This window comes from Rhagoletis pomonella, unplaced genomic scaffold, assembly GCF_013731165.1.
Source record: "Rhagoletis pomonella isolate Grant_MI unplaced genomic scaffold, Rhpom_1.0 Rhpom_scaffold_00008, whole genome shotgun sequence".
Classification (NCBI taxonomy): domain Eukaryota; kingdom Metazoa; phylum Arthropoda; class Insecta; order Diptera; family Tephritidae; genus Rhagoletis; species Rhagoletis pomonella.
The window spans coordinates 27,694,184-27,766,272 of record NW_023458562.1 but is presented as its reverse complement, the minus strand read 5'-3'; the positions used below and the strand labels follow the sequence as shown (position 1 = coordinate 27,766,272).

The 72,089-nt window shown below is 33.7% G+C and overlaps 6 protein-coding genes across 7 annotated transcripts in view; 3 read left to right on the top strand and 3 right to left on the bottom strand.

Annotated features, from left to right (window-relative positions):
* Positions 1 to 19,344, bottom strand: part of LOC118744571 (calbindin-32) — a gene marked incomplete in the record, with an annotated part of 160,285 nt that extends 140,941 nt beyond the window's left edge. The window contains 1 exon segment of the mRNA XM_036477694.1: positions 18,953 to 19,344.
* Positions 19,345 to 23,152: 3,808 nt separating this feature from the next.
* LOC118744570 (serine protease grass-like) lies at positions 23,153 to 26,875 on the top strand. Its single transcript, XM_036477693.1, has 6 exons — positions 23,153 to 23,490; positions 23,668 to 23,860; positions 25,653 to 25,927; positions 25,995 to 26,179; positions 26,237 to 26,335; positions 26,465 to 26,875. Exons 1-6 carry the CDS (start codon positions 23,462 to 23,464, stop codon positions 26,803 to 26,805), a joined length of 1,122 nt encoding a protein of 373 aa, XP_036333586.1. The 5' UTR covers positions 23,153 to 23,461; the 3' UTR covers positions 26,806 to 26,875.
* A 4,948-nt stretch (positions 26,876 to 31,823) lies between these two features.
* LOC118744567 (tetratricopeptide repeat protein 7B) lies at positions 31,824 to 38,025 on the top strand. Of its 2 annotated transcripts, none has more exons than XM_036477690.1 (9): positions 31,824 to 32,627; positions 33,099 to 33,378; positions 33,440 to 33,551; positions 33,619 to 34,567; positions 34,620 to 35,180; positions 35,881 to 35,978; positions 36,046 to 36,159; positions 36,338 to 36,534; positions 36,611 to 38,025. In XM_036477690.1, exons 1-9 carry the CDS (start codon positions 32,504 to 32,506, stop codon positions 36,741 to 36,743), a joined length of 2,568 nt encoding a protein of 855 aa, XP_036333583.1. In that variant the 5' UTR covers positions 31,824 to 32,503; the 3' UTR covers positions 36,744 to 38,025. The 2 variants fall into 2 exon arrangements, with proteins under 2 accessions (XP_036333583.1, XP_036333581.1); XM_036477688.1 differs by having other exon boundaries at positions 31,826 to 32,627; positions 35,851 to 35,978.
* Positions 38,026 to 38,273: 248 nt separating this feature from the next.
* LOC118744569 lies at positions 38,274 to 39,646 on the bottom strand. The gene is made up of 2 exons (XM_036477692.1): positions 38,723 to 39,646; positions 38,274 to 38,647 (listed from the first exon to the last, which is right to left on the bottom strand). Exon 1 carries the CDS (start codon positions 39,456 to 39,458, stop codon positions 38,772 to 38,774), a length of 687 nt encoding a protein of 228 aa, XP_036333585.1. The 5' UTR covers positions 39,459 to 39,646; the 3' UTR covers positions 38,274 to 38,647; positions 38,723 to 38,771.
* Positions 39,647 to 39,857: 211 nt separating this feature from the next.
* LOC118744568 (SAM50-like protein CG7639) lies at positions 39,858 to 54,123 on the top strand. Its single transcript, XM_036477691.1, has 8 exons — positions 39,858 to 40,050; positions 47,285 to 47,422; positions 47,502 to 47,623; positions 47,698 to 48,018; positions 48,096 to 48,207; positions 48,282 to 48,713; positions 48,785 to 48,911; positions 52,689 to 54,123. The coding sequence occupies exons 2-8, from the start codon at positions 47,363 to 47,365 to the stop codon at positions 52,838 to 52,840; spliced, it is 1,326 nt and encodes a 441-aa protein (XP_036333584.1). The 5' UTR covers positions 39,858 to 40,050; positions 47,285 to 47,362; the 3' UTR covers positions 52,841 to 54,123.
* On the bottom strand, positions 43,359 to 46,427 carry LOC118745245 (SH3 domain-binding protein 5 homolog; the record flags this gene model as incomplete). The annotated part of the gene is made up of 4 exons (XM_036478772.1): positions 43,359 to 45,239; positions 45,329 to 45,531; positions 45,646 to 45,823; positions 46,221 to 46,427. Coding segments are annotated over 4 exons (1,731 nt in total), but the record flags the coding sequence as incomplete, so codon positions are not given.
* Positions 54,124 to 72,089: the final 17,966 nt, after the last annotated feature.

Sequence of the window (72,089 nt, the reverse complement as noted above, 5' to 3'; positions counted from 1 at the left end):
ATAATCGAACTTTTTTATTATTGTGTCAACAAAAGCTAAAATGCTGACATAGAAAAACAAACATTGTTGACACTCGCCTTGTTTGTCACACTTTTGCTTAAAAGCTGCAAAAGCGGAAGTAAATACGGAAACAAATTCACGACATCTGAGGATGAATAAAAAACGAAAAGCAATAAAATTGAAATTAATATTCGAAGCAACGTAAGCTTCGAAGAATGTACGATGTGAGTTGCAAAAAGGGAGGCAGAAGGAAGAACGAAAATGTGCTACCTCTACTTGGAGTAGATTTTTAAATATATGTATATAATACATAATAAACGTACCACCTTGCAAGCAAACAAAAAATTCAGAGTCTAGGCTCGCCTCGCCTTTTAACATTTTTCGATGACACCTACATTCGGGAATATAATTTTTTGTAAATACTCATAGTTCTACTGGATGAACCAAAAATACTTCCTTAGCATTAGTTTAATAATTTTTGGCGAGCTTTAATTTACTGGCATGACGGTGATACTTTAGGATGGTAGGAACTAAGATCTGGTGGGTAAATACTAGAACGGGTACTTGCGTTCAATGAGCTTTGCAATAAAAAAATTATCTCCTTGAGACAAGAATATCGATGTATCATACTTAAATATTCATCTGTAAATGACTAAGATATAACAAAATTGTAAAAAAAAACCGACCAAAAAAATTTTCTTCGAAATTTCGAACTTTTTTTCGGTACGGTCTAATGTAAAGAAACCGAGTTTCCATACAAAATGAAGTAAGATTGCGAGTTTTACATGATTACGAGGCATTTACGCCTTAAGATGAATTGCCCTATTATAAAAGTATCAGTGCTCCGTCTGGGCTCGAGCAGTAACTATAGTAGACTAATAGTGAGCCACCCTCTCTTCTCCTACTGCGACAGTATTTCCTTTCTCTTTCCGAGCATGTGCATCAAATACTGTCCAATTATCATACCATCTACTAAGGTGATAAAAGTAATGTTTTCGCTACTAGTGCCGGATTTCAACAGCTATTATCGAGAATTTCCTTGGTATCAGGTACAAATGTATGGCCTTGTTCATAAAAAAATAATTCATACAAATTTTACATTTAGAAAGTAGTTAAAGTCTATATTAAAGTTGACGAGTAAATTTAAAGTACAAGGCGTTTGCTGCAAGTCTTCATTTCTCTGGATTATTCATTGATGCAAATTACCCTATAATTTTCCTCGATATCTAAATACTAGTCTGGTCCGTAGATATTCACCTAGAATGTCACGGAAAGACCTCGATAAGGCTGAGTTAAGCAAGGTGAGAACTAGGGATGCCAATCCGGTGTTTTTGACGTCCCGGAAATTTTGAAATATCGAATTGATAGTAAGAATTTGTTTATGAATTTTGAAGTATGATTTTTGTAAAATGCCGTTTTGACTGCAATCAACAAAAAGCTTGAAACTGTACTTTTAAATTGCAGTCGGAGCCTTTTTTGAAGAAGATTTCAATGAATTTACTCATAACGTCGCTAATGTAAACGAAACAGAGAGTTTTAAGGAAAAGTTAGATAATTTTTTAGATCAATCTACTCAAAACTTCCTCAAATCGAAAAACTTATAATTTGACCGACGTGCTGGTAAAAGAAGTTCAAATATTTTGTAATGGAGGAGATAGGGGTCATTATGGATTATGTCTGCCTTTTGACAGTTAAGCCTAAAAGTGTTGATGCCGAAATATGTTTTTCATCAGTAGGTTTTGTATGTAAAAACTGCAGGTCAAGCTTAGAAGACTTCGCTTTGAATGCTTTGCTGCTCTTACGAAAACATTTTAAGTGCAATAATAACAACACCGGCAAAAAAGACCCAACTACCAACATGTATTTCGACCCGATGAATCCGATTCTGAAATCCGTTTGACTCGTACACCCTCAAAATTTCTAGTAAATTGCGAAAAAATGGCGAAAAATTCTCCATTCGCCATTTCTTTATAGAGTAGAATAAACATGTTTAGAGAAATTGTTTTTGTATATTTTTGTTTTATGTGTTTTTTTATTCATCGTCACTTTCAAAAGTACCTGGTATTTACATTATTATTTGTGATGTATACGTTCCTCAATCACATTTTTTAAATACAATTAAAAAAATGTTTTACTTTAAAATTTGTCTGATTTAATAAATATCGCTAGCGTAAAGTGCAAAGTTGCTAAGTCCAAATTTAAAAATTGTACAGGAGAGGAAAAAACTTCGTATAGCCATTTTCTTCAAGTATTTCGCAAAACTTTGAATACAACATTTTGCCTGTTTAAAGCAAAGCAAAACTCCATACAATCGGAGGGATTCGATATTTATTAAAAGATTTCGAACTTTTTTGGCCTTATCGAATTTTCGGAGCTTTTCTTGGCCTTAGCAAATTTTCCTTTCATTGAATATAAACGAGAAAACATAAAACAAGGACCTTTACCCTTTTCGAAACGATGCAATTTTAATTTATCTAGTCTCAATTGAATCCCGGGATAAATCCCGGGATCCCGGGATTACCTAAACAATATCCCGAAATCCCGGGATCCCAATTTTCCTGATATTTTGGCATCCCTAGTGAGAACAGTGGCTTTTTATGGATATAGCTATTCTAAGTTACAAACTATAAAAAGTTTATAACTAAATTCAGAATTGGACAGCGAACCTAAGCTCAATCTAAAAAAATAAAATTTTCCTCAGGCTGTATTTGTAAAGGTCACGTAAAATATAATACTCCAATTCTTCCAAATGTGATCGACTGTTTCCAGTCGGTTTTCGTCCCTACTCCATTTGACAGTAGTCGTTTTAGGCAGTATCTGGCCTTCTGGCTTGTAAGCCAGTGTAGTATTACAGCTCAGAGCTGAGCTTCGCTAGTAGAAAGAACACTTTATTAAGTTCCTATTGTGGCCAAATGTAAGGCATATTACGTTCAATTACTGAAGATAACAGATGTAGATATTCAGGTTCGTCAGTAATTTTAGGGCTGTGATAACTTCCGCATGAGTTCGTCATACAGGTAGAACCCCGTCATGCGCTCTGATTTCTGATAATGTTGCGATGGTCAGTCATATAGAATTATATATTCTAGTGAGCTCCTAAGCTGAATACATCGCAATGTCTACCCCAGAGTAAGCCTTCTCACAGGTGTTTGGTTGCCAAAAAGAAACGAATTGTATAGGCCCACACCCACAGTTGGACGCATTCAAAAAAGTTATAAAGGTCCACTTACTGGCACTTTCTACCGGGAACCATTGGCTTTATGTCAGCATTTTGTAACTGATTACGATTGTATGCCATGTGCTCCTTTTTTGTCTTACATATCGTATAAGCAACAAAATAAAGTGTAATCAAAACTATTCTGGGTGTTTAAACAACTTGAGATGCTTTACGTGCGTATACATATGTATGTACATTAGGGTGGTCCAATTTTCCAAATGTCCAAAAATGCATGAGAAAAAGTAGAGTCGAAATTTTTATGTTATCACCACCTAGGATTGTTCTATACCGAAAAAATAAACCCTATTTTTTTGTTTTGCAATAAAAAAAAAAACTTTTAAGAAAAACTACTTTTCGTAGAAATGGTATGGAGTTATTGAAAATCTATATTTTTCGATTCCAAAAATCTGTTTCTATTATTATTTATTTAACCATTTTTTTTTAATAACTATATTTCATAGGTCCCCCAGCCAGAAAATGCCAGCAAATGCAATGGGGGGATAAATTAAAAATCTTTAGTATTAACAAATGGTTAAATAAACAATAAAGTCTTCTGAAGACAGCCAGGGTATTCCGATGCCGTTTCTAGGAAAAGTTATTTTTTTTCCCATATAAAATGCATTGAAAACTTCGAGCGCCTTGAGCGATCTCTAAAATAAAAAATAGGAGAACATTAAAATTCCGACTTTACTTATTTTGGACCACCCTATTGTACATAAGTGATTTCCAAACTTAGAACGAGCAGTTGACCTCTGTGTGCCACTTGCAAACATAGATGTATGTTTGTCGATATACACATCTTAATTTTCGTATGTCAGCACCCAGCGCCCATAGCTCATTGCTTCTTCCAACGCACTCCATAGACACCATCATAAATACGCAAATGTCCCGAAAATTTTCCCAAGTATCTTCAATCTTTTGAGCACTCAAACTATAAATTGTATGTAATTAATTGAATCATAAACACAAAATCTCTTTATTATTAACAAACAACAACCATGGCCAACCCCTTCAACAATTTTAATGAGAGGGCAAACTGCATGGCGTCAAATGTTACGTATACGCCCCGAAGGCAACGCCAAGTACACATTGACACACAATCACATGTATGTAGGTATTCAACTTACACGCCATAAAATGTAAATCCCTCTACGCTGTATGGCGCGTATGCTGTGCTTCTGTATATGTGCTTCAATTCTTGATGATGAACCATTAAATTACTATCTTGCCCCTATGCTAAATTAAGTTAACACATATAATACAATATCAAGTGGCCGTACATGTGCGTATAAAAGTTACACATGAGTATGTTGCTAAACGTGTACAGGGCACACCAACACAACCAACCAAATAAATATAACGTTTGCAAGTTCATTAAATGTGCACACAAGCGCTCTTTTATCCACTCAAATCTGCGACTTGTCACTTAACATTGTTAGATTATTACCAACAAAGCGGTGCACTAAAAATACAATATGCTAGAATACATGCATACATACGTACATATGTGCATACATATATACATACTTACGCGTTAAAAATGCGTTCGAAGATTCAGTGATGTTAATCTTCCTTATAACTTTAGACCAGTTTATACGAGTTTTTTAATAACCAAGTTTATTTTTATGTATTGAAAAAACTTGTTTAAGAGGCTATAGAATTTCTCCTAAAAGTATTTAGACCAGTATAGACCAATTTTAGTTGGAATATGCATATGCCAGTTTTATTCAAAAAATATTTGCATTGAGTTCTATATGTGTTTTGACTATCTGAATTTCTACCTAATTATGAATTCCATTTATTTATTTTTAATTAGAAGTTCACTATAAAAAGACAAAATATAAATTAAGAAAATAATGAAATTATGTCTCATAAATAGCAATTATTTTAGCTATCTTCACAATCATATCGTAACACCACTCAATGTTCGATTTGCCAAATTTTGTCATACCATTAGTTTTAGCAAAGCATTTATTTTTTTTTTGAAGTTTAGTAAATTTTGCCGTTTTAAGATATTTGCTATCCTTGACTTTTTTCAGCCTACTAATTTATTAATTTCTATTTTCGACCAGTTTTAAAATTGGGTTTATATGTATTATAAAATGCACTTATTTCTTGAAAAAATAATATTAAGAAATCACTATGAAAATACCGTTAATAATGTTTAACCAAGTGGTATAAAATTGAACTACTAATAATTTAATTTTGTTATGCCTTAAGTTTTGCAATGTATTTATTTTTTAAAATGTATTAAATTTTAAGAGATTTTTTGTAAGAAATTTACTGCCCCTGAGCTTCAGTTTAATAATTCACAATTTCTATTTTCGACCGGTTTTCATGTTTGTAGAATTAAGTTAAGAAACACCCAATTTGTACTTTTTAGACCAGTGTTTTTAGCTCTGGAAATAAACTTGATATTGTTTAACCTGTTTTCTACCTACTGATACCAAATTAAAGGCTTTTTATGCTTCAGAGCCTTTTTACGCTGCTAAGGATTCATTTTTTCGACCAGTTTTGAGAAAATAAATGTTCGAAAAATCTGAACATCTTTAGACTTTTGGCATGTGAACTTCAGATCAGACGTCTGCTAATTTTTAAAACTCTTTTTTATTAGTCTTTAGCGTCTATGTACTCAATAAAGGACTCTCCAAATTCCCTGGCATTGATTTCCTTGAATTCGCTGATTTTTCAATTTCTTTTTCTGCCAGTTTTGAGTTTCTTGTTTCAAATATCTGACTTGGCTTTAAATTACCGGCCAGTGTTTTTAAGATATTTTAATTTAAATTCGAAATACAAATTTATACTAAATCTTCTCCCTCCAATGAATAATTCTAAGTAAAAATTGTGTGTCGAAACATCTCCTTCTACTATATTTCACTAAACAAAATCTTGATATTCGTGTCACCTGTTTGACATGCGTCTGCGTTTTGCTTAATAATTTATTTTTTTGCTTCTATGTATGTATGCATGTGTTATTGCATTTACGTTATTGCATGACTAATAACGACCACAGTTAAATTGCTAAAAATAACTGAAAGCGAATTTTGTGGAAAGCTGAATTAAGCTTGTTACAGAAAATGTCACTTCAACGCCAGATAACAATGGTATTGTCACCAATAAATGCATGTAGGAGTAAATATTTTTTTGCAAATCTACAAAAATACATACTATTAGTACTTTTAGGCACGAACTATTTTCGTAGTAAATTGCAGCGCGCTTTGTACAAAATTGATTGTTTGCCAAGGAGAGTAAGTAGCATAATAGATATAGGAAGCGAAAACAAAAAACATTTAAGAGTATAAATATAAATAATTTTGTTTTTATTTCTTTCCGCACGTGCTATGACTAGGTTGATTGATTTTCCCTAGCACCGAATTTTGTCGCCATCAGGACATGAGATATACACGTGGGCGTATAGGCAACAGCCAACACACAGAAGGAGTTAACGTCATTTGCGTTGTACGATCATAAAAACGAAAACATTTTTTATAAAAGCCAAAATGAACAATAGAAATCTAAACGACAAGCAGCATTGTTGCGTGTTAAATATGCAAATCAGTTCAATATTGGCTTTATTTGTGTCATTCGCATGCGTAAATCAAATTATTGTCAATATTTTATTTCAACACAGAAAAGAGATTTATTTGGTTAGCAAAAAAAGAATCTAAAAAATGGAAATAAAGATGCAATGTAATTATGCACATATTTGCATCATACATATTTGCAACATATAATGTACATAAGTAAGTACATATTTAGTTATATAAATTGGAAATGGTAAAGCGTTATTCTCGTAGCATAGCGTATTTACTAGTATTAGTATTTTTATGGCCATAATTTATAAATTTTCTAGTTTTCAAGCGTTATAATTTATTACTTTAAGTTAGTCATAGTCATAAAATACAAGTTGTGTGCAATCTAAATTCTATCAAAACTTTGAAAATGTATAAACCAAAATTTTGGACCAGTTTGAAAAATATTTCCTCCTACATTTTGGCTTGGCTCAAATTTTTTTAATTTATTGCATTTTTATAATTTCGACCAGATTTTCGACCACTTTGGAAATTACGGAATTTATCACAAAGTTGAAAAGTCTGCTGGCGTATGAGAATGAAGTATAAAATCAGTGCACTATTATATTTAAGATTAAGGATTAGTGAAAAAGAAACACCCAGGAGTGCTTTCAATTTTTCGACCAGTTTAGCAAACTAGTAAACCAGTTCAAAGTATGTAGTACTTAAAAAATTCGAACCAACAATTTGATAGGAAAAGTAATTACCGCAAACTTAAAAAAAAATTTGAAAATTCTATAAAAAATTTATACTAGCTATGAAAGTTCTATCTTGAATTCCTTTTTGGCCAAATACTTCAATTGCCTTAACCTAAGTGTTAATTCTTTTTTTAAATAGTTTTCAAAAAATTTCTATACGTTAGATACTAAATTTTTTTGCTAAAAAATTCCAATATAATTTTCAGAAGAAAAATATTCAGAAAGCTGGCAAATCAACTTTTTTAATAATTTTTGTAGTTACATGTTGATTATTTTGCCAAAATCTAGATATTACTCTAAAAAGTTTACAACAAGGTATCCGGCTACTATTTTTCTTCTTCCTCCTGATTGTTCAACATAGCATGCCAGTCGTGCCTCCTTGTCAGCTGATGCCATTAGAAACGCGGAGGAAAGGTAAGGCCCCTCCACCTGTTCTATCCATCGCAGAAGAGGCCTCTTTCTCGTGAATCACTCCGATTACTTTCAGTCTTGGAGCATTACTTTGCAGAAATTTTGTAGAGAAAAACTCTGTCAATTTGCATGCCAGTTGCGAAGTTTAATTTTTTTTGTATATATATTTTTGTATTTAAAATCATATTCATTACATAAGATTCATAAAATATTAAATAATTTTAGCAACCATCTCGTCAAGGCAATCTTTTTTTTTTAATTTTTTAGTGCTGAATTTCGGGCTATAAAATCTCCATAAATTGTAAGCATTTCATTTATGAGTTTTTATATTGAATTGAAAATTCGACCAGATTTTATACCAGTATAAAAATTTCATACTTCTGTTATCACTATAGTGAAAACTGTATATGGATGGTTATACTTTGAAAATATAGCTGAGTTAAAAACCTAACATTATTTTTGTATTTCAATTTGAAGAATGTTACACCTGCAGGCTTCAAAAATCTTGTCTAATTTCTACGAAACTAAAATTAAAATATTTTTACGAATATGGGCTAACATAAGTAGGAAACACATACCAGTACATATGAACGACTATTTAACTATATAATAAATATGTATGTACGCAAATTTAAGCGACTTACTTTTTGCCAGATCTGTCATTAATGGCATGAAATATAATCCTCACAAATTACCTACTTAAAGCGTACATATTGCACTCAAGCGAATTTCACAGCTCATTTACTAAATGTCATCGATAACAGCAAACAAAAGCACCTGAGCCTGAACGAAAGGAAATTTATGACTGACCAAGACAGAAGGAAAACGAAAATTTTTTATGGATAAAAATTTGGTAAACAAAGCATGTAAATGCACACTTACGTATGTAAATTGCAAAGTATAAATAAGTTCATACATATTTACACCTACAAATATACATAAATATATTCATGGATTCATAGGTATATACTCTGAGTATGAATGTCTGCGAGCTTAGGATGAAATTTTCTGCAGACAAATTTAGACATAACGCATCTAGCCTCATATCCACGCATACAAATTTCCGTTATAATTAAATATATATGGATATAAATGTGAGTAAATAAATGTGTCAGCCTCTCCTCGTAGTCGTATGCACATTGAGCCCAAGATCTTTACTTGAGCCAAAGTATCAAGCGCTGCCACTCGCGCAGGTGAGTCAATCAGGGCGACACGCCGGCAACCAAGTGTTCAAGAGACATCACACTACCAACTTAGTACTGTTGCATGATTCACAGCTTTGAGCTGTTAGAGGTGTTGAACACTCTGAATTAGGACGAGTAGTTTCTCTTCTCAGCAACCACAACTAGGCATGGGGTGTGTCAATGGTGTCAGTTTTGTACAAGTAGTACTTGCCGTGTCACCGAGGCATTAGATTCATACATGTACATTGTACAAACATATATGTATTCATCTCCCAGTGTTGGCATGGTTTCGTTGGAAGGTAGCAAGTAGCAATGGCATGCGACAAAAGCGTGACTGACGGTGTTTGACGCATAGCTGTTGACATAAATGGGTCTGAGCTTTTGAAAGTATTTGTGTATTTGATGCAACGCGTGTGCGTGGGTAGATAGTAGGTGGAGGAGGATATTGACATTGAAATTTTTTGAAAATGAAGGCAGAATGCAAGTATTGTTACAAACGTACATACTTAAATGTAGTATAGACAGCTAATTTTTATACAAAAACTCGTCTCATTCAGTACTACTTACATATGTACGTGGTAAGACGCGTATCGCAGGACGACTTATTACTATTAGTTTACTTTGCTTTAATGCTTCAATTTCCTTTTTTTGTGGAGATTTCGATCGGAGTTTCTAAAAGCTCTTAAATTATGCTATAATTTTTTATTGTTTTATTAAGATATTAGCCAAGTTTAAAAAGTGTTTTCGTCTTAAAAAATTACTTTTACTCAGAAAAATAATAATGGTTATTTAATTTTGTTTTTATAACTATTTTTTATAACTATTGTAAGCAAAACAAATTTGTATGGTGCAAGAGTTAGTCGAAATTTTTGACCTATGTAATAAGAAAGAAGAAACAAAAAAGTATTATCCAAATGGTCGAACCATTTTTTGAGTTGTTCAAAATTTCCGACCAATTTTTTTTAAGAAAAAACTTAATTTACTCTCAAAGGGTTACATATTGAAATTTATTACGTTTTTTTAAGGTTAGATCAGTTTAGACCATATTTTAGACTAGTTTGTGAATAGTTTTTAACCATATTTAGGCCCAATTTAGATAGAAAAAAATTATAATTTTAAAGTTTGTGCTAGTTGGTCAGTTTTTTCTAATATATACATACATATGTACATATATGTAGATATACAAGCAGTGAGACCTCGATATAAAGAAATTGAAGGGGTTGGACAAATGCTTGGTTATATCTATAGTTTCGCTACATTTTTATTATATCAAAATCTCAATACAATGATGAATGCAAAATTTGAAAAAAAAACTATATAAGTATAATTTCGTTTATCAGACTGCGTGTCCTCAGGTTCTGGAAAGAAAGACCGTTCGAGCACGGTTCCATCGTATACGCACTACCATCTGAAATTAATCCTGTCGAAGACCTGTGCTCACCACAAACCTCGCACGAAAACCCCAAGCCGCAGTGACTGGAATCAAGATAGGGGCGAGTTCTTGCAAGGCTTAATTGTATTTACGGATTGGTCAAAGATGAAATGCGGAGTTGGTACAGGGGGTTTCATTGAACAATATAACCTAAAGTTATCCTTCCGCCTACCAGACTATGCAAGCGTTTCCCAGGCCGACACATTAGCTATTAAGGAGGCAGTAAGATACATCAAAGAGAATATACCGGCGAGAACGCAGGTCAACATCCTCTCGGATAGCCAACCCTACAAGAACAGTGACTATGATTTATTTTGGAACGAATTTCCGTCATCCCTTGTCAAGTTTGGTTTGCAGACAAACCGGTTTCGGCGTTGTGCCATCTTCAGTGTAATTTTTCGTTCGAGAACCATCTTACCACCCTGTCGGAAAAATCAACCAACACCAACAACAGTGACTATCATTTGACAAATCATTTGAGTGGCAAGACTGATAGAGATTTCTGTCACTGGCTGCCTACAAGTTTCTATCAAATTCTAAAGGGCAGTGTGAAAAATCTGATGTAAACATTTGTGTTCCGTCTTCCTCCGACTTATGGCAATATTTAGTTGTCTCTTTTTAACCAACGCAAAGTTTGTAAATGTGTTAGTAAGGGAAATGAGAATGTGTTAGTTTCCATCACACAATTCTTGTAGGGAAGCGGCCATTCAGGCACTTTCTTCTACCTCTGTTAGATCTTGAAGTGCACAGATTTACTGGAGTGTGCATAGGGCACTGCCCATTGGGGTGCATGCCGAAAGGATAGAACTGCCCTTCAACAGATTATGTCGCAGTTGCGATAACCCGGGCCAAACGAGACATTCGAACACTTCCTGTGCGAGTGTCCAGCCCTCGTACTCAAATTTATTAAAGCCGCCAAATGGCTGTAGGTTGTGCGAGTTGTGGAATCACAATGTCAAACTTACTAATTTCTTATCACCAGGGTGACAATCCACTTAAACCAACCAACCAAACATAGTTTCGTTTTTTTTTTCTTCTAACGGAACTCCAACTGTCAACATATTCAGCAATCGTTTTATATAGAAGGTTTTTCTAATGGGACTCTAACCGTAAACATAGTCAGACTTTTCTATGTAGAGGCCTTAGACTTCGTTATATATATAAGCTTTTGCTAACGGGGTTTTAACCATCAATGTATTCCTAAGGTTTTCATGCTCAAAATTTCTTCATTATATTCATATCTCTGAAGCATTTTTGTATAAAAATTTCGCAACATCGAGGGTTTCACTTTATATACTGGCTATCAATTTGACATAATATGAAAAAATTGCACAGTAAGTGCGTATGTCCCGGTAGCGTTAAAAATTACGGGGGCCGGCAAGTATCATTATCACCTCGCACATCATGAAATATGCTTATTTTTACATATGTATGTATGTACATACAAAACTCTAGAAACTATCCGGCGTGCAACATTTCACACTAATTGGACAGGCAAACATTGCTAAATGTGAAATGCTACGAATTCGAGTGCATAAATAAAGACGAAGCAGATTTGTGTAGGAATTGAGATGTGGATAATTTTCGCATTATTTATTCATCTCGACAGACAATGTACTTCTTTCTGTTAGCATATAAAGTGCTATATAGCATTAGGCTTTAAGTGCTCTTTAGTATCAAAATATATATTTTAGATATCTCGAAAATTTCCCTTTGAAGATATACCTACACTTCTATTAAATTTGAAAACAAAATACTATAATTTATTTATACTTCATTGGAGTCATATGAAAAATTGTTTACCAAAATCATAATTTTTACTCACTTATTTCTTTGTACTTTTTGAGGTGGAACATTTTTTTTTATTTCAACTTCACAAAATTCCACAACCGGCAATTACGAGTATTAAAAAAACACCACATCATTTTACACATAAGCCCACATGCTAATCTACGCGCTCACATGCCACATTCCACGTACTTATCACCTGCTCAGGAGGCTATCCCGTGGCAGCAAGCGTCATTGTGCTCTTTCCAGCCGACAATAATGCTTTTTAATTATACTCTCACGTACTAGTTGGCATGTTTTGCTGTTTTTTTAAACAAATTTAAAATGAGCTTCGTTTTCATTGTTTATGTTATATTTATAAGTACATATGTGTGTACATATAATTTTTTTGCAAAAATTGTTTAGCCTGATTTCTATTTTGAAATAATATACATAGGTGCGAGTTTCTATGTATATACATATAATTATGTATGTATGTATAAACAGTTTATTTGCTTATTTAAAATGATAAATCTACATATATGTATGAGTGTTAAGAATTATTTCTTTCTTCAAAGAGTTATGAACTGGAAATATGCTTTTGAAGTATTTAAATATTTTTGTTTCCTAATTTGAAAGAACCGGATACAAGAAGAGTATCTGTGCTTGATTTATGACTAGGAAATAATATATTGTCTATGATTTATAATCCTGTTTTCATAATTTTCAATATTTCTTAATGAAAAATAATCTTTTTAGACTCAATTAAATACTTAATTTATCCCATATCATGTTCATATCTCTTATACATAGATATGTACATACTTCTTTGTCATATTTTGGAATTAGACCAGTTTCGAACAAATTTTCGACCAGTTTTAAAATGCTTTATAAATTATACTGAACTAACCTAGCACTGTTTTTAACGTTCGATGCAGTTTTCCCCGTTTTGGTTATATTGCATTTTTTATGTCTGCTAAGTATTGTCCACTGAAAACATGTTTAATGAATGATTGCTCTCAATCACGGCAGACACATTTTGGAGTCAGCTTTTCACCTTCAAGTGCTGTTTGCAGCTCTCAAGAAAATTCACAAAGAAGAATTGAAGAAATAAATAAACGAGCATTTTTTCCTGAGAGCTGCAGACTGGTTTAAGAAATTTTGATAGAAAAAAATGCTTTTGCATTACTTGTGCGTCATTTTTATGAATTTTTCGTTTTTCTTGAGGGCTGCAAACAGCTCTTCAATTTCCAAAGTACTCTTTTGCTGGTTGAATATTTTAATTATAACAGCCAAGTGTTTTGCAGCGAGAAAATGCCTGAAATTACTTGAATGTCCAGTTCTAATTAATATTCAGTGGAATAAAAGAGAAAGTTTTTGGAAAACTTTGATTATCAAATACTTGTACATGTATATGTACATATGCACATAGTCGACAATCTCATTTTATTGTGAACGCCCCATTATTGTACATTGTACATAATCGCAATTGTTAAACAGCACATGTTTATAGAATATACTTAATTTTATTTTTCATAAAAAAAACTCGTCTGAATCAGATTTTTTAGAAAAATTTAAGTAATTAATTGTTTCCGCTAAAATTTTAAGAAATAAAAACAAAATGTTTCCTAGATTTTTGCGGGGGATAACAACATTCGTTTGTTTTGTATATACATAAACAGGAAATTTAGCTGAAGCATTGCGATTTTTAGTAAGTCATGATAGCCTTGTATGTAGGTACATATGTAAATAAGTATGAATTTTGCGGCCTTACAAATACCTAAAAATTCAAAAACACATTAAGAAAAAATATTTACATAGAATGCTAACTGAAACGATTAGCAGCTCATTGGATTTTCCTACGCTACGTCTTCAATTCAAACAAATTTTTAAGAAGCATTAAATTACTTGGCTAAATTTTACCAGCTAAAAACAATACTTTACGAAACCAATAAGTTCCAATAATTAAAATTCAATTAAATGCTTGTTTTCATTTTATTGCAGCTCTTGTGGTTTAATATTGCGCATTTGTTTTCGTTTTTTTTTTTCATTTCCACTTCGGTGGCTTGCATGTACTTAGTATGTATGTATGTATGTATGCATTAATGCGGGTTTATTTACTTTTTTTAGCGGTCTACCATAAACTATTGCCGCTTGGCTTTTATCTTTTTTCCCAAGAATTGTTTTTAGAACATTTCCTACTCATTTCAATATTTACTTTGAAATATTTGTATAAATTTAGTTATGCATTCTTGTTTATTTTTTATTTCTTTGAAGATTTTATTTAGAAAAGTCAAAAATTGTGTTGAAATTTTTTCATATCCTCTGAAGGAAAAAAAAAACAGCTGCAGCGTTCGTCCGAAAGCTACCGATTTTTTAATGAATGTTGGAAATTGGTCTTAAATACTTGAGCTACATACATGCCATGGCAGTGACATTTAGGGCAGGGTGGTAAAATTTATTTTTTTGGCGAAAGGATAGAATATTCAGCACTGGGCGCCCACACTCCCGGGCTCACTCTGAAGCACAACAAACTTACACTATGCCTGCAGGTCTACAGAGCAGTTGAGTGTCTTATCAAAATCTGTTCACAATTTTCTAAGAATTTCGTTTTTAAGAATATTTCTAACTTCACAGACATAAAAGATTATCTGCTATTTTCATTTTCATTAGATTTTTCCAATCGTTATTCTCAGACTGAATTGCAAACTTCTGGCTCAGATAGTAAAAAGTCTTTCATAAGGCAAATAAAATACGGATTGCAAGATAGTTCGAATTTTTTTTTTATTCTAGCACAAAAGTCGTAGAAAAAGCTCTCTAATTCAACAATCGTGGTAAAAATCTATTTCGAGAGGAAGCACTTGTAGATCATTTAGCTCGCTTCGCTCCAACAATCGCAATAGTCGACGGAACAAAGCACAGGCGTGTCAGGCAGTGGCATTTTTTCCTTTTTATTTTAAATTTTCTTATTTCATTTACTATTTATTTATTTTTATTTAATTTACTTTTTAAAAAGTTATTCAATGTATTTTTTTAAATTTATTTTTTCTTTCATAATTTTCTTTTAATTTTTAGATGTTATTCTTTTAAAAGGAAAACTAGTATTTTTTTAATTTAATTTAATCTTTAGGAGCGTATTTATCTTTTTCTTTTTTTTTAATAAATTGTTTCTTCATTTAGTTTAATTTCTTTTAAATTTTTAGACCTTATCGTTTTAAAAAGAAAAATACCTTTTTTAGTTTAATTCAATTTTTAGAGACTTGTTTTATCTATTTTTGTTCATTTGGTTTAATATGCTTTTCTTTTTTTAATTAAATTTTTTTAAAATTATTGGGTTTTTTAAGAATAAAAATATTTTTTTTTTGTTAATTTTTCGGTATCTACTATTTTCTTATTTTTTTGATTTAATTTCTTAATTAAATTTTCTTAACATTTTTGGGTTTTTTAAGAATAAAAATATTTTTTTTGTTAATTTTTAGGTATTTACTATTTTCTTCTTTTTATACCCGAGCGCACTTGTGCACAAGGGTATGTTAATTTTGTTCACATAACGGTTGTTTGTAACAGCCAAAACGAATCGAGATAGATATAGACAAATGTATACATAAATGATCAGGATGAAAAAAGAAATCGATTAAGCCATGTCTGTCTGTCCGTCCGTCTGTCCGTCTGTCCGTGTACACGATAACTCGAGCAAAAATTGAGATATCTCAACGAAATTTAGTATGTAGGTTTCCCTTAATCCAAGGTAGGTTGGTATTGAAAATGGGCGAAATCGGACTTTAGCCACGCCCACTTCCCATGTAACGGTAATTTCCAGAAATACGAAAACTGCGATATTTTAGTAACTAATGAAGATAATTCACTCAAAATTGATATTTATAATAAGTTTTAGTCGAAAAATAAGAATATTATAAGTTTTTGGAAAATGGGCGTAGCCACGCCCACTTATGGTTACTTGTGTATAACTTGGTAACCGCTTCACCAATGTCTTCCAACCTTGGCACAGTTGTTGGCCTTGGTACAGCATAAAAAATCGCCGAAACTTTTTAAAATCGGACAATAACCACGCCCACATCCCATATAACGGTAATTTAGAGAAATACAAAATCTTCGATAAATCAGTAAATATTGAAGCTAATTTATTCAAAATTGATGCTTGCAACAATTCTTTACCAAGAAATACGTTTATGGTAAAATTTTGGAAAATGGGCGTGGCACCGCCCACTTATGATCACATATAAGTACATATATCGGTAACCGTTCTACCAATTTGTACCAAACTCAGTGTGGTTATTGTGCTTGCCACATATAAGCAAAACGTTGAAAATTATTGAAATCGGACTAAAATAACGGCCGCTTCTCATATAACGGTAAATTTCAGAAATGCTTGAAACTTCAATATTTCGAAATTGAAGGACGCTAATTTACTCAGAATTGATACACCCCGGCTTACCATCTAGCGGAAGGTTTCGGAAAGGTGAAAAAACATATATTTAATACTTGCGCCGGGTATTTAATGTTCGGCTCCGCCCGAACTTAGACTTTCTTACTTGTTTTGATTTTGATTTTTTCTTTTTCTAATATAATTTTTAGATTTTATTGTTTTAAAAGAAAAAAATATTTTTAGTTTCAATTAAAGTTTAAAAATATTTTTATTTATTTTTGCTTTATTTCCGAAAGGCAGAAGTACACTCGAGGAAAGTTTTTATGTTGGACGTGTTCGGAGCGGGAATCAAAGCTGGGTCCTCTGCTGATAGTATGCGCATCGGAGTATGATTTTGACTTAAAAATTGTACCTGTTTTAATCCCTAAAAAGTAGTATTTTTATATCCGAATGCATTTATGCATATGGGTATATAACCGTTGTTTGTAATAGCCTACCGGCATCAAGAGAGATATAGAGTCACGTATACTATACATATATGAAAATGTCTGTCTGTGCGTCCGTCCATCCATACGATAATTCGAATTGAATTAATATATATTTCAATGCAAGTTGCTGTCTGGCTTATTCTTGGCTCAACGTTAGTTTGTATTGAAAATGGGAGCAATAGCACTGAAACTATGCCTACCTCCCGAAAATGGGCGTAACACCGATTATTTATGATAAAATGGTACACGCATCTTGCTTTTGATCTCGCTAAGTTAGACGTTGAAATTTTTTGCAATAACTAGGCCTACTTCCCATATAACAATATTTCATAAAAATGCAAAAACTGTTACAATTCGCTATGTAATGGTGCTAAATTGGTCAGATTTGATAGTTGGAGTCAAATTTTAGCCAGAAATTGGATTTTTGCAAAATTTAGGAAAAGGACTGTGTGGCCACGCCAACGCCCGTATCCGGCAACGAACGCAAACGACTATAATATAATAATCGGGTTCGAATGCCATCAGGCGCTTCCTTATTTTTCATTTTTCGAACCATGAAAAAGTATCCGTGAAGTGCAGAAGGAAAGCGTATTGAACGAAAAATTCAATCAATCGAAAAATTTCAGGAAAACAGCCAAAAAAGTAACCGCTTCAAAACAATTTTCGGTTCTTGCTCGATGTATACTAAGTAACGAATAGCGAGAGCGGAGCTCGGAGCGAAATAACATACCGGAGCGGAGCTAGAGCGGAGCGATGAAAAAAAAACTCTGCTCATAAGCCCTGGTTATTAGTGTTTCTCTCTGGCGGCCGCATTTTTTTATTACTTTGAAGTTTTAAAGACATGATTAACCCAAAAAAAATTATTTATAAAATTCAGTGCAATGTTGATAATTATAGATTGGCGCTTGCAACCATATGTTAGTGTTTGCCCGAGCTGATATTGTCATACAAAGAGGGACCTACAGTTTTACGCCGACTCCGAACGGCGATTGTATGCAAATAGAAAATTTTGTTGCATTGAAAATAAAAATAGATTGTTTAGTGCACTATTACGAAGAGATATTGAAAATGTCCTTTTAAAACTCTATCCTTGAATATCCTTTCAATTTCAATTTTCAATACCTATTCGTCTTTGTGCAACAAAAGCTTTAATTCTTTTCAATTCAACAGAATTTTCTCCTTTATTTGGTACATATCTTAATATTGTACATTACACCGAATTTTTAAAATAATTGTTTGTATCAATCATATGTTTTAAATTTCGAAGAGAACGGCATAATAGGTCTGCGGTAAAAAAATTAGAAAAATAAATTTATTTTAACTTTAACTACAATAAAAAACGCTCGTTGAACGTTTTCTTATTTGCTTTAAAATTTATTTAATGAAACTATCTGATGTCTTACTGCATGTCATAAAAAATGTGTGGAAACCCAAATTGAATGTATGTAACTCATACGCCCCGTCGCTCTGTAAAATAAAAAGCTACAGGCTAGCAATTGCCGTTGGCAAATCTCATTTACATATTTATGTACATCTGCCCCCGGACTTTGCTTATTTACAATTTATCCAATATGATTTGCTAAATAAAGCAAAACAATTTCTGAAAACAAATAACAAAACAAGTGAAAGAAAATGGCCACGCAGAGAAAGTCATTACAACATATTTATCCAACCCATTTCCAAAAAAAGGTATACTAGCAATCATAAACAAAAAAAAAAAACAATAAAATAAAAAACAACACCCAAAATAGCCAAATTTACCAACAAATGCGCATATAATATCAAATAAAATGTACCCGTGAATTGGTCAACTGCTATTGTGTTTCCTCTTTAGCTGCGCTGCGCTTTGCTTGTCTGGTTGGCGTTGGCGTACACTTCCGCTTGTTCGAGTATTCAGTTGAAACTTTTCATACACCACTTAAGTAATTAAGCAGTTAAAATTTGTTTATGCTGTTACACAAATTTTTCTTTCAAATTCAAAAAGCACTTTTTACTTGCTCAGAATTTAACACGAAAAAAAATGCTTGCAAATTCCCAAAATATTCAAATTTTTTTATTTTTGAAATTTTTTTTTTCTGTGGAATATTTTTGCACTTCCAAATAATTTTTGTACACAAGATTTTCAAGAGCGCGTCGCTTTTAACGTTTTAGCTGTTGAAGCGTTTGCTTTGAGAATCCTTTGCAGACTGTTCAGTTTACGTTCCGAAACAGGGTTTTTGCTTGAAAATTCCTGGCGATTGGTGGTGGTGTATCGGCATAAGGGCTCATATTATTGCCGAAGAGTTCACCACAGCAGCGCTACAATGTGGACAAGAGAGTGTGGAAGAATTGGAGAGAGAGAGAGAGCGAAATGGGTTTGAGTGTGAGCTAATAAATATTCCTGGGCATTCCATTATATACAAGAAAATCAGAGGGGGAAAAACGAGGTGGCGCGAAGCTATGAATGAAAATGTGAACTCCCTACGGTTGTGCTTGCAGCTGAATGAGGCAATATGTTGCTGCAACGAATGATGTCGCATGCAGATGGGTAAATGTAAGGTGGCGGTGAATGCGCGCGTGTTTGGGGTTCGACTCTCAATCAGCAAAGGTCCTTCTAACAAGATCGATTAGTAGAAAAGCCTTGTTTCTTCCGACTTGATAGACTCTATTTAGATTTTTTGCTTAGGCATATATACATTAATTATAATTATAAATATTGTGTTGGATGAAGGCATTAATATAATTTTTTTAATCTATAATTGAAAATTTCATGATAAAACTGATCTTTTTCATGTGCACTTTTACTCAGAAAGGTATTCAAATGGCGAATGTGAAAGTTAAATTTACACTTCCCATCAAATTTTAAAATTATACCAGTTTTAAATTCTATGTATACTATACTAAAATAGTAGTAACAACAAAATAACAAATTTTAACGTTAGACGTTTCTATATTTTAGACCGCTTTCGACCAAATTTTCGACCACTTTCCATCAAATTTTCGTCCACTTTCGACCAAATTTTCGACAGCTTTCGACCAAATTTATGACCACTTGACAAATGATTTGCAAACCGGTGAACTTTTTTATATCTTTATCGAAATTGCACACTGTAGCTAAAATTCACCACACGGGCATCTCCACTTCAACCACCACGTCCTTCGCAACCTATGTAAATGTTGCTGCCCTGGCCAATACACACTCAGCACACATGCGCACCGAAAAAAATCACATATAAACAGCAAAAAAACGCACAGAATTCTGCTCTGACTTGAGTTCTCTCTCGCGTTGATTTGATTTCAAAACAAACTGTTGGACGCGGCTACAACAACATATAAAAACAAAAATAGTCAAAATACGCGTAATAACAGTACAAAAGAAAAACAAAGATGGTCGAACCTAGTGTGCACGATTGGAAAAGCAGAAAAAGAACTGAATCAATGTTTGTGAAGACACAACTCGGGATGGCTAAGAACCTACGAGTGAAACTAGACCAAATTTGGTAGTGTGAGATATTGAGCTGGGAATGGAAATAGGGGGTGAATAGATATTTGAGTAAATGGTTTAAGGCACGGAATATATGTAGTATGTATGTATAGTGTGTTGGTACATACATATGTACACTGCCGGAAAAGAGATTTGGCACTGAGAATTTTTCACAATGTATGCAAAATTTTTATTTTCATTTTTGTCCACTGATTTTTAATAAAAATAATATTACATAAATCGAAAATAAAATTTCTTAACTTTGGGCAAAACGCGAGAAAATTCTATAAATATGCATACAAATTTGCAACTTTCTAGTCACATTTTGTTTCTGACGGTGTTATTACTTTGTGTGCAAACTATATTAAAAAAATGCAATGGAAAATTTTAATAAAAAATTTTACATACACATACCGAACAAGCACAAAGAATTTTTCACAATATATGCAACAATTTTTATTTTTTTCAGCTAATTTATTATAAAAATACGGTTCATACTACAACAAAAAAACATAACAATATGATTTCTAAAATTTGTGATAAACTCTAGAAATTTGCATACAGATTTTCAACTTTTCAATCAGATTTTTTATAATTTTTTGAGTACGTAACCAATTTGATATCAAAAAATTCAAGCTTGAAGTTGTGGAAAAATCGCGTTGATTTTTGAGAATTTTTTCTATACAAAGTATTTTCGAACTTTTTTATGGAAAAAGGGCTTAAAAAAGGTTCCAGAAATCAACGGTAACTTCTAGCTACTTTAACAGGGCAATTCTGGCAACTATCTTCACCTCACCAAAGTCTTTCGAAAGACAAAAATCTCTATTTGGCATATTATTGTGAAAAATTCTCTGTGGGAATACTTATTTCCGACAGTGTTTGTATGCATGCATAAACTTATAAATATTTTTGTGAAGAGTTATATAGACTCGCCTAGCACCGCACAGCCAATGATTATCAGCCACCCCTCGTATATTTAAGAACTTTCGTACAGTTTTAGTACATAGTTTTTTTATTTTTCTCTGCTATCATTATCCAATTTTTTTTTACTACATATATACATATATTTTTCTATACAAATATTAATCATCACATTAAATACGCGGTCTTGTTAAAGCAAGCGAAAATTCACAAACCAGCGGCTGTGGCGTCAACATAAACAAACGCATGTTTAAAAACTATGCATTTGTTAGGGATGTCCTTTTGTACTCTATAGTTATAGCTTTGAAATTTTACAGTACATACATACTTATTTGTTATTACATACGTACGTATTACTTACATATTGATCATCATTTGAAAATCCGTTATCTCGGTTTTGACGTTCTATACAAATTAAATGCCACTTTCAAAGCGTCTCATAAAGGCGTCAGTAATTTTTGCCGTAGTCTTTATGCAAATTGAAGAAGAAGAACGACCTTTTATCTGGTGTTCCGTAAAATTAACGGAAATGGGAGCCGTTCTTTTACTAAAAAGTTCCTTGGGGATACACTTTTATACATTTCACATTGTAGTTTTATTAAAATTTGGCCTTAAGGACACCGGAAAATTAATACAAAAAAATTATGAGATGTAAAAATTTTCATTTTTCCAAAATATTTATCTAAAATTTTGTGACCCAATATACCTACGCAGATTGTAAGATTTTTTTTTTCAGAAAAACGCCCAGATTAAATTAGGACTTGCCTAATGTCTAAATATCAAATTGATGCACACATGCATACCAACGTAAATAACTAATTAACATATTCCCAAGTCTGATAAGTTGCTAATATGGGGAAATACGTTGCGATTTCTCAGTGATCACCATGCGTTATTTCCCACTGAATACTTACGTACATATGTACATATGTGTGTATGTACAGTGAATCCCAGAAGTATTTTGCATTGATCTGTTTTTTCGATATTCCAAATTTTTTCATGTTATATTATTTTCGTTATTTGTTTATAAAAATATACTCATTCTACAGGAACAACCATGCAAACCCATTTTTCAACAAAAAAAATATCAAAAAATCAACGAAATTTTTTGGCAATTTAAAACTTGCGATTTGTTATACCAAAATTAAATGGGCTATAAAATTGCATACTTGAATTTTTCGTAAAAAATCTGCTTAAAAAGTTTGAAATTTCGATGAATACTTCTTGAATTTTGCCTAATTTTCTACGAAGTTTGAAATTTAGATTTACGTGGTGTTTGTTGTAGAATGAGCTATATTTTTTTTTTATTAAAGATTAACGAAAAACATTGTAAATATCGTAAAAAAAATCAATACAACATACTTCTGGGAGTCACTGTCTGTACATATATAGTATCGTTGAAGCTTGCATTTAGCGATAAGACAGCGTTGACTAGAGTTGTCTAAATCAAGGTACATAATTAATCGGTTTATTTAATGCTCGAAATATTATCAATATGTATTACTTTAACGATTTTCTTAAAAACTTTGGTATTTAAGCCGCCTTTCACGAATTTCCGAAGCTCAGCAACTGCCGGCGAAGAAAAGAACTTGATTTTTTTTTTTATAATTTCAACCTTTTTTACTGTTTATTCTGATTCGGGAATCACCATCTAATTCTGCTATGACGCACTTGTTTTATCAATTTCTACATTTATGATTAAAGTCATCACAACATTATTAAATAACCGGTTTTTCCATAAGTGCTCTAAAAGCCAAGCTTAGCAGCTGAACAACACTAAAAGCAGCTGTAGCGACTTTCACATTAAATCTCAAGTTATTTGTAAACATTTCAAAAGATCACTTTTATTTCACGCCGAGACAGCGGCTACGGCAGATAGTCGGCAACAATTCGCAACTGCATACAAAGTAAACGGCTTGCAATGCGAAATCAAACATTAAATATTTCTTGGTAAGTTGAAGGGCCAGCTGTATAGTAAAAGATAAGACGAGGCTAATTTTTTCCACGAATTGCGTTGAAAGATTAACAACTCAAACTTAATTTACTTAAAAAAACTAATACAGATACATAAATAATTTTTCCACAATTTTTCTCAATCTCTGTTTTTTTTTTAATTATCTTTTATAGTTTAACGCTACTCCTACTTTTGCAAGTGTGCATCCTGCCTAATGTCTATGCTCAAGCGGAAACTTGCATTGCGCCAAATGGTTCGGCGGGTTACTGCCTAGTCTATACAGAGTGCGCCAATTTGACGCAATGGCGCGAGCATCATAATCTTAAAACTAGCGAGGATGTGCAGAAGATGTTTTGCAAACAAGATGTGAGTACAATTTACTAATATTTATTTTTTTGACCTAAGTCTTTTAAAATTTGCACTAGTGTGGGAACCCTAGCAAAAAATCGCGAGAATATTTGTCTATGAAAGTGGTGCATTTTATTTAACGCATACTTTAGCAAATACATTGTCCAGAATTCAAGTTTAAAAAAAATAAAAAGTTAAAAAATTTCGATGGATGAAAAAAGGTGAAATTTAACATTGACATGATCAATTTCAAATTTATGTTTGCTATAATATTCTGTTTTGATCAAATTGGCCTATGTGCAAGAAAAAAGTGAAATGTTTTTGCCAAAGAAGGAAACTAATGAAGTGTTTAAAAATAAACGAAGTCAAACACTTCGATTTAAGTGAAAACGAACTACACCTTTTTCATACATATAAAAAGGCAAATAATGAGGGAGAAGGAACTTATGCAAATTTTTTAATGCCAGAAATAAATGAATCAAACGAAATCAATGCTTGCTATCCTGGACTTCGAAAAGCCAAATGTCCAGAGCTACAATTTAATCAGGCTGCTTCAGATACGTAAGTGTTTTGGTCTCCCATGGGGACTTGCTGTATAAACGATTCGAAGGTAACTCTAAACCCAACAAAAAACAGTTTTAATTTAACAGCTGTTAGTTGCGTGCGACATAAGTCGAGGCCAGGTCAAGATTTTGTGTCATCTTCCCTCCCTACCTATTGTCCACCATTTTTTTTAAAGCAAAAACACTAATACACATTTCCAAAGAAATTTGGTGCGCTAAATCCGAATCTGGCCGCAGAATTGTTATTTCACGTGAGGTTTTTGAAGGGGTATAAAACGATAAGACTTACTCTTTTAGGTGCCGTTGCTCAAATACCTATTTTTCGCTGAGCTTTCGCGTTCTCTAAAAATGTGTGGTTCAAAGGATTAATGGATATTATATTAAATATATTAAATATTAAAATTTTCAAATGCGATATCTTCGCGAAAGAAAAAAATATTTGGGCAATGGCATTGGAAAATGGAGATTTGGGTTTTAAGATAATTTCGCTACTTTTCTGTGAAAAAATTTATTTACACTTACAAAAACACTTCGAAAATATATGTTAGTATATCTGACTCTTGTTGGCCGGTATTATTCATTATAATGAGACGTTACTATTTTCGACACTAACTAAAAATGCGTACTTGTTTTAAATATTAATTATTTTTCATGAGAATTTGGTCTAGACTGTGGATAACTAGTGGAAATCGTCAGTTTGCAGAAGGTGAATGAAACATACAGCCATATCTTGAAACCTTCAGATTTTCAAAACTAGGGCCAACATTTTTTTCAGAGACGTCTAAAATTCTACTCGTAGTTCCTACTTATCATCTGCAGCAAAAATATTGTCTAGTTCAAAGTTTTACGCAGCAGTTTGTAGTTTTCGCATGATTTTTCCAGTTGGGTATTTCCCAGCAATATGACATACCTTGCGTGGTATATTGTTCACTGATAACATTCGGCCCTATGTCGAATATCGTCATCATTAGTAAAAGTGACGATACGGCCATCGTCAGCCTATTAGTTTACAGCTAAAAACGAACGAACGAAACGATGCATGTTCGTCCGTGCATACTTTGCCGTTGGTAAACGGATTCTCCAGTTATTAGTAACTTTGTGATTGGCCTTTGTTATTGAACAAGCGGCATTTGACGATACCTCGAAAACTAGCGGGCTTGAACTGGTATAAGATTTCTGAATGATCATCGATTTTGGCCTTGTATTTTTTAAATAATCTCCAAATAAATTACTCAACATTCACTTAGCAAATCCACGTTTGCTGCAACTACACCAATCCCTACTTCACCGGCGTCGACTATTTGTCCCAGTTGAACCCTGAAGGCTTGGCATTACTCCAATCAGTACAATGTACTCGACCAATTAGCGACCGTGTGGCCAATGGAGAGAACGCGATACTTGGTGAATATCCCTTCATGGCATTGTTGCGTTACGACGGGGCAAAACGTCCATATTTATGTGGTGGATCGCTGATAACAAATCGTTTTGTGCTCACGGCAGCTCACTGTATCACACGAAAATTGTAAGTGCATGCCGATGCTGTGAATACTTCTGTACAAGCGTTTGTTTTATATTTATTCAAATTCCAGAGTTGGTGTTCGTTTGGGTGAGCATGATCTTAGAACTGATATCGACTGCGCGAGCGATACACTCTGCCTGCCGGAAGCAGAAGATTTTGAAATTGCACAGATAATCAAACATCCAAGCTATAATCAGCCATATATGACGCACGATGTGGCTTTGCTAAAACTCGATCGTAAAGTGAAATTTAAAGGTAAGTTTTTATTTGTGAAATAAATGATTTATTAATCATTTATAAATGTGTTCTTAGTGCACATTAAACCCATTTGTTTACCAATCACACCACTCGTCTTGGACTACAACAACCTGCCAAAGTCCTACTACATTGCTCCGTATGCCCCGGAGAATAGTAAGTCCAGTAGCTACATATGTATGTAGCCTTGTTTGTAGTATTTCTCATTTCCAAAACTACAAAATCTTACTCAAAAACATTAATTTATTTATACTTATGTATGTATTTGTATGTATTTTCGAATAGCAACTAGCACCGATATTTTGCAGCGCGCTGAAATTCCCCATCAGGATCGTGAAGTTTGCAAAAGAATATTCGGTCCTATGGGTGTAGGAATTACGAATGATCACATCTGCGCTGGTGGCGAGCGTCAAGTCGATACGTGTAAAGGAGATTCTGGAGGCCCACTTTTTGCTTCAGTGCCATTTAAGAAAGTCAAGAAAATTACATTTAATCGTCAAGTGCAATATGGCATAGTGTCGTTCGGCTTGATTGGTTGCGGGGGTGAGGGTACAAGCGCGGCAGCCTATGCAAATGTCTTTGAATATATGCCATGGATTACAGAAATGTTAGCCGAACATACTTGACTAGAATATTGTTATTTATTTACATACATATATTTAGAGATTTTTTAATATACACACATCCATAATCGTAGACCTTCAGTTTTTATTTAAAAAATTGTGTTTCAAAATTGGAATTTACGGATTTCCTTTTAACACATACACTAGGCGACAATCGAAAGTGTACATCTTATTCTAATATAATAATCTCAATTATTTTCTTGAACAATTTTTTGCATTAATTGTTTATGAAAATATCGTACATTCCATGATACAGGTATTTTTTGAAGTTTGTCTACTTTATAAAATTTAAATTTTCAGAGCATCTCAAATGCCAAATAAAAGTAAAACAAAAAATAAATAAATGACGATATTAAATTTTGCTTTTACTTGAGACTGAAAGTGGGAATGTATGTGTGAGATTGAAAGTTTGAAATCATTTTTGTTATATCAGCAAACTTCAAAAATGTTGACGCTGTCCCTTAGCGGTTTTACCTTTAAATTTTTGTACCATGGTTTATTCTATATATAATATTAACCATAAAGTTTCACACTTTATATAAAGTTCCCAAAAATTCAAAAAATTTTCAAGTTTTTATTCAGAACTTCTAACTAGTAGGCGTATTTTGTAGCCCATTCAATTTTAGTCTAATGAAGTGCAAGTTTCGAACGGCTAAAAAATCTTTCATTCTTGTTTTTTTTTTTTTGGTGACGGAGTTTTGCACTTTTTTCCATATAAGCATGAAGTTCTTATTTCAAAAAACGTGAGTTTTTGTAAATTGTATTTGTTATATAAAAAAACACAAAGGCAGTCCCCAAAAAAAGTCTCAAAAATGAACGCGATTTTTTAGCGGGTTGAAACTTGCACTTCAAGAGACAACTTCAATGGGCTACAAAACTGCATACTTGAAAATTTTCTAGAAATGGTGAATAAAAAGTTGAAGAATTTGATGAACATTCTTTTTAATTTTTGTGAACTTTATATAAAGCGAGAAACTTTGACTTATATGATTTATATTAAATGAACTATATGTTCACAAATAATTAATGCAAAAATTTGTTCATGAAAATAACTGTGGAGTTTATATTAGAACAAGGTGTACACTTTCATTTGTCGCCTAGTGTAAGTGTGCCTAGGGGCCTGTAGTCATAGAGAAGTTAAGACAAGATTCTAACGACTATAATTGTGTTTTATAATAGTTGCGATCCCGTACGAGTCCGGACTAGTCAGAAATAGTCAGAATCAGTCAGATTTTACAGGAAATCGATCCCGTACGCGGTTCTCTGACTACTGAGAGGACAACAAAGATAGTAAATGAGGTCCTCTCTCAGTCAGAAGTTACCAGTTTTAGTCCGAGAATTTTTTGCTGGTAAATTCTGGTAAATGTGTCAAACGATCTGTGGTGTGTTTGGCAACCAAATTGTAAACAAAAGAAAAGTGCACTCTGCTAGTTCATGTGGAAAAGTATAAATTACTTGTTTAAGTGGATTCTAATGAATTAAAAAGTATTTTTGGTTACTTACATGCATGATACAATTCGTCCGCCATTGGGTTTTTTTGCCGTTTGCTAGCATTTTGAGTTTTCTCTCTCGAAATGCGATTAATGTCAAAGAAATTCAAAATAAACAAATGAAAATTTATGATTTGAAGTATTCATTTATTCGGAAGTTGAGAAAACTAAAACAATTCGAAACGAAAAATTAGTTGCTGCTTTAACGGCTGCCCATATTCCTTTTCCTCTGCAAGCAAAGCAATCTAAAGATCCTCAAGTTCCCGCAACTATTGTATATATAGCAAAAATGGATCGAGGTTTCTGGTGTTATGAAAACGGATTTGCCAAAGTGCGCCTATGTATGCTCGACTCATTTTTTGCCACACCACCTGACCCAATGTAAGCACAAGATAGTTCTTTGCAAAAGTACAGTGCCCTTAAGGTTAAATATCTTCAAATGCATGCCAAAAGCTTCGCCTTAACATGCGGGCACCTGAACTTTTCAATGTTACTCTCTCGCTCTGATCGAATTTTTATTTTTTGACAGTTTTACTAGTTTTAGTCCGAGGAATACCGGATTGCACCTAATAATCACCATTTTAACATAATCAAAAAAAAATTAATTGCAATTACAATTAACGGTTGAAAAGTTGAAAAAAACGGAAGGAAATATGTATGTATGTAATAGATTAGTTTCTTAAATTTCTGGCCAAGTTTCGGGCAATTGCGTTACAAAATGTTTCTTAAGATGTCTACGATTGACAAAACTTAAAAACCTATACTAAACTTAAAGTTTACGGCTATGACTATGGGCCGTTAAGCAAACGAGCGTGAGTATGAGATGCTCTCACAAATGAAGGGAAACTGCCGCAAACCTTGGAAACCCAAAAACGCCCAATTTCGTGATCGAAACTAAACGTCAAGTCGTATAAAATTTTTAATTTAAAATTGCTCGAAAAGGAACTCATTAACGTAAAGTCGTAATGACTTATCAAAGAACAAACAGCTGAATATGCTTCCCACGACCCAGCTTTATATCTGGCCAGGAACTGTTCCTTCAGCATCACTCCCCAAAAACTCTTTGGGTAATTTTTATGCTGTTACAACGATAGCAACAGCTAAATATGCATATATTTGTTAGTTAAAAGCCGCCTGTTATTCATTGTTCTTCTGGCAGTGTGACAGTTTTTACAAACTTGCCCAGAAAAATATTTCGGACTTTCTCGGGCTAGTGAGAAGCTCAAATTACTCTCACAAAGTGGCTCTCAACAGTCCGAGAACTCCAAGTTTCGAGCAAATGCTTTACAAAATAAGCCAATATTTACTCCCAATGAGTGAAATATGCAAGAAAGTACGAAAACGCAAAACAAGCAAGTTGGTAGTTTTATGAACAGATGATTAATTTGTGATTTTCCGATTCAATTTTCTTAGAAAACTGGTATTTTCCATCTCATTATATATTTAAATAGGTTTATTTTGTCAATTCCCTGCAAAAATAGCGACTACTCCATGCATGCATGTAAAGAGTACTCCCGAAGGACCAAGGAGTACTCCAAAATTAACCACAATTCATATAAAAAATATGGCCCAATTAACATTGCGATGTCCTAGGGCAGGACCATATACTCCATCCCTGCATTACATCAGAGTAGCACAAAACTACTCCAACATATTAACAATGGCATTGTTGTTATATTTTTTCGTTTGTACTCGCTTTTGTTCTTCACTTCTCAGATGCTTTTTCGAAATTAATAAAAACTAAGACAAAAATTAAAAATTACATGTTGCCTCTGACGGCATTCGAACACGAACATGCTGGGAGCTCACAACTAACAGCTAGCATCTCTACACGTTCAGCTACAGCCATACATGCAAATATACTTTCAAATGTTCAACTTCAATCACATTTCGTTAAAACACGAGCAGTTATCGGGTAACAAAAAATAAGCTGGCGCAGAGACACGAGTTGGTCCGCTACAGCGTGACAGAGGAACACTTTTGTAAGTACTCCAATATACCACAAATAGACTACATGGTCCAATGATTTTTGCAGGGTTGCAACTCCAAAATCATCACAAACAATTATTTTGGTAATGTGAATTACATTAAGACTGCTTTTACACAGTTCAAGTATTGAATTCAATTCTGCTCGCATGTGGTAGAGAGGGGGTGAGAAGAAAAGGGACGAGTACACATGCGTCTGTACCGTCAAGTCGTTTCAACTTTCGTGCTTTGCTTTTGGCATTTTCGTTGCTTCCCATTTAAAGAACCAAAGACTTGAATTCAACAGAATTGAAACGTGTAAAAGCAAATAAAAAACACAAAAGAGAATGAGCAAGAATTGCTTTCAATTACTTGAATCATGTAAATCAGGTGTAAGCATCATGCCATCAGCTGTTTTTCTTAGGTTGGTGTTATGCAGAAACTTTGTTTGGCAAACTGCGTGCAATTGTTGTTGTAGCAAACTCGGAGAGAGCGAGTTTGGCGACTCTCACAGCAAACTAATTTTGTTTGGTCAAACTGCAGCAAATTCGGTGTTGTCACATACAAAAATTTTAAATTGTGCGCGTTATGTACATCTGAAATTCTCATTTCGTGTTGGCAATAGCCATGAAAACCATAATGAACGTGCAACCCTGTGCCAAACTCGACATAACCACCTCCGAGCAAACTAAAGAGCGAAATACACCACACAAGCGGCTTGTCAAACATTCTTCAAACCTACTTTTCCCATTTCGCCATACACCATGCAAACATGACTCGTTCAAGCAAAGAATTTTAGTTTTCTTCCAATTCGCAATGCTAAATATTATGGTTTTCTTTCATTTTCCTCTCTTACGTCCTTACTCGGTGAAAATTTCGTTGCGAATGAGGCGATTTTGCTATACACAACCCAAGCGGTTTGATCAAACATCAACATGGCGGCCAGAAAATCAAAAAATTTTGATTTTTGCTCAAATTTCCCTCAAGCGGTTTGTCAAACCTTCAAACACCCCCATACACAGCACAAATGGCTTGAAGCAAAGGGAAATTTCGCTTGGTTTGTCAAACCGCTTGTGTGGTGTATTTCGCTCTTAACAGCAGCCGCCATTTAATTTGGCAAACAAAAGTTTGTCTGCATAACACCGACCTTACTAGCAAATAGTTGCTAGTAAAAATTCATCCAGTAGAAATCCAGTAAAACTTGCAGGTTCAGCTGTCATTTTTGCTCTCTCAATTTCCCCACTTTTGCTAGTTTCTTGCAAGTTTTTGCGTACGAAAACGACAACCAGTAAAAAACCAGTAAAATTAGTTGGATTTACTGTAGAAAATACAAAAAAAAACGGGTAGACAAAAGGAAAATGTTTACTTAACTTGAATTAAACGATAAAACTTCATAGATATTGAGTTTAAATTTCCCTCGATCGGAAAGCGGAACAAAGAAACAGTATTAAATAAAATATACATATACAGGCCGATTCCGAACAGAAACTCCCTGGGAGTTTTTTCTCTTCTTACTTTCCTCCTCTCATGAATAAATATTCCCTGAGAATTTTTTATATTAATCGAAGTTCGAATTTCGTCTCAAGTTTTCGGGGAAAATGCTACTCCCTAGAATTAATTATTGGAGGATTTCTTTCCCAGGAGAAACAAATTCCCGGAGAACGAACGCCCCTGGAATATTAAGAACTGGGCTGATAAAAATTTTATAAAATAGTAGTGAATACGAAATAAAATTAATGTATAAAAAAATTGTGTAGTTCTACAGCGTCACCCTGCGACAACCTTCCTTGTACATGGCATAAAGCTGCTTTCTGGCATGTAGGACAACAACAACAAACTTTTATAAGCAGATGACAGCAATGACAGTAGTTGAGAAATATCAGCGAAAAAAATAAAAAAAACAGAGGTGCAAAAATTGATTAGAAAAAATTAAAAAAGGAAAGTGAATCAAAATTGAAGTGCTTATTAAAAATAAATTTTAAGGATTTGCCTCGGTAACGAAAACTGCAGCGCAAGTACTTATGTAGAGCTGAGCAATTAGACATAAGCTAAAAGACTACGGGGCCCTCCGTTTAAGGAGGTGACGAAGTCCAGCAATTGTGGCATTTCCAGGTGTGACTTAACACTATCGCTCGCACATAAACCCAAGTAGAAAAAAACCCCGTTTGTATATGTACATATGTGCAGTTTAGTTAAATAAATAATACGAAAATCAAATAAACAAACGCTGGTGGAGTTAAAAAGTTATGACCGGCAGAATGCGTAACACCACAAAAGTTGAGGCACTTATTGAGAGCTGTCGCAGCGAAGGCAAGTGGCAGCGTGTCATCGAGCTGACCGAGGAACTCAAAACGGGCTCGCCCAACAATGGTGAGTGCTTAATGTAAATGGGTTGGAGAAATTTTTAATTTAATTAAACAATTAAGGTAAAAAACTTCAATTGTATAACGAAAACTACTTATTTAGCCATGAAAACCATAAAAAACAATATTAAACGCTATTTAAAACAACAACACCGACCTTTGTTTAAGTGTGTCATTGAGAATAATAAATGGCAAATTAAGAAAGTAGTGTTAAAGGTTAAAATATTATGTCATCAAACAGACAACAGCAACAAAACAAAATAAAAGACGCACTCCGCATGCGAAAGTAGTAGTTTCTTATTTGTGTCACTCACTACAAGCCATTGGAAAAGCGGGTCGCTTTTGCCCTATTGTGTTGATAGAAATCTACAAAACTTTACTTAAATTTTTAATTTTTAAGTTTTAAGTTGTTTCATGTTATAATGCGCTGAATATTAATCACACAAAAATCTTGACCATTTTCTTATTTCCTTTTCAGAATGCCTTGCAAATTTCCTTATTGGTGAGGCGAAACTGGAAAACTACCTCGAAGAAAATGCACCCATCGAAAGTAATTTTGCCAAAGCCAAAGCCGGACTGCAAGATGCGAGACGCTGTTTGCAACTAGTCACCGGTGAAAATGGCCAGAAGGCGGGCATTGCCCTTGACGCGTACTTGCTTCTGGCTAAGCTGTGCTACGCCTGCGGCGAGTACGAGAAAAGCTTGGAAAACTTTGTTAAAGCCGAGCTCAATACCTTGGCTGAAAAAGAATTGACACTGTAAGTTGAATGGTTTGCGGATTGCCTATATCGAGTATTTTACTTTTTATACATATTACAGCCGCAGCTTAAAAATCTTAGCTGAATCATATGCCATAAAAGGGTTGTGTTTGGAAAACCAGACCAGTAAGCCCACATCGAAATTTAAAAAGGCCGAAAAAGAAACGGAAATGGTAGGATGAAATTTCGCTTCATATAAACCAAAGTTTTTCTATACATTGTTTCCTCTATATCTCATAGATTTCTTGCTTTGAGCGCGCCACTGACTTGGGTCTATTGTATTTGCAAGAGCAAGATATTGCCACATATTCTTCAGCGACGAATAACGCAGTCAATGCGGGTTCTATGTTGGCCATAAACACCACTAGCAATATGGTTGGTCTACAATCTTCGCTGGGTGGTAGTAGTCTCACGATAAGCACCACCATACCTGCCAATCCACTCGAACTTAACCGTCGCATGGGTGCCATACTCGAGACAGCACTGCAACGCGCCCCAATTGTGCTAATTAAGGCGGGCAAATTACAAGAAGCCATCGAGCGTTATCGCACCATGCTGAATGCGATCGAAACAAAAACAACGCAATCATTGCGCTTAACACTGGCACGTCAATTGGCAGAAGTACTGCTGCGCGGTGTCTCAGGAACCATTTATACAGCGCCATTCACCAAGAAGCCAACAGGACAGGCACTCCGTTCGACCACAACAAAACGCTTGTGGAAACCACGCAAATATGCGGCACGAACTCAATTTACGCCACGTAACCAGCATGAGGAGACGATTCTGTTGTTACTTATTTCAGAAGCATTAGCGGTGCGCGACACAGTGCTCTCACAGAGTCCAGAATTTCGTGTAGCTCGTCAGCATGCAATGGGTAATGCTTCAGCAGTATATGATTTGCTTACACTTGCATCAGTGCGTTGGGGTTTGGTAAATATGCTGCAGGAATCTTTTGAAAAGGCGCTGAAATTCTCTTTCGGCGAACAACATGTCTGGCGGCAGTACGGTATAAGTTTAATGGCCGCAAACAAACATGCACATGCGCTGCGTGTTCTGCAGGAATCCATAAAATTGACGCCAAGTGATCCGCTGCCTTGCCTGCTGGCGGCGCGACTATGCTACGAGTCGTTATCGCAGATCAAGGAGGGTCTGGACCTTGCGCATCTAGCCCTCAAGCGCGAAACGAAAGGTTAGCAAAAAAAAATTTTAATTTTCAACTATTTTATCTACGCTCCTCACAGGCATACGTCCGTCACGCAGTCAGCTGTTCGTTGGTATTGGCTACCAGCAATTGGCTATACTGACAACGCTAAAATCGGAGCGCGACTTGTACAATAAATTGGCATTGGAGGCTCTTGAAAAGGCTGTACAAAACGATGGCAACGATCATCTCTGCGAATATTATCTTTCGCTGCAATATGCGCTGCTCGGCAATATCACCGAAGCATTAACACATGTACGTTTTGCGCTGGCGCTGCGCACTGAGCATGCGCCCAGTTTGCATTTATTCGCACTGTTGCTGACCGCATCCCGGCGTCCACGCGAAGCTCTGGCCGTTGCGGAGGATGCATTGGACGAGTTTCCGGACAATTTGAATTTATTGCATGTTAAAGCCCACCTTCAACTGCATTTACAAGACGCCGAATTATCACTGGTTTCGGTGCAAAAGATGCTGGCCATTTGGCGTGAGCTGTACGAGGGGCAAGTGAGTGCCGAGGAGGAAAAACAGTCGGATACCAAAAGTATTGTGGTGCATGTCAATCCGACGGTAGTCTCATCGCAAATGTCTGACAAGGATTCAAGTAAGTTGAGAGAGGACCAAGGAGCGTGTGGTAAGAAAAATGAGGGCAAAAAAATTGTTTGGCGTCTTTTATTTATTTAATAATAATAAAATTTTAGATCAAAGTCTTAAATAAATAAAATTCTCGATAATTGTGCATTTGAAATAATCAATTGAAGTTGAAATATATTTTTTTTAATATCCGAATAATTTTCAAAATAACTTTTCTGGTATTATTTTACTTAAAACTTCATCTCTCTTACCTTTAGCGAATCTTCAACTAATCTTACAAATATTTTTACGTAATTTCAACTAATTTTCATTTACTTCACATGTTAAAAATTATCATATTTCTACTGTTGACCACTTTTTGCGCAACAACGCATTTTGTAATTGTAAGTGTGACTTATTTATCTATACATTTTTTTAAGAAGAAATGACTTGGCTATGCTTGCAAATCACACGCAAATTTTAAATTTCCTAACTAAGTTTAAAACGCGAGCGCATCACTTGCACTAACTAATTTACTATTTACTGCTAGTTTCCATTTACGAAAACAATTCTATTAGATTTACTCGTATTGCTCAACCTTTTAAGCTACTCTCAATTTTCACTCAGCTCTTCACAGTTGGCGTTTCATTTCTTATAATCACATTACTGCTTATTTGGTTAATAATTAACCTTTTTTAAAGATTCGGTTTATGCTGCTTCCCTGGCGGCAGTTTCCCGCGTCGAACAGGCTTTGAGTGAGGCGGCCAGTTCGCTGAGTTCTTTTTCGCCGCGTCCCGGGCCCCAGCGGCCATGGATGATACAGATAAAGGTAATTTTTAGATGAATTGTTTTACTGAATTTTGGACTTTGTAACGTTCGGTCTCTTTTATACACAGATTTGGCTTTTACTCGCTGATGTCTACTTGAATATCGAACAACCACATGAGGCTTTGAATTGTATACAAGAAGCCTCACAAATATATCCGCTCTCACATCAAATTATGTTTATGGTTAGCAGTATTTTTTATAAATTTCAACCTTTGATTTCACCCGCATAATGTTCCCCATTTTTGCGTACTTTACAACAATTTGAAAATATCACCAAATTCGTCCACCTTGAAAAAATAGTTTATACAGCATTTAAAGAACATTAACCAAACAATTTACTCTCAATCCAATTTCTTTTAGCGCGGTCAAATTTACTTATATCTAGAGCAATGGAACGATGCCAAACAATGTTTCCTTAATGCCGTTTCGGCCAATCCAAATCACACAGAGGCATTGCGTGCACTTGGCGAGACACATCATGTACTTGGTGAGCCCAGGCTAGCGGAAAAAATGTTAAAAGATGCAGCACGTTTGGATCCCAACTGTCCGAAAATATGGTAAGCTATGATAGAAAGAAGACACTGATTTGTATATTTTACTAATAAACGTTTCATATTTCCTACACACATCCAGGTTTAGCTTGGGCAAAGTCATGGAGACGCTAGGCGATTACACTGCCTCCGCCGATTGTATGGCTACAGCGCTGCAATTAGAGCCAACATGTCCAGTACTTCCATTTACCTCAATACCCCTGACCTTCGATTGAGGGCGGAAAATTCAATATTTGCGCGAAATACTGCTGCTGCGTGGAGTTGGTTGCACGTTGAGTTTAACCGGGTTGAGAATGTACATGGTAATACATTTAAAATCCTTGTGACTTGGGTGCAATAAAAATAATATGAAAGATGGGCGTAGTATATAGCGGTAAAATTTACTTTAACTTTAACTAACTTTATCGGTGTGTCTATTGTATTATTAGCAAATATTAAAGTAGTTGATTGTTAATTATACATCGTTTAATTTTGATTTATGTACTTTCATCGTTATTTGGTATGAACCCCATGTATATTCCAAAAATTAAAAATGTGCATTCGTAAGTAGCAATGGTGCGAGATGGTAGAAAGAATTCGTTTATTTGTTTTTTTTTCGACGCCATACAAGTACGCCTTTGGAAATTGCAATATTTACTTACATACTTGGAAACAGATAAATAAATTTGTTAAAAAGATGTGTATGTACATATATATATAAATTATCTTTCTATAAAATAAATGTGTGTTTCAGGAATTTATAGTTATACATTTACCTACATATGCATATACATACATATTTAGTGTATGTATTATATATACCTCCTTCACATTCATATTGTATATCAACAAATACTGTATTGCAAATAAACACTATTATACTTGCAAAAATATGTTAAATAAAAAATTTGCATTGAACGTATTTTCAAAGTTTACAAACCCGTACTCCCTTGTTCTTATAACTAACAGCAACTAATATCAATACACATTTGAGATACATATGTACATGGCATATCCCCCTATTCGGAAATGCAGCAAACCGAAGCTTCGGTGTCTTTTACTTCTAAACTATAATTGCCCAATTGGCGCAGCTAAGTTCCAATTCGGCATCTAACCACGTTTGCGCATATTGCAAATTTCCATCAATTATAGTTTAGAAAGAGGCTGATGCTTTGTTTGCTGCATTTCTGAATAGCCCCATATGTACATGTTATATAATAATAAAAATATATGTAATAGTTATGCTAATATTAAAAACTAATAATGTATGATAACAACATAGAAACGTATACTTTGAAACAATTATACAACTATGAACAACAACAGTATTAAAGCTCGTTGTATTTACAATTGCAACTTAAATTTGGTATAGGACTATTCCACTCCTCACAGAGTATAGTTTCTTTCTTCTTTTGTTCTCGGGTGTTTTAGTTTTGTTTTAAAATACAGCATTAGTAAATTCCAGTTTAACGTAAGTTTTTTGAAACCAACGAAATATTCCAATGCGAGATTTGGTAATGTGTGTGGTACAGTTACCAAAAATAAATACAAATATAAAATTGTTGATGCTTGTTTGTGCACTTTGAAAACGGTATATTTTCTTCAAGATATTTTTAATACTTTTGACACCAAAAAATTCGGTCAATATTGCACTATTTAACTTTTCCCAATTATGTGAATACATGCAAATACAAAATACAAATAAATACAATACTTTGCATAGTATTTAAACATTAAAAAAAATATATAGCCAATCAACTGTGAATTTAGTTAAGCAATAGTTAAATTGTTCTCTTAGTCGTTTAGTACAAGGAAAATTATTCTTTAATTTATAATCGCTTAAATACATAGTGCATATTACCTTGGAGCCAACTGATTTATAATTGATTAGCTGTTCAATTACATATTTTTGTGTAAGAAAACGGAAAAATAAATACTGTACCCATAAATAAGCATGGATCATTAAAGTATTTAAAAATATCAATTATAATTGAAAAATATATGTTTTGTTGATGTTTTTTTGGTCTTTTTGGATCCTTGAAAAAATAATAATTTTAAAAACAATAACATTGGGAGTGGGGCCATGACTAACTGTCCAATGGAAGGAAATTGCTCAACATCTATTACATTTTAGATATCCCTAACCGTTTAAATAGAAAAAAACTCGTGCAATTAGAATTTCGAATAAATGTGTTTTAACATTTGTTATATTTACTTTTCGCTCAATAACTCCTAATCCATGAATAAATACAAATCAAATGCATTTAAAAATTCTTTGCTGCCTGCAGCAGCTTTTCTTCTTCAAGCTTCTCCTCCGCCAACTGTTCCAAGCGTCTCATTTTCATCTCTAAACGCCAATTCTGCATCTGTTCCTTATATGTGATATACATAGCTATCACCGCTTGCCCGGCAATTGCCGCTCCTAGCACCGGAAATATGGGTCGCGTCATATTTCGCCATGATCTAAATACCGCGATTGGTTCTTTTGTTATTGACGGCAAACGGTAGGTGAAGTGACGAGTGGCGAACATGAAGGCTGCAAATGGCGCCAATACGGTTGGATAGCAAACACCCACTCCTGCTTGAAAAGCGCCGGCGCGTATTTGTAAGCAAAGCGGACATTGGGTACCTTGATCCAATAAGACATTTCGTTGTATTAGAAATTTGTGTGACAGCACTGAGAACATAGCTGGTATGACTACGATGGGCAAGTAAGTAGATGCCTTGCCATAATTGCCCAGCTTTAACTTGTGACGGTAATGACTGTTTACGTAAATACCCGTAGCCGCAGCCATGGCTCCAAGAAAACCGGGTCCGTACCGTAAGCTCCACACTTCCCAGCGATTCTCCCAGTTCGATATGACCCGCCACTGATAAGCTAGCGCCTGCTCCTCATTGATAACAATGGCATCTTTGGGAATCTCTTCTTTGCGGGCGTGTGAAAGAGCCATTTGGGAGAAATGCAGCGATTACGTATATGGTGCCTACCAATGTGGTTACCAGTGATTATTTATAATCATGCACAGCTGTTTGTAGGGGGTGGCGGGCGGAATTGTTTTTATTCGAGTGAAAAATTAACAGCGATGCCACTTTGGAAATGCAGGCACATTTTATTGTTTCTTTTTTTTATGTTTTAAGTTAATAGGAAATGTTTAAACATTATTATTAAGAGCACAAAACTCGCAATAATTAGGAGCAGAATATTGGTCTTCTTTTTGTTTTTAATTAGCTGATTGATTTATATTTTTGCCAAAATCCACCACTAAATTTACCGACTATTTTCCACATTGAGGAATTTCAGCACTGGGCTTGTCAGCTGTTTGATAACTGTTTCCACTGACAGTTTTTACCGGTTGACAGTTAGCTGTATTGTTTTCTCGCGTGTGATTTGCATTTGCTTGTGATTTTTGTAATTTTTGCACCAAATCGGGGGGAAACAAGTGCATAATTTAAAAAAAGTTGTGTTCAGTGAATAAATAAAAGTGCATAAATAGAAAGAGGTGCTAATAGTGTGTAGCAATCAGTTGGCGTCTAAATTCCAAGGCAAGTTTAGCATTGTACAAATTTAGGTTATATAATTTGTAAGAAAATCGTTGGACGCTGTATTGGAAAAACTCGGCTTTTATTAATAAAACATCTAATTAGCTATATTACAGATATAAAATAATACAAAAAGCTTAAACAATACTTTGGTAAATCCATGGAAAAGAATATGTGCCCGAAATATGCGACTTTCGTGGGGCAACCACCTGGATGCCTTTATCCAGTGTCGGCAGGTGGTGAACGTCCAGCAAATAACTAATATAACATTCATTAGATTTTACATTTTCCTACGCGTGTTTTAAATCAATGTAAGCATTCGAGTGCAACAGGCGCATTTTCCCAAATATTTCACAATTCATTATTAAAGATGTCTTAAAAAAAATGTATGATGTCATAACTCTGTAATGTTGGACCAGTTTTGTTTCGGGTTCTTTGAAACGAAAATAGCATTTTGTAATGCTGAATAAAATTCGGAATTTAATGAAGAGTTCTGGTTGACACAGACGTAGGCACTTATGTACATATTTGTTCCGCCTCCGAACTTTTTTTAGATACTTTTTCAAGGCATCGTTCGAAATGCAATCACAACCGCAGTGTTACCGCTTTTTTGCGAACAGGCCCGCACTCGGTGACCGATGGTAGAAAAAACTTTTTCTAATTTAGATGTTGCCCGGACCAGGATTCGAACCCATGTTGTTGTTGTTGTAGCGACACAACCCAAGTCCCACATATGTGTGCATATCACATTAAAATCAAACAAGAGGTCTATATTTCATTATAATAATATTTATTCGATTTTCCTGAATTTATATAACGGCCTTATCCTGAGTTTCGCCAAAAAAAAAATCACCTAAACATTTTCCATCTGCCCATACTAAATACATAAAAATAAAAAGTGAACGGGTTCGGGGAAAATGTACCTCATGATAAGACTGATTATTTATAGGCTTAAATTCAAACATTTCAAGTGTGCATATTCGCCTGTTACGTATTACACTTAATTTTTAGTACATAAGGTGCAATATATGCGTTAAAATCGCAAAACAAATTTATATGCCTTAAATTTAAATATACCGATTTAGAACAGCATCAAATGCCCACATAAAATGTAATTTTTATTGATGCATTGACGTATGTTTGCACATGTACATACGTTCATTATTTTATTTTTATAGTTTATGTACATATTTGTATATGTACGTAGTAGTATGTACTTAGGTATAATATACACAAAGTATCACAAAATTTAGTTTGTTGGTTTATATCGTAGTAAATGTTTATGTTAACAAAATAAGACATATTAACTATTAAACTCACAAACTTTAAAATTTTAAAACTTGTAACTCATAAAAATCTTCAAAGATCAAGATAATATTGGGCGCTTTCGAAGTATTCAAATGCTTTTCCAGTTCCTCTTTTACTTAGGCTTCTTACCAACGATTGTTTTCATAGAGATTACCGTTTTTATGTTTTAATTCTGGACAACGGTTATTATTTCCAGTTTTTATGGGTCGAATACGGATGGCAACGGAACTTCAGATGCGTTCCCAGTGGCGAAAATGGTATTACAGATGGCAACTGAGTTGTTATCTGCACTTTAGTGATTGCAGCAGCGATTTGAATTCAGATTTTTTACCTTTTTCAACTGCTTCTGCAGCTAATTTCTTCTGTTACTCCAAAATTCTATAACCTTAACTTTCAATTATAGCTGCTACCAAGGTCTTAGTCGCTATTCGTAATATACCACCTAGGTTGTTATTTTCCAATAATTAGTCCCAAGTATTCCCGTGGATTTAAACGTTCTATTTTTTGAACTTTTTTGTTTGATTTATACAAGTTTTCAATAGCATTTATTGTTTTTTTTTTCAGTTTTGCAGATGTTTTAACACAAACTAATTACCTGCTTATATGGTATTCCATAATCTTTGAAACTAATAGGTACACCTTAGATATTTTTCTCGTGCCTACTGCGTAAATACTTTTAAAGCTTTTATTTGTCTTGTCTTGAAATCGTTCTTCCAAAATCTTGCAACCCTTATAGCAGAAAGACTTCTATTAGGAGAACAAGCATTTTAGGACGATTACATATCTCGGTCGTTAAGCGATTTATCTTTACAGTCATGTTTTCTCAAGTGGGCCACCCAAAGTTGACTTCGATTTTTTATATTTCATTGACCGATTATGAAAGTTAGAATGGTGTGCAATGTTGACACCAAAGATTTTGCGCCAATTTTACTTTTTTGACGAGTTATTTGCAAACAAATTTTTAAGCAGGCTTTTACACTTCTTGAAATATTTCAGCAACCATTCATTCGAATCTTATGATTTTTTGACAGCGTTAGATAACTTTTTGGGCAACAAGATAAAGTGGTCAGTTTGTAAAATTTCGATTTTTGTTTTATAAAAAATTTAGTTTTTAATAAAATACATTTTTCACCAACTTCTCATATACCTAGGAAAATAATTCAAAAAGCATTATTTGCGCTAAATATTCAATTTTACTTTCATTAAAAATTACTGTATCTTTGATTGACTTAAAGCGTTTTACCAAAAAAATGAACTAAGTTTAAAAAAATATAATACAAATGAACTGAAAAGCACAAAATAAAATTTTCAAACTTAAATATCAACGCAAGTATTATCAAATTATATTTTTTTTGCTTTTCAGTTCATTTGTATTATAATTTTTAAAATTTGGTTCATTTTTTTTTTGGTAAGTAAAATTAAATGTTTTGCGCAAAAAATGTTTTTTGAATTCTTTTCCTAGGTATATGAGAAGTTGATACAAAAAATCAGTTTATTAAAAAAATGAAATTTTTTATAAAACAAGAAACGAAATTTTATAACTGACTACTTTATTTTGTTGCCCAATAAGTTCTCTAACTGCTGCCAAAAAATTATAAGATACGAATGATAGGTTGCTGAAATATTTCAAAAAGTTTAAAAGCCTGCATAAAAATTTGCTTGCAAAAATAACTCGTCAAGGAAATAAAATTATCGCAAAATCTTTGGTGTCAATAATGCACACCATGTTAACTTTCAAAATCGGTCAATGAAATATAAAAAATCGAAAAGTCAACTTTGGGTGGGCCAGTTGAGAAAACATGACTCATTAGTTACCCATTTTGCTGGGTGCTGAGCCGAGCTTCTCTAAACGGAACAACCGTTGTTAAAAAACCCCTTTTGGACGTCCATCCGACCAGGAATTTTATCCTAGGTTCTTCCGGGTGTAATACGTTTCTCTAACCACTTGGCCAAATCCAAATCTAAGCGTTTCCACATCTCGCCCTTAATCAGTAGTTCCAAAGTACGCCAAGTAAGTTAAATTTATTTCCATTTTTTTTTTGCAATACACAACCTAAAATTAATTGCTACTCCGATATTTAAGCCCATTTTGCAGGCTGCTGCACTTTTAACATTAATTTTGAGAGAACTTGCTTACCTACCACTTAAAACAATTTTCTTAAAAATTATCAAGCAATCCAAAGCTCAAGTCGAGTTGTTACATATGTATGCATCGTTCTGAACTTTAAGCGTAGCTGTGATCTTCATTCAAATTGAAAGGTGCCTTTTCTTTGACAGAGCAATTTCAGATTTATTTCCATTTAATTTTCATTATGTGTAGTTGGAGATTTGCACTTTTTCTTCACTTTAATGATTTGCCTATTTACATATAATAGCAATTAGTAATACAATCATTATTTACGTTTACAATTTCTCAAATAAATATTACATTCGATTTTTCAAACATGTTCACTTTTACATGGTAAACAATTTTGACTGCAAATATATTCATTGCAAATTTTTAACCTTTTCTCTATGCACAAAATAAATATTCCACAAATATATATGTATGTATGTTTAAAATTAGTGGCTTGTATGCTGTGTACCTAGTTGTAAAGTATTTTAACCCTCTTTTTTTCCACCCCTTCAGTAGTTCATATTCACATATAAATAGTACTCTCCCCGCTTAACGCTAATTAATGCTCCCTTAAATTAACCCACTTCAGGTGGCCACTGCAACTGGCACAAACACACACCCCCTTTTAGTCTAACGAACGTCGTCGCAGCTGACGGCCTTTATTATAGATTGCTGCACGATCTAGGATTTCGTTGGAGAGTCGCGCTAGCAGCGGCAATTCGCGCATCGAAACATTCACTGTTGGCAAGGGCCCCAATTTCTGTTGCAACTTTTTTACAGGTTGCACAGCATGTTCGGGTGTGGCTGGATAACTGACTACACCGGCATCGGCTTTCAGCTGCTGGAGCGACTGTTTGGCGTGTGTGATTTGTACGAGCGGTCCAGCCTTGCCCGCCACCATAATGACGTCAACGTCGTCTTCGTCGATTTCCTCAACAACCGCTACCGGCTTAGCGTGTACAATGTCATACATTTGTGCTGGTGCTTCGGCGCCCAACGAAACGGGGCGTACACCAGCGCCAATCACAGGGCGATCTTGTTGCTGCTGTTGTTGTTGTAGCTGATGTTTTACTTTTAATTGTTTCTGTTGCTTTAGCGCGCATTCATTCATTAGCATTAATTGATCCAGCTTGTCAACAGTAGCGGTCAACTCATGCTCCCACATATCATTGCGCTGTTGCTCACCATCGCCGCCCTCGATGGGACGCACTGCCAGTATTTTAACTTTCTGACGTAGCTCTTCGAGATCACGTTCATCAACAACTCCACGCAATTCGCCGCTATCCGCATAGTCGGCTTCACATTCTTCGGTTTCGGATTCGTCGCCAGCGCTGTGACCGATGGAGGCAGGTTGTGTGCTGACGCTAGCTAAATCGCTGGAACGATGCGAATTGCCACTCAGCGAGATCTGACTGCCCGCAATCGAAGGGTAATCACACTTCTCCAACTCTAGTTGGAAGTCGGGTAACGGCGGTAGAGTGGTCGTTGTAGGCGAATTCAGTTCGGCACCGACACCAGGTTCACGCGGCCCTGGTGGTGGTGCGCCCATTTGCGGAAAATCGCCACGTTGGCGATGAATATCGTCGCTGATGCGTTCCAGGTTGCGTAGCGCTGTAGAATAGGTGTTCTTTGCCGATTGTACTTGCTGTTGCAATTCTTGAATGCGGTTCTTTTGAGTTTGCAGCTGGTCTTGGCAGATTTGCTTCTCCTCAAAGTAAGGGCGCGATTTTGTAATGCTACGACGAAAGCGCTCCTCCAACTGCTGGACCTGGAAGTTGAGTGAAATATTAAATTAGATTTTTTGTGTTTTAGTGTTCTCTAAATAACACGCTAGGCTGGCTTATAGCGTTTGCTTACCTTTTGCTCAGCTGTATTGAAGATTTTAGTGCGACGTTGGTGTTCCGCATGGCATTCGGCCTTTTGTTTTTCCGCGTCCATCACCTTTTGTGTGGCATGATTCAACATTTCCTGCCAAGCATTGTCGAATTGCCACTCATGTGAATTGGACATGAAGCGTTCTTCAGCTAAGGCTACAGTCTCCTTGGCAGCGGTGTGAATTTCTGAGGAAATTATAAAATGAGTAATTTTTTCAAATCTTTAAGTGCTAGAGAAAAGCTTTTTGAAATGAACTTTACACGTTGAAGCATTAAAAAGAAATTTTATATTTCACTCACCATTGGCGCGTTGAAATTTCACAGCTGCCTTCTGGCACTCAATTTGCGCTTCTCGCGCTTTCTCCAACGCTTCATAGTAGGGACGAGCCTTCTCAATACAGCTACCTAATTTTTTTGATGATAATTTCAGGCGTCTTGTAGATTCATTTAACAATATGCGGAAGGTTGAATTTGCTTCCTATAAGGAAATGAAAGTAAAAAAAAATTTAAAATAAATTTAAAAATTGCAAGTACTAATTGAGGAAATTGATTGGTGCATACGCGGTTCAAAAGGTTCATATGTACATATGTACATTCAGTCACTCACAGAAGTATTCGTAATTTAGTTTTTTCACAATATGGAAAATATTTTCCATCATAATCTTTTTCGTTAATTTTTATTTAAAATATAGCTCATTCTATAGCAAAAAACATATAAATCAATTTTGCCAGCTTTGTACAAAATTCCCAATAATTAGTCACAAAATTTTCATCAAAATTTCAAACTTTAGAACATACGCTTTGAGCAATTTTTTTGGTTTTTACCGACGCCAATCATTTTGCCTTCACAGTTTTACAAAAATGTTTATGTGTACCTCTAATTCAATTTCGAGTTTATTAATCTCATCTGTTGCACTATTGAGATTCTCCAATTCGATCTGCAAATAAAAAGGAAAAATAGAATTAGACAATTTCGTTTTAACCGTGGAATATAGGATAGAGGTGCTTTGATATGAAAGTAGGTATTTTTGAATAATCAGAAGATCATGGAAAATATACAAACATACATATGTAATTGGTGAAAGTTATAATTAGTTGTATAGATTTGTAGACGGAAAGTAAGTTCTGTTATAGCCAACTTCAAATAAATAGCCAATACAGAATAAAGCGAGTTTTCTCCATCATGGCAAGATAACGGGGAAATCGAAAGAAAGGAGTTTGCTTTCAAAAGTTGAAAAAAAATTATTATTTTTTCTTATTACATACATATGTACATTAGGGTGGTCATTAAAAAATCAAATTAACGAGTTTTGTCAGTCTCACCCCTTCAATCGGTAACACCACTGTCATAAATATCACATATAAATGTTGGTCCCGATGGACTCAAAAAATTAAAAAATATGTGTTTTCATTTAATGCACATATAAATTTTAGTCCCGATTGAAGTCGGTTAAAACGGCGTCATAGGGTAATCTGAACTTTGACATTTGTGCGACACGCCAAAACCGACTTCAACCGGGACCAAAATTTATACGTGATATCCTCGACAATTATAGCATCGATTTTGGGCATTAGGCGAAAAAAATTGATTTAAATTTTTCGAGTCTCCATAGAGCTGGGAGCTTGAGAAGGCAGCGAAAGCTTCATTCAATTGCACGACTTGTTGGCATGCACACAGTGACATCAATTGCACGCACACTACAACAATTCTCTGCCGAGGCTGCTCACCTCTGCCATAGAGGAATCTGAAGTTTGCCCCCCCCCTGTGCGACACGACTTTATCGCTTCAATCGAGAACAAAATTTATATGTGATATCTACGACTATAGTAGCATCCACGTAGGGGTTAGGAAATCTGATGTAAAAATGTTCTCCCTACATTTATGGACCACCCTAATGTACATATATTGATACTAATATAACTTATATTTTCTTTACAGACGTCATTATTCGCATTAATTGCATTTAAAACAACGGACATATATCGTATTAGAAAATAAATTAAAATCAGCAGCAAAATGCCGAGACCCACACGTACGGTGAAGGAGCAGGCAAAAGTGGATTTATCCAAAATACCGGTGAGTTTATGCCTCACTACTTATTGTACATATTACGAAAAGAGATTTCATGCTCTATTTCTTTTTTTTTAACTTCCAGGCACACGTGGAGCGCGTTAACGTCAGCGGTTTGTTGCGCACACACAATGACTATGTGTTGAAGGCAGCCGAAGGGCTCTTCAAAGCGCGTAATTTTCAAGATGTTATGATTGAATCGATGAAGTAAGTAGCTAATAAAGACATACAAGTCGCTTCTTTTTTTGTCTAATCTTCTAAAATATTTTTATTACCAACAGCGCCAAAACGTACCTACATGAATTGGGCATTTTCAAGGATGTGCTAGTACGCATCGATGTTAGCAAAGGTGAGAATGCCTCACCCAATGGCTATGAGGTCACATTAAAGGGTCAAGAGCTTTCGCGTCTTGTCGGCTCTGTCGGCACTGAGGTTGGCCAAAATGAGGGCTCACTACGCACCGAATTAAGTATACCAAATTTATTTGGACGCGGTGAAAGCATCTCATTGCATGGTTCCTACGCAACAACACGCGCCAATGAATTACAGCTAAAATTCTGGAAGTCATTCTTTCACACGCGTTTCGTCGAAAATCGACCAGAGTGAGTAATGCATGGCAACATACATACAATAACCGGTTCAATAATTTTTCAAACTTGATTATCTTATCTTTGCACAGAGTCTCCTTCTCGCTCTTTCGCCACGTCGATCGCATGGACATCAGCTCATTCCAAAATGCTAATTTGGGTTTCGTTGCTGACTTCTCAGTGAATTCACTGCTGCCATTTGAGGTAATAATTTAGCAATATATTTTTTTGTTTAATATTATGGTTATTTAAGCATTTTTTTTCTTCTCCCCCAACAGCTCACCCACTCCATACAGTATGAAGCCTCTATACGCGAACTTTCGCTGCTGGCAAAGACCGTGCCTTTTGTCATACGCGAGCATTGCGGTCCAAAACTGGCATCATTAGTGCGTTATTCAGTAATCTATGATCAACGTGATAATCCTGTTTTTCCAACACAAGGCATCATGTTGAAATCAGTCAATGAGTATTGTGGTTTGGGTGGCAATGTAGCTTATATGAGTACAACAACGCATGGTGAGATCAGCGTACCCTTGTTTGCCGGACTTGTAGCGCAGATTTGTGGCCGAGTTGGTGTGATCAAAGAGACTAAAAATACGACAGTGCTGCCTATTAGTAGCTTATTCTACTGCGGTGGACCGCTGACACTGCGAGGATTCAAATTTGGTGGCGCTGGACCTGTGGTGGATGGCACATCGATTGGTGCGCAAGTAAGTTGATACACATTTATTTACATACATATGCTTACCGTTTCTAATAACTTTTCCTTACAATTTTTCAGACTCACTGGTCCACAGGCTTTCACTTATGGGGACCACTGCCATTCAATCATGTTTTCAAGGGATTGGCTAAGAACTTCCGCGCGCATTTGTTCTACAACTGCGGTGGCTTCAACACGCTTTCGGCAGGTAAGTGAACGTTTATATATTTCGAAGCTAGTTTAGTCGAGTTTTAAGCATTCCAATAAAATGTTGCCGAATGCTTAAAACTCAGCGAATTCGAAAGTAGCTTAAATTTGGTATGTTTACAGTTTTAGTTGAAAATGAGAACGCAAAATATTTTTAAATGCAATAGTATGATTGAGATGGCTATACAATTAAAAACATATGTAAATATAAAGCTCTAAGTTCGTATAAACTATTAGAATGCAACATTTAAATTTCAATGTTAAAAAAGTAAAAGGAAAAATTTCTGCTTACAAATTTTCTTAAAGAATATTAATCAATACAATGTTATTCCACTTTCACTTTCAAAGGTTTTGGCTTTGAAATTTGAATGGAAGGAAATTACATACAAACATATGTATGTAAAATGAGTCCACTGCAGATAATACTTTGTGCGATTTTAAATGTCTAGCATAAGCTCTCCTATCGCGCCGATCATACTAATGAATGAATTTCAAAAATATTTTGCGTTCTCAGTTTCAACTAAAGCTATAAATGTGCCAAATTTGAGAAAAATTTTGAGGGGGGGTGCGTTTCTTCGTTTTTTTAGATGTACACTGCATAACACAGACTAACCTTCCCCCCCCCCTAGAAAAGTTAGCACTTGAAATAACACATTTTTACCAATGCTTCCAAATCAGCTAGAGGCATTTCCCATTTTTGTAAAAAATTGATTTGAGCTGGAATTTCATTAATACACTATTGCTGTCGCTTCAATTGTTCTTGATTACGGCTTTTGTTCATATAAAATGCACAATTTTCAAGGATAAAATGGGTTACTTTGTATTCAAATTGTGACTGAAGAAAACCCTTTAGAAAGCGAGAGATATTGAAATTAAAAGGTGTATGAAGCAAAGTATATTTATTTCTAAGAATTTCAATTAAAATGCAACACATTCTCTGACAAAACCCATATAAACCCTAGTTTAAGACTTTGTTGTAAATTAAAAAAATAACAAATATTCATCCAAATTTCAAAATTTTTTCTCGGAAGTTTTCGAATTTTCGAGTATACAGTTTTATAGCCAATGTAATTTTAATAATGTGTAAGTTTCAAGTGGCTAAAAATTACCGTTAAATTTATAGAATTTTTTCTCCGAAGATGACGCGGTTTTCTTCCATATAAAAATTAAATGTGTTTATTCGCTATATCCCTGCAGTGAAAAATTATCAGTCGTTAAAAATAACCGATTTATACTTAGCTTTTCATTGGGATTTCGACAAATACCTCACTTTTAATTAGGTATGAGTTGTAAAGTCACGCAGGAGTCATGCAGACGCAATCGGGAGCTTGTTTTCTTTACAATTTTTTATTTAAAAATCCTCATACAAAAACTGCTTTGATTATATTTGATTTTTGCACTTCACAAATTCTTGTTCGACAAATAAAATGAAGTTCCAAATTTTACATTATCATTTTTTATGTTATGTCTGACGGAATTCCTATATAGTACTACCTGCTGCAGAATATGTAAACTAATATGCAACGTTGAATATAAATTAAATAAGTGAAAATTAAAAAAAAATAAAATTAATAGAATGTTTTTTTTTTTATTGATATTTTATGGCCAAAAGTATTTAATTACAAATAAGTTGACATGTAATGCAGAGGTATCCATGTCTGACTTTTTTGCGGTCATCGCCCCACAAAAGTAGTTAGCTTTTTTCGAACAAAATGTACAGTTAATAGTTAGTACTAGTGTAAACAGACTAAAGTTGGATTGGGTCACGCCCTGCAGGTATGGAAGTAAAATCGACAAAAAAAATCTAAAAATTCAACGCCAATTTTTAGCCACTTGAAACTTTCATATTTTTACACTAAAATTGAATGGGCAATTAATTAAACTGTATACTCAAACAAACGCCAATTTTTAGCCACTTGAAACTTGCATATTTTTACACTAAAATTGAATGGACAATTAAACTGTATACTCAAACAAAATTCTAACACTTCAGAAAAAAAAATTGGAAAGTTGGATAAAAATTTGTTGAATTTTGTTTAGCTTGTTTTAAACTTGGGTTTTTATATAAGTTTTGTTAGAGAATGAACTGCATTCTAAATGAAAATTTTTAAAAATAAATAAATAAAAGTGGCAAACCGATACCGTATTTGTTATCTTTTTTTCGCTTTGTCAGTTTTCTTTTTGTTTAAAACACATTTCAATTCAAATTTGCATTTTGAGGCTTTTTCATAGTTTTAAGCGTAAAAAAATCATTTTATCCTTAAAAATTATGCAAAACTGCTCAAAACTGAATCAAGAACATGCTCACGGACAAAACAAAATTTTACAAAAATGGGTTATCTCTTTTTTGCTGGCCAGGAAGCATTGCTAAAAATCTGTTATTTAAAATGCTAAGGAATTTGGCAGGGGCACACTGCTCGATTTTAAAAATCACACACGAGAGTCGCGCGAGTACGCTCCCCCGTTCAGTGTAGCTGAATCCAATAGTGCAAGAGTGTTTTCTATTCTTAAGTTTACTCGTGTTTTTGTGGCATTTGAGATTTAAATAAAGTTAAAATTGAATTTTGGAAAACAGGTAACCATAAGCTTTACTATAAACTCATGCGTCCACCAAATTTCTTGCAATAATATGCTGATGATTTTCGAAAAAAATATGAAAAATTTAATATGTACCTGCGAAACTCACATTATAAAACCATAAATAACTATTTCCAATTTAAATCTCAAATGTTTCAAAAACAAGAGTTGACCAAGAAATAGAAAACTCACATGCACCATTCAGCTAGATTTGTGGTAAATTTAAAATAATTAGAAATTGTATTTTTGATAATTTTGCAAATTAATAAAAAAGTTAAATGTCGAAAAATAAAAAAAGGAGTTTTAATTTGTAATCTTGGGTAATGAGGGTTTGGAAAAAAACTACTACTACTATTAAAATAAGTTCAATAAAATAGAAGTCTTTAAATAATGAATATGCAATGATCTAAAAATTAAAATCCGCAAAATAAAAATTTTACACCTGAAAATGTCAGGTATTCTTTGCCTCTTCAAAATTTCACTTTTCAAAAATACTTTTGAACACTATTTTGATAACTTTTATAGTAATAAAAAAATATAATCAAGTCTGAACATTACGTTTTTTTTTTTCGAAAACATAATATTCAAACACAATTTTAAATTTGAGTTGTCAATTTCTAAATGCGAATATTAAAATGTGAGAATTAAAAAAAAAATATATATCTACATCTACAGCCAAAATAAGAAAAACACGACTTTGTGCAGAAATTAGAACGAAATAAACAATTTCATAAAAATCCCCAACTTTTTAATCAGAATTTGTCGAATATTTTCTTCCATACTATTTCCAACATTTTGTTTTTTTTTCGTGGGGAAAGTGTGCACACCCGCAGCAAAAAAAAATATATATATATATTAAAAATCAACGCGATTATTAAGCAACTTAAAACTTGCATTTTGATTAAATGGGCTATAAAACTGCATACTTCTTTTCTAACAATTCTGATTAAAAAGTTTGAAATTTTGTTGAGACTTTCTTGGCTTTTCCTAATTTTTGCACAAAATTTTAAATTTGGTTTTAAATGGCTTTTTTAGATAAAAAGCTTCAAATAAATAAAAGAAATGTAATAAAAATTGGTCAAAGCGTCGTGTTTTTATTATTTTAGCCATATATGCCTCGCAGCTTATAGGACACCAAAACTGAAAAAATTTAAAGACATTTTTTTTCTCAATTACATTTTCTTTTTTTTTTCTTTTTCAGACAACATGCGCAGCGCTCTCGGCGTTGGTCTGGCATTTAAATTAGCTGAACGTGCGCGTATCGAATTGAATTATTGCATACCTGTACGAAAATATGCCACCGACAAGCCAGTGAATGGTTTTCAATTTGGCATTGGCTATGAATTTGTCTAGGTTGGTTTCTTGTTGCACATATGCGCTCATAGAGCTGGAGAGCATGCGCCTAGTAGCAGAGGAAAAGGCGGTGGAAGGTAGCAATGTAATAACACTACTACGACCACCATACAGCTCCTTTTTTATCGTTAAAAATCATTTATTCATTCACTGACTGTCATCTGTTTGTCGTTTGACTTTTTGTTGTTCGCTAATCAAAGACATTAATTGTTTAATATTTGTTATTATTGTAAAGATTTAAGTTAAATATCAAATAAGCCAGACAAGTCACATCATGGAGACATAAATGCGTATGTACATACATATGTTTGCATGAAACAGCAAGCATGAAAAAAGGCAAATATGAAAAAGGCTACCAGCGAAAAACGTAGAATACGTGTACAATTATTTAAAGGAATACAAATAAATTTAAATTATACGAAAAAACCCCAAATAAAAATTTATTTAAAAACGAAATGCGTGGTTTGTTAAAATGTGTGTATAATTAATTCATGTTACAACCCTGCAAAATTGTTTTTAAAATTAATTACTTTAATTTGAATAATTATTTAAAAGCTGTAATTATGCAACAGACAATTGTAAATTTCAGATTATAAAATATAGACATTTGTGGCACTAACAGAGCACACAAAAGCATTCTTCCATCAATTAGTAAACCTCCCCCACCCCATCACAAGTAAGATATGTATGTGTGAAAATTTTACCCCACTATTATGAATTCCCATACGATAGACAATGAACACTTGCAAGCGGGTCATATGAAATGAGTTTTCGTATTATCGTTTCCATACGCCCGTCAAATGCTCTATCCTCTTCTAGAGAAACTACCTGTGAAGTTATGTGTATACAAAAATTAAACGATTAACTAAACGATCTTAATCAAAACGAATGAACTGAAAACGAGCTTGCACCCAGCGACGTGCTTACAATTCAATTAATTTAAAACATCATACAAAAGATTTATTTTATTACGAACAATAGAGAGGAACTCTGGCTGATCAAGCGTTATGCACTTCCACTAAGCACTTCACACGCGGATGATGCTCGCACTGCTACGGAAAGTGGGTCAGTGCTATTAAAAAAAAAAAAAAAACTATTTAAAACAATTTAACAGCTATTTCATGTACATAAAGTAATCTTCGCCAAAGAACATTCATTTGCAGCTTCAGTAAAGCAACGTTTAATTTGTTAACTTAGTGGGGGACACAATCGAATGAAACTGAGTTTTTTTAGACTATGTTAAGTGGCGTAGTTTCTCGAATAAACAATTTACACAATGAGAATTTTTGTTTTGATTTAGTTCTTTTCTTTTTTTTTAATTTCTAATGGAAATTTTTTTTCTAACATTGCATTTGTGAAGCGCTCAGAGCTGAGAAAAGTGATGATACATTATAGAACTGTTGAACAAATGTTTGATCATGTGTTATATGGAATAAAATGCGCAACACCCTCCATAAAAAAAATTCTAAAAAATCGACGGTAATTTTTAACGGCGTTAAAATTGCACTTTCTTATACTAAAATTGAATGGGCTACAAAACGGCATACCCGAAAAATTTCCAAATATTCTAATTAAAGATTTTGCAATTTTGATGACAATTTTTTGAAGTTTGATTAACTTTTTTGCAACTTGTGCAAGCTTTTAAACTTTTATTATTGTGGTTTCTGTTATAGAGTGAATTATATTTTAAATGAAAATTATTAAAAATAAATAAATGGACATAATATGCAAACAATATCATTTTGAATTTCGTTGCTAATTAGTTGATCGCATATGTACATATGTGCTCCTCGATTCGAATCACAAGCGTTCAGATTTAAAAATGAAAACTGGTCCATAGGCATGTCGTTCTCATGAGCTGTTAAGGCGTCAAAAATACCGAATACGGGACATATAAGGGACATTAAAAGAAATACAGAATATTTGGCGTTCCATATGAAATAAATAAATTACCAGGACAACTGGCGAAAAAAGAGGACTGTCCCATATAATGCAGGACGGATAGTCACCTTATGTATGGTATCAAATTGCTTAATACATAGTAATTTTTTAGTTCAATACTTTATATTATTTTACAACTTTCCTCCACCAATTTAAACAATCTGAAAAAGTGGGCACGCCAAAGATTTTTGCTATGAATACTTCGCTTTAGTTTTTAATCGTTTGAAATAAAAATTAAAAAACCTTAAGTGAATGTATTTTCAAAATGTGCCAAGATCACCTTGCGAAAAAATTTGGTTGCCTTCATTTCTCGTTTCAAATGAAAAAAAAAAACAATCAGTTAAGCGAAGCGTTCACAAGTTTACTATTATTTTTGCGGTTTTACTTTGTGCTTCTAATTAAAAATATTAAATTTTAAAAGCTTTCTTGGGAAAAAACTTCCATTTACTAAAAAAAAATTCCAACAATTTGAAAAGAAAAAATCCTCAGAATCAAGCCCAAAAATACTTTGCAGATTTATTTACAACAAAGTAGTTATTTCGTGAAAATACCAAAGTATTTTTATGTATTAGATAATTTTAGTATCAAACATTAGGACTTCCGGTTTCGAGCTATATCGTTGCTTTTCCAGCTTATTATTGTTTATGCTTTTTATGTGCATATGCACATATGTTTGTATGTATGTATACTGTACTCAACTTTGATTTTTCATTATTTTATTTATTAATAACGCTACTGCCTATACGTACTTATCGTTTTTGCGGCTTTAAAAATATGCATTACATATACTATATCCCCATAGCTTTTATTTACATCACTTATTTTGTATTTATCACTCGCAGATTAGTTTAAAATATTGTAAATAATAGTTTTTAAGTTAAACTATTCTTTGCTTCTAGTAGCATTAAAGTTAAACTGGCCTAAAACGTAAAATTCCTACAGTTAATATAGATGTACATACTTGTGTATTTTTTCCTCTACATTAAAATTATATAATAAACGAAAGAAAAGAAAAAAAATATTGTATTCCTCTGAGAGTGGGGTCGAAAAGCGCTCCATTTACGCAATGAGCCCGCGGCTGGGTAACAAAGGGGAAATTAATTATAATATTTTTCTATAGCCTCGTCTGTGTAGGAAAACCGCATTTAAAACAGCAACTTCCCCTGTTGGCTGGCATTGGGCAAACATAAAATTCTATAAATACAACAAAATTTCCAAGCGTAAAAACTGCTGCGCCGCGATTCGAACTCGCGACCACTTGGTAAAGCGAGTATGTACAACAAAATCGTCACATATCTAAACCACTTTGGCTACGGAAGCCATCGTCCTACGTTGTGTCAAATGGCTCAATTGACTGCCAAGCAGTGGTGATGTTCTTCGTTAATTCACAACGGTGTGAGCGAAAAAGAAATATGTACATGCGAAGATGTTAGGTAGCACAGGGTGACCACAGATTTTATTTATTATTATTTTAGTTTTCACAAAATATCCCAGTGAAAATGGGAATGCATTACAACGCTGTCTTTTCGTGCATAGGTTATAGGGGCTATCCACTACTTTATGCATTCCCAAATATTCCCTTTTCGCACTGGGACTTTAGGTAAAAAATTATTTATATGTATGTACATACATATGTAGTGCGCGTGATTCAGTTAGTGAATGTATTCTATTATATTCTCATAGCTTTATTTACATCACAGTAATATGAACTTGTGTATTCGTTTCCTCTTGATTAAAATTGTATAATAAACGAAACAAAAGAAAAAAATATTGTATCCCTGGGGTTAGTGGGGTCGAAAGCTTTGTATTTACGCAGTGATCCCGTGGAGTGAAAAGGGAATATTATTTCCTATAGCCCCGTCGTGTACTGGAAAAACGCATTTAAAACAGCAACTTTCCGTTTGGTACAGCAATGGGGCACCACACAAAATTCTATAAATACAACAAAATTTCCAAGCGTAAAACCGCTTGCGTCGCGATTTGAACTCGCGACCACTTAGTAAAAGGCACACCTCAACCACATCGGCTACAGAAGCGATTGCCATACGTTGTCAAATGTCTCAATTGACCGCTAAGCAGTGGTGATGTTCTTCGCTAATTCAAAACAGTGTGAGCGAAAAAGAATTATGTACACACAGCACAGGGTGACCAGATAATTAATTATTTATAATAAGATATGTATGTAAAAAAATGTGAATGTGATATCTACCGTAAATGTTTTTCACAAAAGTTTAAATACATATTTTAAATAAAAAATTATTTATATGTATGTCCATAAGCAGATTGTGTGAATCGAAAATTATGGATAGATGAGAGGAGGTTATTAACATTTATGATGTTTGACAAAACCATAAAAGAATTGGAGGTTTATGTTTAACAGTTTTCGTCAAAATGTGCCTTTTTAAATATTCACAATGATTTTCAAGTAAAAATGTAATATAATTTTTTATAAAATATTTTTCATGCTATAACCATAACCGTATGAATCAGCCAAAGTTTCAAACTTTATAGACAGTTTAGGAAAATTCAACATATTTTCATCGAAAATTCAACCTTTTTAATCTACATTTTTGCACTTTTTAACCGACTTCAAAAACAGCAGAAGATTATCAATGTATGTTTTTTTAATGTATGTATGTATGTTACCGCATAACTTTGGACGACGTTCACCGACTGTGTATTTCGATTTTTAAAAGAAAGTTGGTACCTCAGAGGTGGTCCCATACTAATTTGGTTTAGATCAGATTATTGGATCATGAAGAAAATAACGGTACTCTTAAATTTTTATAGGAGAGTTGAACTCGGTTTTGTTTTTTGCTTAAAATTACTTGTTTCCATATAAATACGAATCCCTTCTGGAAGAAATGCGTAATACCGTTTGCAAATAAAATTCAAAAAATAACGCCAGTTTTTATAAGACCGCAAAAGACCGACGCCAAAAAAAAAATATTAAAAATCACCGCGAATTCTTAGGTACTTCAAATATGCACTTTGTAATCCTAAAATTTCATTGGCTATAAAACTTCGTGTCCAAAAAATATATACAAATTCAGATTAAAAACTTTAAATTTTTATGAACACTTTTAGTAAATTTTTTATAAAGTATGAAACCTTGATTAATACGGTTATGGTTATAGCAAAAACAAAATGGGTATTCATGGAAACGCGTAAATGCTTCGTAGCCACGCAAACTTCTTAAATAAACCGATTTTCCATACAAAATTAAGCAAGTTTAGATAAATTGCCCTAAATTGCCTATTTAAAATTGTAACATGCCGATGTCTGTACCTTATAGATATTAAACAAAAATTCATTTGGGGGGCCTTTATTAGAGCAACAGAAGATAAATCAACAATTTTTAGAATTTTTGTCTATCTTTCTATCTTTCTGTCTGTCTGTATGTTTGTAAAAATAATGCATGGAATTGAATGCAGTTTCCGCCTTGTATTGCTAGAGGTCTAACTTAAAATATAGATAGAAAAAAAATTGGAGAGTTGCCCCCTGTTTGAAAATTGCAGCTTAGGTAAATTGGCAAGATAAAGAAAATATTGCAATATGGCTGTCAAAAGAAAGACGGTTAACAAGGCTCACAGCCAAAACTATTTTTGTTGCAGGTTGCCACCTGTTTTATAATATTAATTTAATGTAATTGATAAGCTAAATTGCATATGCAATATGGGTATCCAACTAAAGAGGTTTAGAAAAGTTTACTGCCGGAAATGTGTTTGAGGAGGGTTGCTACCTGTTTAAAAAATTTAATTCAATTAAATTGATAAAATAAATGAAATGTTACAATACGAGTAATACTTTTAAGTTGCAGTGAAGCACGCCGGTTATTTGTATAGTATTTATGTATATAAATATTAACAAAAAAATGTTGGCTTAAAAACTATTGTTAATATTAAAAAATCTTCACTCACTCAGTTTTGGGCGCCAGAGTACGTATGTATGTATGTTCAATGTACATATGTATACATAATATGTTGGACGATTTTTCTTGATTAAAGCAAATCAAAAAATATGTATGTATGTACATACATATGTAGTGGGCCGAAAATCCGCGTTTTTAGAATTTTGATTGGGAATAGCAAAAATATGGTTAATTATACTTTAAAAAAATTTGGAATTTGTTGGCCAATGTCCTAGGCTCGCCCAAGTCCATCAAAGTTCAATATGCTCAAAAAATAAAAATTAATAAATTAATTAATTAATACATTTTTTTACTAAAATTGCAATAATCTTCTTAGTCCTACATAATTTGGTATATGGACCTTTTTTTATAGAGAACTGACGTTAGCTAAGAAAAAAAAATTGTAGTACTAGAACTTTTTTGGACTTGGGCGAGCCTAGCCTATTGACCCAAAAATTTCCACATTTCACACAGATTTTTTTTTAGAGCATAATGAACCATATCGAGCCCTAACCGCCAAAATAACGTAAGCGACATTTTTTTCAAAATTTTCTTTTTGATGCAGAAATGCATCTAGATGCTCTAGGAATATTTCTGCATCAAAAAGAAAATTTTGAAGAAAATGTCGCTTACGTTATTTTGGCGGTTAGGGCTCGATATTTTTGCTATTACCAATCAAAATTCTAAAATTCGGCCCACGCTAATATGTAGTAAGCAAATATTTCAACTTAAACTCATATGTGTTTAACATTTTTACAATAAAGTGCTTTAGAAACAGCGTCACCTCGAATTTCAATTACTTAAATATAAGAAATTACGACATCATCATCAGTCGATGTTTATGGCATTCATTATTAAACATTTTTTCATAGCCACAACACATCCAATTCCTACAATCGTATCTCTGAGCACGCACTCGTAAACAAATATTTGTTTTTTTAAGTACACTTGAATGAAATTCCCAACGCAAATGTGCATTAATAACTTAATAATCAAATATGTGCTCAATTCATTTAAATTTGACATAAAGCAAAAACAACACGGTTTCGCATACAGATTAAGCGAGTACTTACCCACTCAGTTCGATTGCCTTTGGTATAAAAGAGAGCAAAACAAAGCTGAGCAGAGTAGGATATATCCAAAATTATGATAAAGTATTGTTATAGCAACAAAATTGATGATAGTAATAAAGCGGTAAAGTGAATGTCAATGCGAAAAATATTGAAAGTTGTGCACGTATGAGCATAGTTATGAAAAGCCAATATGTGGGTGTTTCACTTTACAAAATAAAAAGGCAGTTGATGGACTTATTTTAAAATGCGAATAAAAAGAAAGTTGTACGAATTTGTTAGTGGGCATTTCAACATCTTTGACAACCATAACTCATTGCCTCAATAAATCTAAATGTGGTCGTACAACTCGTTTGTTTTGAAAGAGGTTAGCTGGCAGGAAAGTCCGTCTCATAGACGTTTTTATCGAGTAAATGGTAAAAATAGATCCGTTCCACTTTGCTTATGAGGTGCGAGAAATGGATGTAGCGGTGAAAAAGAAATCAGTGTTCTTGTTTGTTTAGTAAAACCAACTGTATTTATTTGCTTAATACATACAAATGTATTCAAAAGCTATGAATTTTACTACATAAAATAATAGGAATGCGATATTTTGACCAGTTTCGTTAAAGGGCTATAAAACTGCATACCTAAAATTTTTTTTTTAAAATGTTTTAAATTTGAATGGAAATTGGGCTGGGTTCGCGAAAAGTATCTGCTAGCTCAAGGCTGGTACCAAAAAATGAAGGGGGCGTGGTACCGTCACCTTTCCAGCTTGAAAGAGCAAATACCAAGGAATGAATCTTTTTCTCGTCCGACACCAGGGCTCCTCAGAGCCTCCTCAAAATAGGGGAAAAATGGTTGATTTTGCTTACAACCTGCCACAAATGTTTAAAGTAAAATAAATAGCAATTTTTTGCTGGGACTAAAAATATTCGGAACATTTCTCTGGAAATTTGCTGAATGTTTGCCTTTGTTTTGGATTTCACGAACAATCGCAGTAAATCGAAATGATAGAAAATTTGTTTCACATACAACTAGTAAAATTTTTCTAATTTATTTTACGTAAATTATTTTCTCTGCAACCAGCATAAATTATTTTCTCTATTTCGTGGAGTACACTTATCTTTATGGAGAAATAGTTGACTAGGAGTTTACAACGAGGTAATCTGGCAATCGAGGGCTGCGCAACACAGCTAAAAATTGATTGCTGAACTAATTAGTAACATCTTTTGTGGTCGCTTTTTTAACACAGTAAAGCAGAGACTCTACAAAACCATGTCGAAATCTTAGTTTCCTTCAAACTCCTAAATGATTACGCTTCACTGAAAAATTAATAGAAAACGAGTTCATCCTATTTCATACATACTTTTTTCCATCTCTTTTTGCCAGCCGAAAACCAAATGAGGTACCTTCAGAAAGTAAACCAAAATCTAACTATCAAAAAGCTGAGCGGAAAGAGGCAACTTTATCAAGTTTACACAATGCAACCGCTTCGTGAGTTTGTTTGGAATGAAAGCAGAAAAATACAATCAAAATGAAATAACAAAACAATCGCGTTAGCGAAAAACAGTTAAAAGTGAATAAATGGGAAAAAATAACTTTGCTAAAAAATTTTCCAGCAGCAGCAAACAAAGTTGCAAATTCAATATGCCCGCTTACTTTTCGCTAAACGCTTTAAATGCATTTCGCTAAGTAGGTATATTTTGCATTGAATATCGTCGAGCAACCCCAACCGTCACGCCATCATACCAGCGCTAGCCCAAGCCGGAAAGCCAATGAACTTTGGACAAAAGCTTGGTTCGAAAAAACGACGATAGCAATTGCTGCCGCTGCTGTTATGGATGCAGTTGCAACGATGCAGCGCGTTGCAAATACAACTTCAAGGGGGAGTACCAACAAAAGAGGAAGAACGGCGTATAAACCAGCCCTAAAATTCGATTTTAGTTGCTTGGTTGTAGGTGCACACAATGGATGGTAAAACTTCAATTGAATACTTAAGCATTGCAAGCTGCAACGGAAGCGAGCGAAATAGCGAACTTTTTGGCAAAAAAAAAAAAAAATACAAACAAAAATGAATGCAAAAGTAGATGAAGATTTGCAATGCATCCACAAAAGCAACTACAGCCATAACAACTCCGAAGTAATGGCATCCAATTCAATTGAAGTAAATCAAGTTCCTGCTGTTCACAGAATAATAGCTCTAAAGAAATTTTAAAAACAAATTCGTAAATGCAATTCAGCGAATTTTTTATCATACAACTGATAAAAAATGCATGCAAGCCACTTACTGCAAATGAAAAAGTGTATAGTAAATAAATTAGCATTGCATTAAATTAATTTTTTTTTTATTTTTTATGCTACCATTTAAAAAAAGAAAACAAGTTATTGCTATGCATGAAAAGCACACTGTTGAAAAAACTCTAAAAACGAAAATTTAGCTTCAATCGCATTTCTGTTTTTATTTCAATTATGTATATAGTACGTACATTTCAATGGAATCTACTGTGAGAAAATTCAATGCTCTTCCTGTTTGGATAAATACAGTGCCGGCAAAAAGAATTGGCACAGCAAATTTTTACACAATACATACAAAAAATGTTTTCTAATATTTTTCCGCCAATTTTTTATAAAAATAAGGTTCATTCTACAACAAAAAACATTATGCAAAACTCGCGAAAATTCAGCAAATTTTCAACTTTTTAATCAGATTTTTTAGAATTTTTCTGAGTATGCAGTTTTGCAGCCCATAAAATTTTAGTAAAAAATGCAAGTTCGGAGCTGTCAAAAATCGCATTGAGTTTTGAGAATTTTTTTTTTTGTTGAAGGTGTTTGGAATTTTTTCATATAAAGTATTTTTGAAATTATTTTTTTTTTGTATAGAAGAGACTGCGTGAAAAGAATGCCACAAATCAACGGTAATTTCTAGCTACTTAAAACTTGTTTTTTTATTATAATAAAACTGATTAGGCTACTAATCTGCATTCTCAAAAAAATTCTAAAAAATATGATCAAAAAGTGGAAAATTTGCATGAAAATTTGCTGAATTTTCGTGAATTTAGGAATTATATTTTTATGATTTTTGTTGTAGAATGAACCATATTTTTATATTGGCGGACAAATATTAGAAAAAGAATTGTTGCATATATTTTTAAAAATTTGCTGTGCCAATACTTTTTGCCGGCAGTGTAGCTTCAATCACTGAAGGCGTGTAAAGATAAGTAAATGAGAATACAAATAAAAAAAACGAGTGTACAATAAATAGTGCAAGCAAAAGCTTGTATAATAGAGCTCATCTCAATAGTTTGTATAGTATTAGGTTGTTCAATTATTCATCATTTTTGAAAATCGGTTTTCGAGTTATTCGAAAAGAGGCAATTGGAAAAAATCCAAAAATGGCAATTGGAAAAAATTTAAAAATTAAGAAGGATAAACCGGTACTTGCTGTCAGCCAGAAATCATCTACCAAAATTACAATATGACTACTGAAAATAAGCATACAGGCAGGTTTTGAAATTCACTGCCGAGTGAATTTCAACGCCAATTTGAATCCAAAGCGAATTGCAGAACCTGCCTGATTGCTTTAATTTAAAAATCAATAAGGCCAAATAAGTTCGAAGTATTTTGGATAACAAGTAGAACAGATGGGTTGTTCACACTTGCCTGGTTATCAGGTTATCTGGTTATGTAGTTATATTTTTTATTTAGTTTACAACAATAACATACACTACAGAATAATAATTTTTACCCAGATAACCTGATAACTAGGCAAGTGTGAACAACCCAAGAAAGAAACAAATTGGCTAAAAAGTTCACACTTTACGGGGTTTAGATAGTTAAATGAAACTCCTTAGTCTTGGGAAAGGGAATACACCATCCGCTGAATAAGATCGACAACAAAAATTCAGTCTATTATAAACCATTTGTCGAAAATCAAACAACACCTTCGGCAGCTCTTCATTCGATTATCGGAGACCAACGCCGCCTATCACGGACGAAGACCTCTAGTTGTTTCATTAGGCTCGCGATCCTTTGACTCAACTCCATTCGGGATATTGTAGCAGTTTATACTGTTCAGTCCTATTTGAATAAGTTGCTCCTCCCCAAACCCGTTGGATCTGGCCTTTTCCTGAGGCCGCGATTAGATGAAAATAAAGATTACATGTAGTCGATTCATTGATGTAGACAGAGTTTAATATGCTGATTTAACAAAAAAAAAAAACAGTGAAAGATTTTCGTTCGTTTTTTTAAGTAATTTTCTGCAATGGAAAATAAAATTTTCCATCATTAAGATATAAAATTAATAAAAATGTTCTACTTTTTTTCAATAAAATAACTATTTAGAATTTTAGATTCTTGTATATAAATAAACTGGGGCGAAATCCGGTTTATTTATTATTATTATTATTTATAAAAATCCGGTTTACTCGGTATTCAAAAAATCAACATTTCCAAAACCACCTAAAACTATTTATTAAAAAAAACGGTTGAAACCGGTTGGGAACAACCGAGTCAATAACCCTAGTATGTAAGTATGTATGTATATTTCGAAAACAACTTGAAGTCTCAATAACACACAGAAGATTTGTATTCTATTCGCGGATATTGGTATACTAATAGAGTTTGACAGCAAAACATTAAATAAATAAATTCCATTGAGGTGGTGATTTCCCAAATCTTTAATGTACCAGCAACGAATTTCCGTCGAATAATCAAATAAATTTATGCAATACAGCTTTTTTTACATATTCAGTGCGATACTTGTGATGAAATCCTGCTATACAAAGTAGTACGACTGCAACATAACAAGCTGTCATCAATCCACAGTGCTTTTCCAGGCGGACCCACAATTCATTACCAACACTATTAACAGAGCTCTCTTAAAAAAATTACCAAAAAAAGTCTCAGTTTCTCTAGTTCTGATCATGAGCATATTATCAAAGATCTAGCAAAGGCTAAAGATTTCTTACTAGGTTATTTGGGATTGAAAAATCTCACTGCGGCATTTCGCCTAGCTATCCACACAAAAAAAAAACAAAATTCAAGATAGGTCTCAGGGGGCGGCACTTTTAAGATTTTCATACAGGCCACTTGATGGATAGTAAACTATCGATTAAATAAAATGCCAACATGGCGCTGAATCATTGGGCTAACGAATGTCTCTTTTGCATCTCAATAATTTTTTCAGTAGCTGTCTGTAGAAATGAGCAGTCACCTCAATTTAAATACATTTGAGATTAACATCAAAGATTTGCACCGCTTGGAATGCGCATCAGATGCTACGTATTTCATTTTTTAAATATGACTTAAAAATTAGACAAAAGTAGCTCAAAGAAATTCAGTTCTCCGAAAGCTAATTTACCGCTTAGAAAACAATTACTGTTTTATATGAAAGACTAAAGTTAAATTTAAAAGAAAAGTTTATTAAAGAACTTTCGCTAATTTAGCAATTATCTCGTGCTTAAAAACATGACTTGTTTAGTACTTCGAGCGGCTCTTTAACTGCGTTTAACTAGTTTCTTGACGATTTCCGCTTTTAATTGCTAATACGCATTTAAGAAAAGCGTTGCGTGTGGAAACTTTTAAATACATTCATGCATAATTATTATAAAGCTAATCATTACATTTACGAGTATGTTAAAAGAACTAAAAAATGAAGTATCATAAAGCTTTTATGTATTTCTTGGTTAGAATGAACCGTTATTATTACAAATTCTTAAATCCATCAAATGATCACACACATTTTTTATGAAAAATATTCTTGTAAGACATATTTTCCTCAAATATTCGGTCTTATAACTGAAAATACCACCATTTAATGCAAGATTTTATGGAAATAACAGTACTAGTCGCTTTCGATTCACAACTTCTTTGCTCGCTTAAATTCGGTTCTGTTTCCTGGGCAAAAAATTTGTTATAGCACAGTGATTGGCCAAAAAATTACATACATATATTCCAAGATAATATGAAAGTGTGGCGTAAAATTTGTTTACTTTTTTCAAAGGTAATGGTAATGGGTCGCTGTAGAACTCCCGTTTTGATGTTTGAATAATTCATTTATTGACTAAACTTTTACAAATTCTTAAAATGTATTTAAAAAAACTGAATTACAATACGGAAAAGGCTTTATCCCACATAGACACCTGTAAATTGTGTTTCAAGTTAGGAACTAACGTTTTCGAAGTTGGTATAAATAAATCTAGCCCAAACCAATCCTTAACGAGCCGCCCTCTATTAGAAAGATTTGTCTCTCTATAAAAAAAAAATAATAATGCTAGCAAATTGAACAATAGTTAACATTTAAATAGCTACATATCGTCATCCTTATGTCAGAAGCGTGAATGTGCAAATTTATCAGTTTTGAGTTATTGGGTTGACTTCATTAACTTTTGGATGTTCTATGTTGTACTAAAACCCGGAATACCATGCGTGCACGGAAACCACATATTTCACAATTTCAATTGCATAAATGTAGAGTTAAGTCTCGTAGAAAAAACTTACAAACATGATTTCTCAAAATTTTCATTTTTACACATTAAGGGCCATTTTCACCTCCTCTGGTTAACACTAATCTCCACTTAAACATCGTTACCGACGTTACTGACTCCAAGCATATAACATTGTGTGGATAACGTTGGTAACGATGTTTAACTGGAGATTAGTGTTAACCGGAGATGGTGAAAACAGCCCTAAATTAACCACAGAGAGGTAAGCATCGTTAATTTTAAGAACTCATTTTAATTTAGACTTTTCTAAGCTTTTTCCAAATTAAATATGTACCTATGTAATTAAAAAAACTGTTAAATAAAAATTTAAAACATACTTTGAATTTTTAAAGAAATTCTATAATTTTTTAATCAGATACAAAAATAAGTAGTTATAAAAATTTACTTATAACGTAACTCCTAAGCGGTTCAACATTTCTATGGTTAGAGTCGTAAATGCCGTAACGATAACAAAATCGGTTTATTGGCTTTCGATTGTCATAACGCTTTTTTGTTTTTATTTTTTTTTTGTTTTAATTTTCAAGTACTACCTGCTCTTCAAGCAACTAAGTTATGGCCAGTAACTTTGAAGCAACTCTAGCACAAAAATCAAGTAAAACTGGTATCTTTACACTTGAATGAAATGCAAAAAATTTCTTGGTGACCCCAGAATATGTGTTTATATTTCATTTTTCGCGATTTCATTATTTTTTTTTCAGTTTTCATTTTGCGCATTTTAAATGGACGCGCTTCAATAACTCAGTCGAGACAAAGCAAGTAAAAAAAAAAAATACATAAAAGAAAAAATGCAAACCCAGCGCGAATTTACCTAAAGATCGCTAACGTTGGTACTGGTTAAGTGTTGCTTTTGTGTTTTCCTTTTTTTTACTTTTTATTTAAACTTTTGGATTATTTTTTTCTCCTTTTTGCTTTTGTTTATAGATGTCGTTCGACTAGCGTGGCGTCGCGTCTTTTCAACCGGTTTCTTATTTACCTTTTTTCGACAGATCTTGCCAACTAGCTTTACGATTTCAATACACAGCGTAAGCTGTTCGACGCAGAAGGAACTTTAAGTCAAGCACAGAAATGTCGATACCTGCTCGCATAACCACCTTACGGGTTTTACGGTATCTCGATTTGAGTATGTATGTAATTGTATACAAGCAAGTGACGGCGTTGATGACGACCACGTTACCAAGCTCCGTACCACGTCACGCCGAGTACCAATAGTTCAAGCCATTGTTTGTTGTTTGGTAACCAGTTTTTGATGAACTTTTTTTTTGTCTGACCTGTTATGCTTGTGCTTTGCTTTACTTCTCCATCATTTTTCTGATTTTTTCGACGTATGTTGCTTTTGTTTGATTTTTTTTTTACCACAAGTTTTAGTTACACATTTCTTGTGCTTGGTTGTTTGTTTGTTTTGAACTTTCCAGGAATTCATTGCTGTCCAGAGAAAACCACTTCAGGCGCTGAATATATACTTTTTGTTGTATGCTTATTTATGGCGTAAAAGTTTTGTGCCCATTTTCGGAACAAGCTTGAATTGAAAGGGTCGTCACGCATTAAACGGAGCGTGATAAATTTTGTATATGCGGCATTTCCACGGAATGCACATACATTTGAGAATGTTATTTTTGAGGCTAAAAGGTATTAAAATTCTTTCGTATAGTTGTAAGCGGCATCGCCAAAGGGATTAAAAGGCAAATTAGTCTTGAAACTTGAAAGAAAATGTATTTAAATGCTATTCAGCGCTTGTAGAATGCTATTCAGCGCACTTCAATTCACAATCAGCTAACTTTAAGTTATATTCAGTGCATTTTAAATGAGCTAAGCCGTTATTTAATGCTATTCAGCGCCTCCAAAGTTCAATTACATATTTTTAAACAGAGTCAGAACATAGCAAGTAATGCGTGGTAAATACTAGACTAATGCACAAAACCACAAAAATTGTTGAAGAGGGCAAAAAATCCAAACAAGACGACGCGTTCAGCTTCATAATGGGTAAAAGAAAAAAAAGAATGTGTATGTATGTAATTATTGCTTTTAATTACATTAGCCGAATAACTTTCAACCTAGGTAACTAATTCATGTTGTTCTTCCTGTTTGAATACTTTTAGTACATACAGTGACTCAAAAAAATTTTCATCAAATTTTCGCACTTTCAACCTGAATTTTTAGAGCATTTTTGGGTAAATTACAGGTTTCAGGCGGCTAAAACGCCTTTTGCGTTGTGCTAAAATCTGTCAGAAATAAAATTATTATTAATCAATGCGTTTTTCCAGCAATTTGCGGTTGAGACTTGCACTTTATTATACTTAAATTAAACAGCATCCTAAAAAATGTTCTAAAAATTCATAGTAAAAGTGCGAAATTTTGATGAAAATTTGTTGAATTCTAGTTTGAGTCACTGTATGTATTTTGATGAAAATTTGTTGAATTTTTCTAAATTTTTTGGCGTGTTTGAAATGGTTGGATTTAAATGGTTTTGGGTAAAGCATGATCAATATTCTCATACAAATAAAAAAATAAAAATTTACTCGAAAATCATTGGAACTATTAAAAAACATCTGAACACTTTTCTGAGACAGTGTACATATGTACTTTGTAGCTATATTTAAAAGTCATAAGTTTTGCTTCCTTTCCATATTCTAAAAGTCATCGAGTGAAAACTAGTGTTATTGCAACGCTATGTATCTTGATAATCTTTTACATATGTATTTGCAAACCCCTATAGTAATTAAGACAGAACTTTCAGTTATGAATAATAAGTGAAAATATGTAATAGCCGTAATAGCGTCATATTATACACAAAACTGGTGCTTAATACATTCCAAAACTTTTACACGTTATTAAATTTCACAAAAAAAAAAAAATAATAAAGACTGGAATCGCTCGCTCGAGTGTAATTAAAATCAATTTTACATGCAGTAATTATAAGAGAAAATATTTCGTTAACAATTTTGAATCTAAATTTTTGACGTCAACCCAATAAATTGCATGCCATTACAGTAAAATTCCTCTGCGCTTAAAAGTTGAATAACGTCGGGAACTTTTAAATTAGTTTTTTCGAAATACATACATACATACATATGAACATTTGCAAATTAGCAACTTGTTTAAAATATGTCTGTCTGTTTCTGAGTGGTTGCTGAACTATGTTATTTTAGTTTGAAGTGGGGTTGTGTGGAAATTTACTGTATCGCCAAAAGCAAGCACAACAGCAGCGAATACAAAGCAGATGTGTGCATGTAAAAAAAAAACGAAACATACTGGCAACAATGAACCAATTATGGGCGTCAACAATAGCTGGAGTGTGCGAGTTCAGCGCAATTCATAGGGGATAAGTTGGCGGAATTTTAAATTCTGTTAATCTTTTACATACAAAACGCAGGAAAGAGGTGTAGTTGGCGTAAGCGCAATTATTTTTAATCAAATAAATAAAATGAGATGAAAGCAGTGAGGCGCTAGAGTTAGTGCAAATATTATTGCAAGTATGAAGTGAATATTATTTCAGCGTTTTTTTCTAATGAAACTTAAGCAAGTGTTACCCCTTACAATGCTAAAAAGTATCATTCACAATTCTAAGGCAGATCTAGTTGATTGCGAGCAGTTTAGCACAATTGTGATGTCATTAGCGCTTTTCCTAAACCCAAGCATGAATTAGTTTAATTTTAGCGTAATTCAGCTGAGCTGAATATAGTTTTAAATGCATACATAAAGGTTAAGTACCATGTAGATGAGACTGAACTGAGTTTGCTTGCTATTAAGTGGAATTCAGCAAACAATTTCTGTTTGTAATGAGCAAAAAAAGGCAAAATAAATGCCACAGGTTATTTTAATTAAATTCGGATGAAGGAGTATAATAAAAATTACTTAAAAAGCGAGTTCAAAAACTTTTCGGTTGCATGTTTGTGGTCGGTTGCTGCTATACCTACTAACTAAAAATATATGGATAAACATTGAAAATTAATAGTATAGAAATTGTATTCAGCCGGTAAAGAAGCAAGAAGTCTCAATTAAAAACTTTATGTTTGTTATTTTGATTTAATTCAGCTCAGCTGAATTTGTGTTAAGATGCTGTAACCACGAATAATTTGATTTTAATTGATTCTGGTCTTACTGAAAGTCATTCAGCGGGGATTAAATTCTCGTAATTAAAGCGTAAACAAATCATTTCAGGTACTTGAATGCAATTCAGCACATATTAAATATTTTACCTGTATGTAAGTTTACTTGAAGTGTAATTTAATTTTATCACAATTATTTATTCACAAAACATTGCTGCTGAATACAAACAATGGCCTGACATTATCCTACAGCAAGCTAAATACAAGAAAGACTCTACACGCAACAAATGCACTTATTCCACACAGGAAAATTATATTCAAATACATACACACCGAATACTCGGATCATACAAGAAGCTGCCTCTAAAGTTTATGTAAAGACAAAAAAAAAACAAAAGAGATAATTCCAACACAATGCAGCCACTTCAGCTGTAGAAGGCATACAAAAGATGTAATTTTCCATGGCTATGTCGCAAAAAATAAACCCCTAAAGGTCTTGCAGTACGTTAGAAAAATATTTCTAAACAAAGAGGCGCGGCTCGCCTGCAGTTATAAAAAGAACGAAGAAAATACCCATACGCGCCTTACAGTATGCCACAAGTTTCAGCCAGAAACTGCAATATGGAGAGTGGGTAAAATGTTGGTAAAAAGTAAAAATGCGGAATGAGAAAAGTTATACGTAAGCACTCCCTGTTATAACTGCGTACGCAGGAGTAGCAGCGAATTTTCCCTTTCGCCAAAGAGACTTAAGTAAACAACCTTATGTCAAGCTTGTTAGAAACTTAGGGTACATATAACCATATTGACTCAGTCGCATGCATACTTGTTTTTGCTACCATTCTTGCCCTCTTGCTTATGAAATTATGGTTCAACATAGCTGCTTACGTCTTTGCTGTCAGAGGACAAAAAAAAAATGCAATATGCCATAATGAAGGAATGATGTACTGAAAATTGCACTAGAGGTATGGAAAATTAAATGGGTTTGGTGAAAAGATACAGAGTTAGCTGAGTGGCTGTTGGCAATGCCTTGCATAAGCCTGTAAAGAGGTTAACTTTTAGGTTTGAAAGGATACTATAATTTAATACTCGTACATCACTGGGCTGGATAACGACTGAAGCATATGAAAAATATAGAAATACCTGTTGAGTGTCTTTTCAGAATTTAATATACAAATTTGATATAAGGCAATAATGTTATCAATAAATTTAACTTAGTATTAAGAACTCAAAGGCCACAGGTCGAAAGTAGCTGTCTGTCTAATCGTAAAAGATTATTTACGTAAGCAATCAACTTCACTCAGCCATGAAATCAAATATTTGCTAACAAAGTCACAGGCGAGTTAATTGAATTTTCTTGCCTATTTGCGCACAACAAAAAAAAAACTATAACATGGCTCACGGAGAATAATGGCACCCGCGCTTACAAATCTTAGCAGCCTAGCTAATTACATATGTAAATACAATGACGGAAAAATTAATAGGGACGCGACATTTTTTACCATTTTGACTATTTTGCTTTTGTTTATTTAATGTTTACTATTTTTGTAGAAAAGTTAGCTCATTATCGAACAAAAACCATTTAAGTTCAAATTTCAACCTTCTTAATATGAGTTTTTAGAAATTTTTTTATGCAGTTGTCTAGCCTATTCAAACATAAAAAGGTGCAAGTGTGAAGTTGATAAAAAAATTGGTTTATTTTTATATATTTTTTTCCTGGCAGTGTTGCGTTTGAAGTTTTTTTGTATGGGAAAAGTGCGTGACACCGTCGGTAAAAAGATTATGAAAAATCAACGAGCT

Bases quoted from the DNA above. Each gene is read 5' to 3' on its own strand.
- LOC118744570 (XM_036477693.1), top strand. From the start codon at position 23,462: ATGCGAAATCAAACATTAAATATTTCTTG. The intron at 23,491-23,667 runs GTAAGTTGAAGG...TATCTTTTATAG, and splicing joins CAAACATTAAATATTTCTTG to TTTAACGCTACTCCTACTTT. The intron at 25,928-25,994 runs GTAAGTGCATGC...TTCAAATTCCAG, and splicing joins CACTGTATCACACGAAAATT to AGTTGGTGTTCGTTTGGGTG.
- LOC118744567 (XM_036477688.1), top strand. From the start codon at position 32,504: ATGACCGGCAGAATGCGTAACACCACAAAAGTTGAGGCACTTATTGAG. The intron at 33,552-33,618 runs GTAGGATGAAAT...TATATCTCATAG, and splicing joins CCGAAAAAGAAACGGAAATG to ATTTCTTGCTTTGAGCGCGC. The intron at 36,160-36,337 runs GTTAGCAGTATT...AATTTCTTTTAG, and splicing joins CACATCAAATTATGTTTATG to CGCGGTCAAATTTACTTATA.
- LOC118744569 (XM_036477692.1), bottom strand. From the start codon at position 39,458: ATGGCTCTTTCACACGCCCGCAAAGAAGAGATTCCCAAAGATGCCATT.
- LOC118744568 (XM_036477691.1), top strand. From the start codon at position 47,363: ATGCCGAGACCCACACGTACGGTGAAGGAGCAGGCAAAAGTGGATTTA. The intron at 48,714-48,784 runs GTAAGTTGATAC...ACAATTTTTCAG, and splicing joins GCACATCGATTGGTGCGCAA to ACTCACTGGTCCACAGGCTT. The intron at 48,912-52,688 runs GTAAGTGAACGT...TTTCTTTTTCAG, and splicing joins CTTCAACACGCTTTCGGCAG to ACAACATGCGCAGCGCTCTC.